General features: G+C 38.0%; 1 protein-coding gene across 1 annotated transcript; it reads left to right on the top strand.

Annotated features, from left to right (window-relative positions):
* The first annotated feature begins 27,636 nt into the window (after nucleotides 1-27,636).
* MS4A2 (membrane spanning 4-domains A2) lies at nucleotides 27,637-45,403 on the top strand. The gene is made up of 7 exons (XM_020976158.2): nucleotides 27,637-27,739; nucleotides 34,907-35,063; nucleotides 35,817-35,951; nucleotides 39,540-39,596; nucleotides 40,263-40,418; nucleotides 40,780-40,887; nucleotides 43,278-45,403. The coding sequence occupies exons 2-7, from the start codon at nucleotides 34,923-34,925 to the stop codon at nucleotides 43,431-43,433; spliced, it is 753 nt and encodes a 250-aa protein (XP_020831817.1). The 5' UTR covers nucleotides 27,637-27,739; nucleotides 34,907-34,922; the 3' UTR covers nucleotides 43,434-45,403.
* Nucleotides 45,404-66,598: the final 21,195 nt, after the last annotated feature.

Raw genomic sequence — 66,598 nt, 5'->3', positions numbered from 1 at the left:
CTCGTTCTTCTTCCCACACCAGGACATCATGGAAGGCACAGAGGGGCAGTGAGTGGGGAGAGGTGGGAAGAAGAAGGAGAAGTTGTGTGGGTGGCAGTTGTAGCAAATAGGATTAGCTAGAGATTGGCAAAGTTGCCCCTGCCCTCAGAGGATTCTAGATCCCAGGCATCCCCACTGTGATGAGAGTGCTGTTGCACAATGAGTTGCCACAACTTCATGATTTCACATACTCTCCTAGCTCAGGGGCAGGGGAGAAGATGGAGATTAAAACATGTTTACATCATGTTAATTGATAAATGATGATGTTCTAGATAATCGTTAATGCCTCATGTCTTACCACATCGTACCAGTCTATCTGGAGGAAACACATGTCAGGAGGCAGGCCATGTGAGCCCATGATAAGAGTTCTCTCATATTTCATAACAAGTCAGTGACAGTTAAAGACAATACAGAAATGTATCAGGAAAGAGAGAGGAGACTTGTGCCAGTAACTCCCAGCTCCTAATTTTCTGCAGTCCTGAGAAGAGTTCTGGATACGAATGCCTAATTTTCTATTTGTAGCCTTGAATTTTCTGTGAACGATGTTTTGGGGGTGAATTCTGGGCTAGGAAGATCCAAACTGTTTCACAGTGAGATGAAGGAGGTCTTAACGTTAAGGAGCCTCTTCATCATCCTGTCCCAGCCTATGGGAAAGAAGCACATCTGTCTGTCCTGGTGAATGAAACTAAAATGGAGGAATAAATCCTTGGGAATAACCCATTTTATCGGTCCCTGGAGGGGGGGATAGGGGAAGTTTGAGAGCTCTATCTTTGCTTCTTGAAGAGCTAAGCTTTTGTTTGATTGATTTGGCTTTGGAAAGAAAAGACAATCTAATTTAAGAATTCTGCAGACACATTTCATTGCTTGAAAGAGTTGAGTCCATTGAGCATTCTCTATCCTGGAATTCCATATCAGAAATATGGCCATAAATCTCTTATTAATCTTATTAATAAATCTTATTAATCATATTTTTGTCAAGAATATTCCACTTATGAAGAGTTTACAGAACTGCTAGTCATAAGAGAAAATTTCAAAAATTGGATTTCTTTTTTTTTTAGTGGGTGGAATGAATGGGCCAACACTTTTTTTCTATTCTGTATCCAGAATCCAAGGGCTCAGATTGTTTTGTTGTAACTTAGAAAACTGGGACTAGAAGACACATTTCCCCTTGACTATACCTATCATTCACAGTTACTCCCTGTATTTGCATAGGAGACTGAAGACATGGGCTCAAAATGAAAGCTCTTTGCCCAAATGTCTATAACATGTTGTTCACTAACTCCTGACTGTGATCCTGGCTCTGAGGATCTCCTTGGCCTTCTCTTAGAATCTGTAATGTAAGGGAAGGTCAAGCATTTCCAAGAAAAGAAGGCAAAGCTTTTCAGGTTGTTCTTAGGTAACACAATATTTTCCCTGTTTTACTTCTCTGCCATCTCTTCAGATATCTGTCTTCTATTGTTGCAATTTTGTACCCTTTGGAAATGAATTTAGGAAGCTGCCACGGAGCAACTGGTGTCTTTGGTTCACCAAGACATCCTCTCGATCAGGGATCAGAAGTTTCAGGTACAGATCCTGGCTTTTCTAATAGCTACTTAGGTGACCCTGGGGAAGTCTCTCGGACTAATTTTTTACATTTGGATGAAATGTTTGGACTAGATAAATCTCCAAGATCTCTCCTAGCTCTACATTAATCATCTTATCATCTTTTGTTTCACCTCTGTTCAGATTTCTTTTGACAAAGTGTCCTAACCAGGTTTAGAGTTGGTTTGTTTTATAGCTTCAATGATGAAAGTGTTCAAAGAGATTCACAAGAAATATTTTTGAACATAATTTCAGTTGAATGGAGGCAGGGAGAGAGAGTTAAGTGACATAAACTATCAATGCCTAGAAGGGGAAGTGAAAGGGGAATATATTCATATTCTTTTTTTCCCTTTTTTTCCAGCAAGTTACGTGGAAGATTGAAAGAATTTGGTCATTTGGGAAAGGCAGAAGAGGATAATGCAGGATTTGTCAAAGGTAGCAAGGCAAAAATGTTCTATGGAGGATTGTGTGGAACACTAAGGAGTCAACGTGGGCTGTTACAAGAACTATATGCTGCATAAGGCTTGACACATGAAGTGGGTTTGGTAAATGTAGACTGACTCCCTGGCACAGGTTTGGATACATCAGCATGATATCAGAATTATAGCAGTCCATGCTAGTACCCCAAAGCGATGATAATATATAGAGAGGGAAAACAGAGTTTCCTGAATCTCCCTCCAGGAACCAGGATAAGCTGTAGACTGTCTTAAAGACTTACTCAAGGTAAGTCAACTCCTATTTCTTTATATTTGACTCAGTAAAGCTCATGTATTGTCTCATGTGTGTATACATACACAAGTACATGTATACACAAATCCATGCATATTTGCAGAGAGACAGAGACTGATTATATGAAGAAAGTCTGAGAAAAGAAATGAAAAGCAAGAGTTACTCTCACATTTTTACCCATGTTTCCAGACCTATGAGAGAAGGCACAAACAGTGTTGGCAAAGTTTATCAGGGACTTCTGGCAGGGGCGAGGTTTCCATTATTGCAAGATGAAAGGAGGATAAGAAGTTTAATATGAAGGATATTTTTATAAAAAAGTAGAATGGGAGTTCAATGGAGAACAAAGATAAGGGAGGGCTAAGGGGAATAGCGACTAGTGACATAAGACAGGATAGGTTACATGTCTCAACTTCTCCATCTGTAACAGCTAGATGGCATGGTAGACAGAATACTCAAGGAGGGTGGGCAGGAAGAGACATTCAAATGCAGCCTCTGGTGCTTACTAAGTCCATGATCCTGAACAAGTCATTCAATCTCTGCCTGCCTCAGTTTCATCATCTGCAAAATGGGGCTACTAACAATACCTACCTCACATTCCATGTTTCTTCAGCTGTTAGTTCTGTCTTTATCAGACTGGAGTCTCTGCTTGTTATGGAAAAGGAGATAAGAGATATCAGACAACATGCTCCCTTCCCAAGCATTTTCTGCCAAAATCCCCCTCCTTTCTCTATGATTGGATGATGTGTGGTTTTAAAGTAACTTGTATTCCATCTCTTAAAAGCAGATGAGTAGACAGGAGGAGAAGGCAGAGCAGAGAAAGCAAGAAGAGGCTAATGAAAATAATTAGAATAAAATTTTTAGATGGTCATTGATGGAGGCCTTCTCCATTGGGATTCTAGACTGGGGTTTTACAGGTTCCCCCCAACAATAGTCCCTCTGGAAGACTCACTTATTCATCCTGAGTTCTATGATGAGTTACAAGGCTATCCAAGCCTCAAGCCCTTTAAAAAACCTACATTTGGTTTTTGTTCCTCCATTTATTTACTTATTTCTTCATTTATATGCTTATTAATTTATTTTCATTCATCCATTTTTTTGTATCTGAAGGCCTTCTCTTTGTAAAGACATTGCAAAATCTCATCTTTCCACATTCCTGTCCCTCTTTTCATTATTGAGTTTTGCTGAAATCTACCCAAGAAAGACTACTGCATATTCAAGTCATCCCTGTATTAAATCAATAAAAATAAAATAAAATAAAATAACCAATAAACACTTACCAACAATAATCACCACAACATATTGTCGGGGGGAGAAGGGGGCACCTACCATAAACTCAGAGTAGTATAAGGAACAACTTAGTGGCATGTATTTGTTATTAAGCAAGCCAACTCAGAACTTCATACATTTTTATTGGATTTACTGAGTATGAAAAAGCAATTGATTTATTCCACACAGAAATTGCTTATGTATAACAAATGTATAAAACATGCCCATGTATGGTAAGATGCTATTTTTGATGTCTCCATAGAACATTTTCTCTATTTAAAACATTCCACAAACAATGATTTCAAGAATAGTTGATATCAAATGTGGCAGCTTCCAGGGAGATGGTTTTTTATCTCTTCATTCTGTTTAGCCTTACATTCATAATCACCTTTATGAAATAGAACCGTGATGACTTTCGAGGAAAAGAAAGAGTCCTACCAAAAGGCCTAAGTAGTGGCTTGAGCTACATGGATAAGATCAAGGTCTAAGATTCCACCAAAAATACACCACCACATTGAATAACTACTGCATCCTGGGAAATCTATCTCTGAGGATTTTTTTAAATGTCATTTAACTCCATAAATATAAAATCTATAATGTATTCTGAGGAAATATAGAGACTAAAAATTGGAAGCTGAATCAGGTGGTCAAAGTGAACCAATGGGTGAAAGTGATACCTACATATATTTTGGTCTCCCTCGTAAAAGACGTATTGAGCAGCAAGCTGTAAAATATTTAAAGAGATGTAGACAAATTAAGTTATAATATCCTGTTAAATGTAATACATACATATATTCACACATACATCTACAATTTAGATATATATATGTATATATATAATTTAATTTATACACCCACATAATTTAATTTAATTATACACCTATAATTTAAACAATATACTTTTTAAAAGTATGCAGTATGTAACTAACATTTAGTTTCCTTCAAAATCTTTGTTCTTTTGCTTCTTAGTATAATGAAATATTTGTGTTTATTGATAAATGTTGTGTTCTGCATAGAACATTAAATATAAAAGAATAATAGCCTGACAACAACTTGTCCCACGAGAATATTTTTAAAATGATAAAAATATAACAAAACCAAAAATAACAAAAACGATCTCTGCCTCTTATATGATTCCTTAAGATTCGCAAAATACTTTATAGGTTTTATCTTACTGGATTCTCACAACAGCCCAGTTAGTCTTAATAGACAGATTTTACAAATTTAATAAGCAGAGATGTTGAGCTGGCCAAGGTATCACAACTAGTGATAAACACAAGCAGGATTTGAAAGCAGGTCTTCGGACTGAGGGTCAAAGCAGTGTTTTCACTATTTGGCACAAGTAAACAAAGGGCTAAAAGAAGAGGGCTGACAAGTTTGCCAGTGTGAGTTAAGGAGATGATAAAACACACATACACACAAATTGTATGACTTAAGTGGCAGTGACTTTAAGAATTAAGTACGTTTTTGCCATCCGGAATGTTAGCCCATGCTCTTCTGGAATCTCACATGTATTGTCTTGGCTAAATCTGCCACTCCAGTCTACTCAGCCTCCGAAGTCCACTGCGGCTTCCTGTTGCCTCAGTTGTCTTCAATGTTTCACTAGTCTTTACCCAGATTAAGGGAATGGACCAGGTTATTCATACTCAGGCTGTTAATGTTTACTTAGCTATCAAGCCATATTGACAGCCACTTGCTTAAAGAAAGCATATGCTGAACGAGGTTGAAAGAGCCAATTAGATACCATATTTCCTATAATTATCAGACGCTAATGACTTTTTCCTTTCTAAGATGTGGTGTTTTCAATGGGCAGCTCTGCCTCAATGTCAACAGGTAGGTGGATTGGACATTTAGCTAAATGGAATTTAATTATGGCCATCCGCAGGCTCATAAACATCAGATTCTTTTTGAATTTGCTATATTTCAATTAGCACATATCATCACATCATTGACATAATGGAATTGTCTCTTTGCAAAAGTGAACATTTATTTGAGAGAGAGAGAGTTGATTTTTACTTAGCATAGACTCAATAAGTAAAAGAATAATACTTTATAAGAAATGAAACATAATTTTAAAAAGTATCTGTCAATCCCACCATTTAACTAAACCCTGAGATTCCTCTCCCCTTTCCACATAGAAACAATCTGGATTCTGTAGTTCTAAGAAAGGTATAGTTTGGAATTCTATAGTTCATCATGTTATGGGGCAAATAAGGGGGAAAAGTAATACCAAAAATAAAGTTCCACAGGATGCCTGACTCATTAAGCCTCTACAGAGGCAGAGAGTCTAGAATTCTCATGTTAGGAGTCATTACACGTACATGTAGAATGATTGATATATTGTGCCCTGAAAAAATAGGAAGGTTGATACTCCCTCTTGACCTAAACTGAATGGTTGCTGAAGCAATCAAGACTTCTGACTCCACTTGACTTTCCACTGTACACAGTAACAGCCATATGGTGCGATGACTAACTTTGAAAGACTTAGCCCTTCTCAGCAATGCAAGAATCTAAGACATCTCCAAAAGTTCAAGCTGGAAAAAAAAGCTATCCACACCCAGAGAAAGAACTGTGGAGTTTGAATGCAAATCAAAGCATACTATTTGCCCTTTTTTTCCCCTCTGCTTTGTTTTGTTTCTTCTTTCTTGTGGTTCCTCCAATTGATTCTAATTCTTCTTTGCAGCGTGACTAATGTGAAAATATGTTTAATAGGAATATTTATGTAGAGCCTATATGAGATTGCATGCTGTCTTGGGAACAGAGGGTAGGAGGGAGGGGGGGAAATTTAAAACTCAAAAACTTATGGAAGTAATTGTTAATGACTCAAAATAAATTAATAAAATTAAATTAAATTAAAATAGCTCCAAAAAAAAGGAATTTGGATGCTATGCCATTTGGTGGATATATGTTTAGTAATGACATTACTTCATTGTCTATGGTACCTTTTAGCAGGATGTAGTTTCCTTCCTTGTCTCTTTTAATTAGATCTATTTTTGTTTTTGCTTTATCTGAGATCAGGATTGCTACTCCTGCTTTTTTTTTTAACTACAGCTGAAACATAATACATTCTGATCCAGCTCCTTATCTTTACTCTGTATGTGTGTCTCTCTCTCTATTTCAAGTGTGTTTCTTGTAAACAACATATTGTAGGATTCTGGTTTTTTGATCCACTCTGAAATCTGCTGCTCTTTTATGAGAGAGTTCAGCCCATTTACATTCACAGTTATGATTATTAACTGTGTCTTACCCTCTAACTTATTTTTCCTCATCTTTACTATCTCTCTTTCCTTTCACCCTTTTACTCTTTTCCTCTTCACCAGTGTTTTGCTTCTGTCTACCATCTCCTATGATCTGCCCTCTCTTCTGTCAGTTCCCATCCCTGCCTTTACTTAATCTCCCCCCCTCTTATTTCCCTGTCAGGTAGATCGATTTCTATATTCAACTGATTGTGTATGTTATTGCCTCTTTGAGCCAATACTGATGAGAATTAGATTCAAGCAATGCCCATCACCTACCCTCTAATCTTCCCCTCCACTGTAATAGGTCATTTTCACCTCTTCATGTGAAATAATTTACTCCATTCTATCTCTCCCTTCTCATCCCTTAATTATTTTTTATGTTATTCCATCAAATTCACCTTATATCTGTACCCTCTGTCTATGTATATTCCTTTTAGCTATACTATTAGTGATAACAATTTTTAAGAATTACAAGTTTCACTTTCCCATGTAGGGATATAAACAATTTAGCTCTATTGAATCTCTTATCTTTTCTTTTCTCAATTTGCCTATTTATGCTTCTCTTGGGTCTTGATATTGGAGATCAAATTTTTGGTTTAATTCTGGTCTTCTCCTTATGAAAGTTTGAAATCCTTCCATTTCGTTGAATGACCACTTTTCCCTTGATGTATTATGTTTAATTTCATTGGGTAAATAATTCTTGGTTATAATCCTAGCTCCTTTGCCTTCCAGAATATCATGTTCCATGATCTCTGATCTTTTAATGTTGCAGCTGCTAAATCCTATGTAATCCTGATTGTGGCTCCCTGATATTTGAATTGTTTCTTTATGGCCACTTGCAGTATTTTTTTTCCTTGACCTGAGAGTTCTGAATTTTGGCTATAATATTCCTTGGAATTTTTATGTTGGAATCTCTTTTCTGAGATGATCAATCGATTCTTTCAATGCCTATTTTGCTCTCTGGTTCTAGGACATCAGGGCAATTTTCCTTGATAATTTCTTGAAAGATGTTATCTAGGTCCTCTTTTTCATTATGGCTTTCAGCTAGTCCAATGATTCTGACATTTTTTTCTTTTGGATCTATTTTCCAGGTCAGTTATTTTTCCCATGAGGTATTTTACATTTTCTTCTATATTTTTTTAATTTGTTTCATTGATTCTTGATGTCTCATAGAGTCATTAGCTTCCGCTTGCTCAATTCTAACTTTTAAGGACTTGTTTTCCTCAATTAGCACTTTCTTTTCTATTTGGCCCATTGTACTTTTTAAGAAGTTGTTTCCTTCAATGGGTTTTTTGTATTTCCTTTTCCATTGGGCCAATTCTACTTTTTAAGCAGTTGTTGTCTTTTTCCAAGCTATTGACTCTTTTTTCATAATTCTCTTGCACCACTCTCATTTCTTTTCCCAAGTTTTCTTCTACCTCTCTTATATGATTTTAAGCTCCTTTTTTTTAGCTGCTCCACAATTTCTTTCTGGGCTTGAGACCACTTCCCATTTGAGGTGGGGGGTTGCCCATTGTTGTTTTGACCTTGTTGTCCTCTTCTCAATTTGTGTATTGATCTTCTCTGTCATCATAATAACTTTGTATGTTCACATTCTGTTTTGGTTTTTTCACTGATTTTTTTTGGACTTTTTTTCCTTTCTTTTAAATTTGAGCTCTGCTCCTGGTGTGGAAGGGGCACTTTCTCAGGCTTCTTGTACAAGTGGCTGCAGGCCCTGATTGTTTGCCTGGTTCTGTACTGATGTTGCCTTGAGGCCCACAGAGGACCTTCATGTCTGGTGCTGCACTAAGGGTGTGTGGTGTGGTGGAGGATGGCTAATGCTGCTAGAGGCTATAGGGATCTGGCAGCTTACGTGGTGCTGAGCCAGGGTCCTAGTGCTGGTGTCTGGTGTGTGATGAAGCCAGTGGACTGCTTCTGCATTCCCCCAGGGCTATGCTGAAATATATGGTGGTTCTCAGAGCTGGGTCTGCCTGTTCTCTTGGCTATACTGAGGCATATGAAGGAGGAGGTGTCCTGGTATTGGTGTTTGCCTGCTCCACTGAACTGGGACTCAGGATCTACCACTGGTTTGCTGAGGTGGGTCTTGCTATTGGCTTACTAGTGTGCTTCCTGTCCTGGACTGCCCTCCCTTTTATTTGAGTGAGACTTACCTTTCCTTCCAAGCTTCTTGGGCTCAAAGATTATTTCATCCCATCATTTTGCTGGTTCTGCTGTTCTAGGATTTGTTTTGAGCCACTATTTTATGGTTGTTTGGAAGTGAATATGAAACAGTTATGGTGATTTACCACTTATTCTCCCATCCTGGCTCCTGGAAGTCAAGATAAATCATACTGATAGAAATCCTAATACTACCATCATAATCTTGCTTCCTAGTCCTCCTAGAGAGCCATCTAGAATTAAAGTCAAATTTTCACTCAATTCAATTTCATTCATGAAGTATTCAATTATTTATAAGCACTCTGCCAGGTATGGGTTATTGAGAGAGACAGACAGACATAAAGACAGAGAAAAATACACAAAGAGAGCAGAGAGGAAGAGAGAGAGAGATGGAGGGAGAATAGTAGAGGCAGAAACAGAGAAGAAAGGAGAAGAGAAGAAATCCTGTCATCAAAGAGCTGAGGTGATATGAATGTGAGATCACTAAAGTCAAGGATGATAATGATGATTGAGGGTATTTCAACATGTAAATTGATGCCCTCAAGTAAATGGGCTAAAGTTGGGGTATAGAATAAGACTATGAGATAAGTGGAGAACTCCATGAGAAAGAAAGGAGAATAATTGGGGGGAAGAAGAATCATAGAGAGAAACTATGATGATAGAAATGGATTACTATATTTAGTTGGCTTGAACCACAAAGGAAAATTGGGATAATGACTGATTATATGAAGGTCTGGAAGCAGTGGTGAGGAGCAGAATGCTCTTCTGCTGTAGTGAGGGTGTCTCAAGGGCCATGAGAGAAGGTACATCCAGGGCTGAAGAAATTTACCAGGGATGGATGCTGTGTCTTCTGGCAGGGGGCAGGTTTTTGTTAGTGCAAGAAGATGAAAGGAGTGTGAGAAGAAGTTTAATACTAAAGATGTTTTGTGAAAAGTAGGCTGGGAATGGCATGGGACACAAAGGAAGATGAGGGTAGAAGGGCATAGTGACTTAGGAGGGGAACAGGTAATATGGATGAGAGGGAACAGGAAGTGGTTGTATGGCAGGGAACTTCTTCCTAAGCAATCTGAACAATCAATCAAATCAAACAATCAAATCTAGAGATTTGAGTAGAGCCATGAGCCAGCAGTCACATAGTTCCCAACATGAAGGGTAATTAGGAGCATTACCATGGCTTCAATGTTTCTTTCATAAGCAATTCAATAAAGAACATTTCAACAAACACTTCCTCATGAATCCTTCTTTGATGACTATATCCTACAGGGGTGTCCCACCTGGTCTTACTGCTCATTTTGCATTGATCATATACTAACTTTTTTTCTGATCAGGAATCCTTGCATGTATGATATTTGTCCCACCTAGCACATGAACTCGATAATGATGATGATGAAGAAGAAGAAGAAGAAGAAGAAGAAGAAGAAGAAGAAGAAGAAGAAGAAGAAGAAGAAGAAGAAGAAAATGATGATGACGATGATGATAGTCAATATGTACATGGTGCTTTCATGGTTACAACGTGCTTTATAAATATCATCTCTTTTTTTTCCTCTTGACAATCCTGGTAGATAGATGTTATTAATATCCCTATTTTACAGGTGATGAAACTGGCAGACAAACACTTAGTGGCCTCTCTTTAAGGGTCACACAATTAAGTATCTGAGGTTGGATTTGGATGAACTCAAGTCTTCCTAACTCCCAGACCATCACTCTAGTACCTAGTGTAGTACTGACTACATAGACCAGACTTGATAAACACTATTTGATAGTCGAAAGAATTTCCTGGTTATGTTTAAGCATAGAGAAAATATTTTACCCCATGGAGCTTATTTCCAATTTTAATGATATAACCCCAACTTTCTAATACCTGGCAGAGGGGTCCCAATATCCAGGGGTTTCTTCCTTGAGCTGGTTTGCATGACACAGAAACCATGACCACGTTGGACCTAGATGTTCTTCAGGTAGGGATTCTCTTATCGTAAAGCATCTTCTTCCTCGTATCCTCTTTTTCCCATCCAGGCACTTCAGATATTAATTGGACTGATTAATACCAGTTTATGGACAAAATGGGCCTTCTGGCTGTCAATGGAAATGCAAGAAAGAGAGAATTTTTGAATGTTTGCTTCAGGCTATGCACTTTGGGGAGGACTGAGTGTGAGTACATTTATTAAGTTACTTTTCTGATGTATTGTGAAATGTTTCATTGAGAACCCTTAGACAATAAGACATAGAACAATAGAACTGGAAGAAACCTTTGATGTCATCTAGCAAAATCCTTCCTTTTAAGAGATGGGTTTGCAATTGAAGCCCAGAAAGGACAAGTGACTTGTCCGTAATCACACAGTAAGATTTCAGTAAAGAATGTCATGAAACCTTGTCCTTCATTACCTCTCTTCCTCACAACACCCATTTAATAATGAGCTCAAATTATTCCTTAGAGAGCAACATATCACTTACTCAGCTGTGGACTCCATACAAGTCAATGGGCTAATGCTCTATTAACCAAAAAGATCACAGCTCATCACTTAAAAGACCCTTGGGTTGAAAAAGAAAAGATAGAAGATCTGTTTCTATCTCCACATTGAAAATGAAAGCATTTCACTTTCTCCCAAGGAGAAAATATTATAGAATATTAGAACCCCAAAGGAAAATAGAATATCAAATAGATAGAACTAGAAAACATGTTTGAAAGGTAGGACAAGAGGACTTTTCAAGTACCAAAACCCCAGAACATACCCGATACAAGGTTTTACATAATGTTTCTCTTCATCCATAGGGGCAATCAAGGCAAGGTCTACCTCCTTTTCCATCCCCTTTTCAATCATTACTCACCCTCCTTACCCAAGATCTTCTCTTCCTGAGAGACCACAAGAGTCACCTTCTCCTCATTGCTAGCACTCAACTTGACCCAGGCACATCTCCATTCTGTTTTCTGGTGGGAACAGAATAATCTTGTATTATCTGAATTCCCTCTCCTTTATATTTGAAGAACTTGTGAAACTTCTTGGGTTTTTTTATTTGATTGTGAAATTTAATGACTGTGTGTTTGATTTTGACTTGTGGTGGTGATGGTTGTTGTTTTTAGAGCTATGATTTTTTTTTCCATTGGTATTTCATTTTCTGTGTTCAGAAGTTCAGGCAATTTTCTTGTATTATATCTTACATTATGGCATTCAGATTTTGGGGGGCTTTTTTTGTCTTGTCATTGTCTTCTAGGGGAGCTATGAACCTTAGGCTGCTTCTATATATTCTGTCTTCAAGATTAGTATGTTTTTTCTGGGATAGCATGCGCATTTTTAATGTCCTTTTTTTACTTCTTTTTTTCTCGATTGTCCTGTACTTCTTTGCATTTGTATTCACAATCTATTATTTTATCTTTTGTTTTTTTGTGAGACTTGCCATTGCAGATAAAATTTTTTCTCTCTTTTGTCCATTATTTTTTCTATTCAGCTCGTATATTCTGTTATTACAGGTCTCATTTTTCTTTCAAACCAATCAGAAATAATATTCTGTGGTTCCACATTATCCTCAAAGTCAAGATGGCCCTTGCTTTATTAAGCGTTCAATCATTTTCCTTTTTTTGCAGTACCTGCTCATATGTGCCTGGGCTCATTTAGTAGATCTAAGGGTCACATACCCTTTTGCTGTTAACGGTCTCCCTGTTGATTTATCTGCTTTTGTTCAAGGTCTCTAAGTTTTCTTTTTCTTAAAATCTTTGGTGATTTCTGGCTTTTTCCCTTTATTTTCCACTACCACCCAATTTCTGACTCCTTTCCCTCTGATGGTGATTTCCCTGGGGCTGAACCTCAAATTGTCTCATACTTTTTACAGTCTGGGCAATTCACTGTTCACCAGCCTAAACCTCTGTCATGAGTGATTTTAGAGAAATAGAACTGTCCCCGACTGGATGCTAGGGTCTTTCACTCAGGCTTACCTGATGACCACCCCCAACCTCCCTGCACATACGATGTCCTGCTCTGGTGTTGTTCTGCTCCCTAACACTGGCAGTTCAAAGGGTTACTGCTGCATTGTCATGGGGTTGATCTCTGTAATTTGTGTCTCCGAGGCTCTGGAAGGCAGGAACATATGTGAGATTCAGCTCTATTTCGAGCCCAGACATGTAGACTTCTTTTTTCTGTTCCTCTACTCTCCTTCAGAAATCTTTTTGCACACAGGATGCTGCACAGTGCAGGTTGCCTATCACAGCACCAGAAACCTTTGGAAGTCTAGAGTAGTACCATGGCACTGGCTGTCTGTGCCACTCAAGAAAATTTCCAAAGCCTTGAGCCTGGATCTGCATAGCACTGGAAAGAGGCAAAGGGGGCCATGGTTTGGGGTTGGGCTTTGCTACAAACCATTGTGTCGGGTCTTTGAGTTTTGCTGTAAGTTCATATGTTGGGTTATTGAGTTGTCTAGTGTGGCGTCATTGCCAGCAGCATGGTGGGCAGTGCAGAAGGGGGTTCTGAATGAGCTGAGGATAGGTTTCAGTTTGTGATTTTTTTAAACTTTGTTTTAGATCTTGGATGCCTTAGACCACTAAGACAGCTGAAATTGCTTTACTTTGGGTATCCAAATTCTGTTTTGGAGATACTTGAGATCTTGTAGAGATCAGAGAAAATGATCAGCCATCCACCTTGTGGTACATATGATCTGAAAGTCAATCACATGGTTTCTGATGTCCCTTCCAAGTTGGAAATTTATGAAGCTATTAACCACCCCCTCACCCTCTTGTTCTATCATGTGGCCCAAGTTCCCATCATTAGAGGTAATGACCTTTAAGTTCTGAACACTCTTTAGTCTTCAAATATTATTTGGTAAGATTCAGGTACCCCTGGAAACTGGCATAGTGTAAACTATTATCAGCTGACACATTTTTAGGAAAAAGATAAATGGCTGATGAAGTCAAGGCTTTATTGATCTGAAAGGAAATTGATAGCAGAAAGTAGGCATCAGGAGATGGCACAGAATGATGATTAGAGAGGCCTCTGAAAACATTTTGGATTTATTTCACAAATTCAGCCATGGTCAAGTTTGAACACAGAACTTTTTGACATCTTAATGTGGAGATTGCAAACTTTTCACTAGAAGGCAATAACACTTTTATTAAAGGCTTTTTAAAGAAATTGTCAAAGAGAGAGTCAATAATCTCACCACCGGCAGAAATAACCATGGACAATGATAAACTAGGAATATTCTCCTCTTCATAAATTCAATCAATTGGTTCCTTACCCGTGGCTATGATTTTCCATCATGTCTAGAATGATGTGGTTTTTTATTTTGGTCAGGTTCACATGTGAGTAAACATGGCAATTCATTTACTCATCCAAGTGTAACAGTGCCAACTGTGGGGATGGTGTGAATATTCACTCCATAGGGAGCACAGATACCATGTCAATCAAATATATGTTATGTTAGGTTCATTATAAAACACTTGATTTACCCATTTTAATGTTGTTTGTTATGTATAATTGGCTCCTTATCTCATCTTTTCTGTTTAGTTATCAGGGAAGAGAATACTTATTAGTCTTGTGAGAGCTATAGAGTTGACAGGAACTCAATTAATGCAGATCAATTAATTTCTACTACCATGAAGATCAATAGAGGAAATATCAGATGCTCTAGCAAAAATTATTGGGAAGCACTATCCTTTTCCTTCTTTTCTGCTTTTCTTTCTCATCATATCAGAAACGGGGCTTCAGGGAGTGTAAAGAATTGTTAAAGGATGGGGAAAATGTGGGTCTGGACCTCATGTTTGACTCACTTTTCTCTGATTAACACTTCGCCTTCTCAGGCATTTTCTCACTTGTTTCTGCAAAGATATCCTCCGAAGTTCTGGTGAGTGACAACATTGCCCCTTTCACCCACTGGCAAGTAAAAAGAACAGTCTGGCATATTTCTCTTATCTCCAGGAATTAGTAAGTATCATGTCTGGTGTTCTCTTATTATGAAGGCCAGGAAAAAGTGGTGTCAACACACCCTACTACATGTACTTGGGGGATAGACATGCATACAAATGAACACAGCCGGAACCAGTAACATCTTCTTGGAGGAAAGAATTATTTCTTGAATACTCCATCTAGAGTTGTCTGGTGCCAAGATGTTATTCGAACTGAAATTCACTGTGATAGGTAGGGTCCACTATTAGATTAATGGAGCCTTGAGAGACAAAGAGGGATTCAGCCCAGATTGTAGGAAAAACATGTGAGAGAGATGCAAAGTGAAAATCAAAGTCTTTCCTTCAGGTGAAATGCTGCTTGGTAACAAGCATTCTAAGTGCCTCAGCTGCACTAGCTGGGTTAATTATAATTCAAGTCAACATGATTGCAAATCATGAATGCCAGAGTGGTCACGAAAATTGCACATGCTACGAGAATATAGTCACTATAACTGTAAGTGTTCCTGTTTTTTATATCTGACACCACATAAGCACCTTGCTTTCACCTTCATGTTTCATGGGAACAGTTATCTGAACCACAAGAACCTAAGTAGCTGACCTCAGCTCCTTTCAGGGCAAACTGAAGGGTCTCAGGAAACATCTCAAGGGAGTGCCCCAACTGTCCCAGATTTCAGACCATAGCGGCTTCAGAAGTGAGATATAACAACACCGTACTATACATCTTTCCTCCCCCATCCAAAAAGAAACTCTGGTGAACGGGATGGGGAGCTATAGAGCAGGAAACCATATAGTTCATAAGTACTGAGCCAATTAAGGCAGCTAGGTGGTATAGTGGCTAGAGTACCACCTTCCTGAGTTCAAATCTGGCCTCACCCACTTACTAGCTGTATGACTTAATCCAGTTTGCCTCAGTTTTCTCATCTGTAAAATGAACTGGAGAAGAAAATGGCAAACCATTCCACTATCTTTGCCAAGAAAACCCCCAAAGGCATCACAAAGAGTTGGACATGATTGAAACAATTGAACAACAACAATAAAACTTAGCCAAGCGAAGTATGACAGATGAGTGGAGTAGGCCAAGGAGCTAAGAAGAAGATAAGAGGCAGTAAAAAGGAAATAAACAGGGGTGTCATGGGACAGAGCTACTTTGTCACCACCTGGCATCTCCCTTCCCTCCTTCCATGCCCTCACTCTCCTGCCCTTAAGTTTATAGTGAATAGCTCTCCTATGAAGCCAGGTTCCCAAGGATTCTTTCAGGCACCCAGAGGGAAAGGCAACCCCAATGATAGTCTGTGTCCTTTGGCCTATGTTCCCCACAATCGTGTTTGTTAGGCATCAGCAATTCTTCATTGGTTGTCTTGTTTTTTATAGGCCTTTGTGTTGGGGAAGCTCATATTGGCTACTATGGAGTTCTGCATCTCAACTTTCCTTATTGCCTTCTCTGCCTTTCAGATCAAGGTGCCCTTTTCAAGCTATACTTCTGTGGGAATAAAATATGTTTGGAAGAATGAGGAGGCCAGAGGAAATTGTGAAGGAACACTGATTGACTACAACCCTAAACTTGAGGAAGAGCTTCTTTAGGGGTTATTTACAATTAGGAAACCTCCTTAAGCTGCTTTTGTGTGTTCAAACAATCTCCAGTAGTCAAATTGCCCTCATCTTAATGGGACCAGTTCAAATAGCTAACTACCAACGAATCTCTCCTAGAATACCTCAATTTCTCAATGCAGACACATGGTTACACAAAACGTATGAAGAGGCAAAGTCAATCTCTTCAACCCAATCACAGAGACACATGACCTTAACCAGAGGTCAGGCTGAATTCACTACTGAAAATCAGCCAAACACCCCTATGAGGTTAAAGAGAGCTTAAGCAGCTAAACTCTACTTATCATCCACAGTCACATATCTCTGTAACTCCTAACTTGGATGGCTTGTTGGTGCATATAAAGTATTTTGTATTTGGATTCAGGAAGACTTGACTCCAATTCAATTAAGGCAATGGGTCTCAATTATCCATGATATAAAATGGGGTTAATAACAGCACCAACCACACCAGGTTGATATAAGGAGTAAACGAGATAACATTCATAAAGGGCTTTGTAATTCTTAATGTTCCGTATTAATGTTAGTTAGTAATAGACATGGACTTGGGAAGTTGTTGATATAGGAAATTTCCAAATGAAGAAAGTCCCTCTATCAAAGCAGGCTGGCACATTTATGAAACATATAGTTTTAGAGAAAGGCTTCAAGGACCATGAGTTTAAGGAACTGGCCCAAGTCACAGAGCCTTTTCACTCTTGGCTCCATGACTAGTTCTCTAATCACTCTGCCACTTATTAAATCAAATTTATGAAAGTCAGATTTATTAGGACTGTGTTCATATCCTGAGTAGTACATCTCGGAAGATTACACTCCATAATCGTAAAAGCAATTTTTCACAATGTACATTGATAAGCTTGAAGTCATTTGAAAGGGGTGACCAGGAAGATGAAGGACATTGAGTCCCTGAGATGTTGGCACTCAGGTGGTATGAGGTTGAACTGAGTACATTTGGTCTGCATTTTCTGCACTTTCCGTTTTTTCCCCTGCTAAATTTCACTTCCCTGAGGGAGGGCTCTCTCCTTTCAGAGGAGGAGATCGGGGATATCAGACAATATGCTCTTTCCAAAGTATTTTCTACTCATCTAAGAATTGAGATGTAAAATGCTCTTCCTTTCTCTATGTTTGGAGAATGTGGAGATGCCAGCCAAGATTGAAGTAGTTTCCATTACTTCTTCACAGCAAGGCAAACCAGCCGGGGTAGGGACTGTTAGAATGTGGAAACTGGTAGCCAGAGGAAAAGGGAAGAGGGAGCATGGAAAGGGCAAGATGAGGCCAATGGAAATAATGGACTAAGAATGGTGGATGGTGATTGGTGGAGGTCTTCTCCGTTGGAATTCTGAATTATGTTTCTGCAGGTTCCTGAAGAGAAATCGAGCATCTCTTTGGAAAATCCTTATGAAGACCCGCTCTTTCAGCCTGATCCTTATGATGAGACACAGCCTGAGCAAGAAGCCTATGAACAATGTGACCCTTAACTCAGGTCTTGTTAGCAGTTACGATCTCTTTCCTGCCAAAAAAAAAAAAAAGATCCTCACTGCAAAACCATTGACCAACACGTTTTCTACACATTTTATCTTCTTAGAGAGGCAGTATGGCTTAGTACACGATGAAAGTCCCTCAAAGCCAAAAAGATGTAGATTAAGGCCCTGTTTCTGCCACAAATTGAATTTGTGACCCTGAGGAAAAGTCCCTTAATCTCTCAGTGCCCCAAGCAACCCTGTAAGATATGTTCTAGAGAAATTGCCATCATACGTTGCCATCAGAGCTGCCTCACTAAGTGCTCCTACGCTGATGAAATCAGAGGTTCAGTTCATTTTTTTCTTTTTCTTCTTTTTTTTTCATCTGGACTCACTATCTCTTTTTAAAATCAGTTATCCCACCCAAGTCCCTTTCTCCAGAGTCCTGCCGTCATTGCTGTTGTTATTGTTCGGCCATTTCACTCATGTCTGATTCTTTGTTACCCCATTAGGGATTTTCTTGCCCAAGATACTGGAGTGGTTTGCCATTTCCTTCTCCAGCTCATTTTACAGAGGAGGAAACTGAGGCAAACAGAATTAAGTGACTTGGCCAGGGTCACACAGCTAGTAAGTACATGAGGCCAGATTTAAGTCAGGAAGATGAGTCTCCCTGATTCCAGGACCTGCACTCTGTTCACTGTGCCACATAGGTGCTGTCACACATGCACTAATATTCCTTTACTATATGCCTGCATCACACACAGAGCTATTCTGCTTTGTTCTGAAGGAAGTGGAAATAACACCAAACTGAACCAAACAAAAGCAAATGAAGATCTGCCCTCTGACTTCAGAGGTGGTCTGTCTTCTATATCTGGAATATTGAGTTGATCAGAATATAATAGTGCCACCTACTGCACCATACTTCTTCATGAAGTTATCTCTGAAAATAAAAACAAACCAAAACATGTGATTTTTCAAACATTATAAGTCACACACTGTTTTCCTTTAAATCAGATTTTAATTACTATTATTTCTATTCAATCTACTGTGATATTTTTATTCATTGGATACGGGCTTTTTTTGGAATGTTCTTATATTCTGATTGAACACAACGTTGATCACAGATTTGACATCAGTTAAAGTTGTTTTTTCTTGTGTTTTCAGGCTTGTATTCAATGTGTAAATCACTCTCTTTGGTCTACTTACTTCACACTGAATCAGTTCATACAAGTCTTCCAAGGTTTTTCTGAATCCATCATATTCATCATTTGTTATTGCTAAGTTATCTATTACATTCACGTACAACAATTTATTAAACCATCCCCAAGTAAGGGGGTTCATCTATGGTAGAGTTCCAAATTACTTTCCAAATTGTTTAGACAAGGGGTGGGCCACTTTTGGCCTCCAGGCCACATGTGACCTTCCAGGTCCTTGGGTGTAGCCTTTTGACTGAGTCTGTTTTACAGAACCAATCCTTTTATTAAGGGAATTTGTTTTGTGAAGTTTGGATTCAGTCAAAGGGCCACACTTGAGAACCTAGAGGGCCACATGTGGCCTTCAGGCCGCAGATTCTTCACCCTTGGGTTGGACCAATTCATGGCTAAACCAAAAGTGTATTAATGGGTCTCCCCTCCCCTTTCTCCCACCTCCCACATACACATATATAATTGCCATAATTCTCCTGTTTCGTGTGTCTATATTTATGAATTCCATAGAAACACCAGATAAAAGATGTCAATCATAGAAATGTGTTGCAATTATTTTTCTTCCAACTATTTCTTTTCTAATTCCAATTGATTTGCTTTGCCTTATGCAGAAGCTTTTCAATTTTATGTAATTCAATTTGTTTGATTTATCTTCTAAGGCCTCTATACCTTGCCTATCTCAGAATCCCCCCCAGTTATAATGTGAATGATATCTCCTTCCCTTCCTCTCTTGGTATAACCATCAATATTTTAGTCATATATTCATTTAGAGTGTGCTGTGCTATATGGTATGAGATGATATGGTCCATTATAATTATATTTTCTAGTGTTCTTTCCTCACAACATATGTCTTTCTCTCTTTCACTTGTCTACATGTAGATAATGAGAGATTTTGTTGTAAGATTCAAAAAGAACTGTATGCTCAATCGATCCATCAGTCGACAAGCATTAAGCACCTACTATGTGCCAGGCATTACAGTAGGCAATGGTGAGAGGAATACATAGACGAAAAATATCTCTGCCCTCAAGAAGCTTATGTTTTATTGTGGAAATCGATGTTCACATGTCAGTAATTCAAATGAAGCACATAAAATATATGCAAAAGTAATTTGTTAGAAGCAGTCACTAGCAGTTGAGGGGATCAGGAAAGGCTTCTTGGATGAGGCGACATTTAACTGAGCTTTGAAGGAAACTAGGGATTTTAAGAGGTAGAAGTGAGAAAGAAGTACTTTCCACATATATAAAGAACCTATGCAAAGATGGGATAGGAAATTTTATGTATTAGGACCAGTGAGAAGGCCAGTTTGGGTGGATCAAAGAATACATGGAAAGAAGAAATGTCTGATAAAGTTAGAATGGCACATTGAGGTCAAATTATGAAGGATTTTAAATGACAGAGGGCTTGATATTTGATTCTAAAGGCAATAATGAACCACAGGAACTTATGGAACAGGACAGTGATATGGTCAGACTTGTGTTTGTTGAATTCATGGAATTAATGTAAAGTAAAGTAACTAATGAATGAAAAAGTATTTATTAAGCACTTGTCAAATGACAGGTAGTATGCTAAGCACTAGGAGTATAAATACAAAAAGAAAGTTAGTTCCTAAACTCAAGGAGTTTGCTTTCTAGGGGGAGGGAGAAACTAAGAAGTTATTTAACTCCTTCTATGTGCCAGGCACTGTGAAAAGCACTTTAGAAACATCTCATCTAATCCTCACAGCAACCCTGCAAGGTAGGTGCAATTCTGTCCATTTTATAGTTGAAGACAGAAGTTCAATAACTTGTCCAAGGTCACATAGCCAGTAAGTATCTGAGGGCAGATTCAAATTCAGATCTTCCTGACTCCAAGCCCAGCACGCTATCCACTGCACCATGTAACTGCTTCCTAAAAAGGGAAGAAAACGCATACTAGGCAGCACTCTCCAAGAAGTGTTTTACACTGGGATGTCATGGGGATGATGACTTACCCCATGCAATAATTGGATTGAAATTTCTTTCCCAGGAATGGTATTGTTGATTTGATTACTGTACAAAAAAATAAAGGTGAATAATGACTCTGCATGTGTGTGTGTGTGTGTGTGTGTGTGTGTGTGTGTGTGTGTGTGTAGGGGGAGGTGTCAGAGAGGGCAAAAGATTAAAGAGCACACAGGCAGCAAAATGAAAAGCATCATGGTGGCTCTGTACTGGGCTATTTATGGACAGTTTTCGACAAGCAAGAACCAGGAGGCCTCGGACCCAGGATTGGATCTGTGGACCCAGTCAGAAGTGAGGAGGAATATCATTGTGCCACTCTGGGCAGTCTAGATTGGAGTGGGAAAATACTTGAGGCTCAAAAATCAATTAAGAGACAAGGGCAATATTCCAGGCAAAAAGTGTTGAGGTCCTGAACTAGCGAAGTGGTCATGTGAGGGAAGACAAAAAAGGTACAAAAGGTATCACTGAGTCAAAAACTGCAAGATTTGGCAGCTACCTGGATATGTGGGATGGGAGAAAGAAAGGAGCTGAGGATGGCTCCAGATCTGTGAACCTGGACTACAGGAAGGAGATGAGGGTGGGTTGTAGGGAAAGATCATAAGTTCTGTTTTGAAAATGCCTGTAGGACATATATTTTGAAATGTCCAATAGGTTATTGGTGATATTGTGCTGGATTCAGAAGAGAGATCAAAACTAAATAGATAAATGTGGAGGCAAGCTACATAGAGATGGTTAGTGAAACCAGGGTTGAGCTGATGTCTCCAAAAAGAGAGTATAAAAAAATAAAGAAGGCCCAGAATGTCCCTTGGGCTACATTCCCGGGGCTTCTTAATCTTACAAAATGTATACCTCAGGAATTAGGGTTTGAGGATTATGATCTCTAAGTCATGATTATCACCTTTCTCCAGAGCCTGTCGAACAAGTTTAGTATAGATGACCTCAGGAAAAGTGCTCACAAATAGTCATTGAGTTTGTACAACATATTTTTGTAACTGAATTTTCACAACAGCCCCTGGCTACTTCCACTTCCCTTTTGATATCATCCATCTAAACTGAGTCTCTTCTCACAAACTCTCCATTTGTATCTATCTAATAATAATCACTTATTAATTTTTCAGTGTATAAATCTCTATGTTATGAATTGCCTTCAATCAAAATCAATAAATAAATGATAGGACAGAATAAAAGAACAAGTAAACCCATGAATAAAAAGATGAGTGAATGAATTAATTGAATACATGCTCCTTCCCCTTACAGCAGATTCACCTACTAGGCAGGATTTTTTTTAAACTTTTGCCCATAAGCTTTTTATCGTGTGCTTTATTCTATTTCTGAAAGTCAAATGAAACATGAAATCCATCGAAGGGGCATGGCTATATTTCCTACTTCCCCCACCTGTGCATTACATATTCAATAATCAATGCCTTGTCAAATGAGGAAGATGTCAATGGTCTCAATGATCCTGTATTGCTTATGCCTGCTGTGATTCTCCCCAGAGTACCTGGAGGCAAGCGAAGTATATTCCTACTCATCTCAGAATAGACCCTTTGGCTCTCATCACAACCCAGTCCCAGGATTCTCTTAATCCCATAATCACTTCTATGTTGATAGTAAAGAAATGATTTAATTAGATGATACCAGGACCTTGATTCTTGTCATTTTAACCATTGGTGCATCATTATCTTACTCTAGGCAAAGAGAATTTATTTGAAGCATTATCAAACACATTTGGGCAGAGTGGACAGAGTATGGATTTAGAAAGACCTGAGTTTGAATCCTGATTGAGTTAATTAGTAGCTGCATCACAAAGAGCAAGTCATTTAGCCTATTTCAGATCCAATTTCCTTGTCTCTGAAATGAGGCTATTAATGGCATCTCCTTCACTGAATGCTTGTAAATATTAAGTGAGAAAATAATCTCAATTACCTTGTAAAACTTAAAATGCTATGTTGTTGTTGTTTTATAATTTTATTTCCCAAAAAGAGATGCCTCATTAGCTAAATTTTCCATGGGGCTGAAATATTTCTCTCTTTGTTTTTATTCAAGGATATTTCCCATTCTTCCCTATCTGCCTTCCCAACTCTAATCTGCTGGTCTGTCTCAGATTCTTGTTGAGTTTTTACCCAGAATCTCCTTTTGAAGAAATCACTAGGCCAGCCACAGCTCCCTCTTCTCTGATCTAAGCTCCTAACTCTGGACTTTCCCACCTCTATTCCAGCTGTCTCTCCACCCTGAAGACGTTACCATCCCTTTGTCCACTCACTTCCTCCCACAACTTCCTCCTATAGGTGAGTTCCCGATCCCAACCTCTAGCTGAGAAAATGATGAGATCAGCCACAAGTCATTTCTCTCTCAGTTCCATTCTGAACTTCCTAGATTTTTCTACCTTTTCTCTATTGGTACCTCCCTTCCCCTTTCAGCTCTTCTTTGTGTTGTCCCCAGTTAGAATGTAAGCTATTTAAGAGTAGGAAATGATTTTCTTTTTTGCTTGTATTTGTGTTCCTACCACTTAACCCAGTGTTTGGCTCTCTTTTTTTTTCATAAGTTGGCATTTATTTAAGTTGAAGAACAGATTATGAAGGGGGGGGGCACATGGATAACAGAGTCAAAGGTGGAGCCCTAGGGGAGAGGGAAGAAGTGGGGAGACAGGGAGACGAGAGCCTCTCCTGTGTCTGCTCTAGACCGGGTTGATCTTGATTTCTGAGCCTTGGTCCAGGGCACACAATGAAGCACGCAATAAGATGAGGATCCAGGGGCTGCAGGTTTAGGAAACCCCAAGGGGTGGCCAAAGTTACACATCCAGCCAGAGGTGGGGGCTGGGATTCTCCTTGGATCAGCAACACCGTGTTCTTTTAGGAACTGAAGACTTGAGCAGGATATGCTGAACCTGGGTGATGCTTCCAGGCAAAGGATGTCCCAGAGCTGCCCCTTCCCCTCTTCCTTTTCCCCAGGTGGGGGAGGGAGAAATCAAAAGTGAGGGGTAAAGGGTGAAACTCTCTTCTCCTTCAAGTTTTGGTTGGAGAAGAACTTGGAGTTAGGCAGTTTTCCCATATGACCCACCAAAATGATGCGGTTTAGAGGTTCCGGGGTCCTGGGACCCCAATATCACAATACCCGAGTCCTATCCTAAAGAATTTGACCCAAGCCTTCTTTCAGCCAAAGACAAGGTTTATTAGAACATCCATCATATTGGGCAGACTCTTAAGGAATCTGAACATGAGTAAGCAGTGGCTGGATTATAAGAATCTGAGCCTTGGTGCTCTCTCTCTCTCTCTCTCTCTCTCTCTCTCCTCTCTCTCTCTCTCTCTTTCTCTTTTCTCTCTGTATGTCTCTGTCTCCCTCTGTCTTTGTCTCTCTGTCTCTCTGTGTGTGTCTCTGTCTCTGTGTGTATCTCTCTGTCTCTCTGTCTCTCTCTGTCTCTCTCTTTCTCTCTCTCTCTCTCTCTCTCTCTCTCACACACACACACACACACACACACACACACACACACACCTCGCTGAATGAGGGAGATTAATACAAGATTCTGCAATTATGTGGACTCTCTCAATTGATCAATTTCTTCAAACTCTACTGAAAGAGACAAGAACTTCAGTTTGAGTATCCCAAAGCACCTGTTTGTATCAGTATGTATGGAACTCTTGCATTTGGCTGAACCCTGTACTAGACATTAGGCTAGAGACAGGAAATGAAACATAAAAACAAACTGATAAAACATGAAGGCTATAACTTAGGAGGAGAGGATGAAGCAAGAAACCAAGAAACCCACACAGAAATAGCAAAAAACAATATATGTATGTATGTATGTATATATATATATATATATAATCACGCATTTTATGTTAAATGATTCAGTATTTTCCAAAGTTTAGAAAAGGATTCTGGAGTTGGAGTGAGAGGTTCTAGGTTCAAACCTTTGACTTAATTCATCAGAAGTACAAGGATCCCTTATGCTCAGAAAGGTTAAGTTACTAGACCACATCCACATGACTAGTAACTGAGGCAGAATTTGAACCGATTTTCCTTAATCCAAGTCTATCTAGAACTCTATCTACTATAAAACATTGACTTCCTAACTAGATTTCCTAAGTATAATTCCCTGTCTCCATTTTTCCTATGCTCTACCTTCATGAAATCACAAGATATTAGTGAATATTCCATTAAAAGAAATAGTTATTGCAAAGAAAACAAACCTTTAATTAAGAAAGAAAGGCTGGAACTTATAGCCAGAGATGAAAGTGACCTCAAATTGGTTTTAACCATGGTAGTTTCATTGAGATGAAACTCACATACATACCATCTCTTCACCTTATTCTCCTTCCAACTCTTTCTATCCCTTTTCTTCTCTCCTCTCTCTTCCTCTTTCTTTTATCTTTTCTCTTCTTTCTCTCTTTTTGCTTCTTTTCTCTTTCTCTTTCCCTCCTCATTTCCCTTGCTCCTTTTTTCTCCTCCTTTTCTCATCTTCTGTCTCCCTTTCTACCCCTAATCTTTTTCTCCATCTCTCCTTTCCCCTCTTTCCATCTTTTCTTTCATTCTCTTTACTTACCCCTCTAGTCTTTCTTCTCTTCCTCTCTCTCTTTCTTCCTTTCTTCCCTTCCCTTCCCCTGACTTCCCATCTCCCTCTTTCCTTCCCTTTCTCTCTACCCTTTGTTTTCTCTTCTCTCACTCCCAATTTAGTTCCCCTCCTCTATCTTTGCCTTCTCCCCACATTAAGCCATCTCTCCTCCTTCCTCTTCCCTCCTTCCTACTCTACTTGCCCCATCCTCTTCTCATTTTTCCCTTTACCCTCTCTCTCTTTTACCACACACACATATATACACATAATATATAGTCACTTTAGACAGATTTAGTCAGGATATCAGGAGAAAGGATTCTGTGGTGCCCAGAATCAGGTTTCTTTGGACTTTCTCCAATACCCAAAGTTCAGAAAAGTCTGGGCCCCATGTTTCTTTATCTGTTCTCATGGTTAGCAAAACTCATCATGTCTGATGAGCCTGAGAGTCATGTGAGTGATACAAGTGGAAAAGAAAACCTAAGGACAAAATAAGGGTGACCACACGCGCACACACACACACACACACACACACACACACACACACACACACACACACACATAATCTTCCCAAACCTGCAGTAACAGACACACTTAAGAGAAGAGACCTGGTTCCCCTACTGCACTCACGAAGACACCAGCAAAGAGAAGAGTGAATGTAATTGAACAATTAATGAGAGAATCCACAGAGTACTCTAGTACAGAGTACTAAAAAGCTTTTGGGAATTACAGGTGTTGTCACAGATCGGATGAGAGCACATCTTTCCTCCTCAGTAATTACCATATGCTCAGGCTGCCACAAAGGTCTCCCTTGCCTAGTCCAGAAGCAGTTAAATTCAGAGACCATTAAGTCCATTTGATTTATTGAAACTTCCTCCAAAGGAATAAAATCATTGGCATGTGAGAAAATCAGACCATTTTTAGGCCTACTTAGGTACCCATAATGGAAGTGATGGGGGAGAGGAAGTGGAGCAGGCTTGTCTTTGTGAGATGAAACACCACATCCCTATACCCAGAGTCCATCTAATGCCTCAGGGGAAAATAGAGTGCCCTATAAATATTTCAGTGAACAGTGAACAACCGAGTATCAAGACTCTGACCTCTACTGATAACTTCTAGATTCTGGCCAACCAGAGTCCTAAGAATGTTCAGTGTGGCCTCTCCTTTTCCTCAAATATCCTTCGATGAGAATGATCTCTGTGGCCTTCATTCCATATCTAATAAAAACAATATCATCCAATTTCAGTGGAATGAGCCTTGTTGAGGGTCCCTGTAACTAGCTTCCATTCCCATGCACTTCTTTCCATATAGGGTCTTTCCATTAGACTCACATACATGATGGCTGAAGAGATCCTCCTCTTCTGTATTTTTATTGTGACTCCATTGGTATAGGGAACTCCCAGCAAGGAAACTCTCTCTACCAATGCAGCTCAGCACCTTCTCTGAAACTTTTCTTCTTAGAAAATTACCTGAGACAATGAGAGTTCAAGTGACTTACCCAAAGTCCTACAGTTACCATGTGACAAAGGAGATATTAGAACTTGGATTCTTGATGTGGGAGGCCAGTTCTCTAGCACCTCAGTTCCTAAAAAGTCAAGGTAAGTGCTGTTGCTTCATGGCTTCATGGGCATCTGGGGCAGGACAATACTTCACGGTCCTAAAAGCACCTGATTCAATGGTTGGGGTAATTGTATCCCAGAAGTTAATGAGTCTCCAACAGAGACTACAGTTGTTTTTCATGCTGAAGAAGAGAGAACTGTGAGTGGGCTGTGGCAGTAGGGTGGAGTGAAGGGTCACTGATGGACAGATTTCTAACTAGTCTCAGTTACTGAGTATTTCTAAGAATGATAGTTGTCTGTAGATAATGATCAAAGTAAAATATCTTATAATCCCAGCCCATCTGAAGTTCAGTGAGAGAGGAAGCACACAGGGCCCCATCATATCTGTTTTTTCACACCCCAGAATAGCTCATTCTCTGGGAGAGACTGACTAGGAAGACCCGTGATCAAGAGACACATTCCCTAGATCACTTTCAAAAGACTCAGGTAGGTACAGATAATGTTGTATAAATCTTAGCCTTTTAGATGGTCACATAGAGGGTTGCTAGACTCTGGAACTACAGGGCCCTTGCCCTGAGGATAGACTGGTTTATGTATGAGTAGGAGGCTGAGTTATATCCTCACGTTTCTTTGTGGGAAGGAAAATTACTTCTTTCAGCCCTTGAAGGAAAAATGCAGGGGTGGAGCTGCTAACCCTGAGCTGACTCCAATGAATCATAAAATCTTATAAGGAGAAGGGACCTCAAAGGCCATCTATCTCACTCCATACCTCAATAATAATTCACTCTGTTACATCTCCAAGTAGTCATCACTCAACCTTCTTAAGAGGCTTAAAAGTGAGTAGTTCTCCCAAAGGTGAATTTCTCCTCTCAAAGATTCCATTTCCTCATCTGTATAAGTGAATGAATCAATCAACAAATAAAAAGGGTGCTTATTAAGCACTTACTATGTGCCAAGCTTCAAGGATACTAATAGAAAGTCAGGGCATTCCCTGCTCTCAAGGAACTCACATGATTGAGACAACATGTGTGGGAAGGTTCAACTACAGAGCAAATGGAACATCTCAGGGATCGTTTTGGTGCATAGGAATGGCTGGTAGTAATTCCTGGGGGGTCTAGAGGTTCTAGATAAGACCTAGTGGTCATTTATCTTATTGGAAGAATTATAGTTGATGATTGTCTGCTCATCTAGGCAGTGTGAACAGCCACATGAAGCCCCATGTTACAGGAGTTGTGATAGCCTGAGGGTATCCGCCTAACACTTTGGGGAAGAGGCAGTGAGCATGAGGGTAGAAGGAGAGACTCTGTGGTTCTTCCTTGTATAAGTATTCATGGCCTGTCAGTGTCTATTTAGGAAGGGGACTGAAGAAGGGGGCAATGGTAAGAGAGTTGAAGGTACAGTATGGCTCCCTACAGTAAAATGAAGTTAGATAGTTTTTAAGACTCTTTTATATCAAACAATCTAGAAATGCCACCACATTATAATGGGCAAATACTAGATTTGTATTCAGAGGTCAACAGGATTGGACTGGATGATTATTATGGTGCTTTCCACCTCTACATCTATGACCTCCAAGTATTGCATGTTAAAGAGACAAGCCAACAATTCTCTTTGCTTCTTTGTGGCATAATTGAAAAATCTCTGATCTTTGGATCCCTGCTCCACCATTTACTACCTATATGACTGTGGGGAGGTCACTTGTCTTACCCTTTGTCATCTCAACTACCAATTCCATTTTTCTCCATGCCCCCTGAGGAAGTCATATAACATCCATGTCAGCTGGATTCACAACAAGGTCAAATTATCTAAACTCACCAATGTTTCACTCTTTTATGGCAATTCTGTTTTTCTTCTCTGATTTCCTCTAGTGACCAGTCAAAATCCTCTTTTCTCCTTAACTCTTTATTCTGTCCTCTCACTTACATACCATCTCAATAGATAATAGATAAACTATTTCAACAGCCTTACTGAAATATTGAGTTTTCTGCTATCTGTACACCTCAAAATTTCTCTTGACCCAATTTCTCCTTTCCTCTGCTCCATGAGAAAAAGGTTGACTGTTTCACTGAAGCCAAGACTTCTATTTGTTCCCTTAATCCTACCTCCCTCTGGACTCATTCAGGAACTTGGAATATTGATCGCCTCACTGTCATGCCCTCCCATCTTCAATTTCTCCCTAACTACTAGCTCCTTCTCCATCTAATTTTTAAAAAAAAATATTAGTTTTACCATGTCCTTACAAATCCTTGACTGGTCCTAGTTATCTCATGCCTTTAATGACAAAACTAGTAGAAAAAAAAAAGTCCATGCTTTCTGATTTCACTTCCTCACTGCCCAGATACTTCTCCAACCATTCCAAAATAGTTTCTGATTACAACATTCTACTGAGTTTTCATTCTTCATTTGCCAATCATCTATTAATTATTACTAAATGCTTTTACTCTATCCTTGACAGTTGTGACCTTTGTACAATCTTTGAAGTTGGTTCTCTGCCTTTGGCTTCAGGACATTGCTTTGTCTCAGTTCTTTTATGTATCTGACTTCTGCTCTTCAGTCACACAGGTGGATCACCCTCACTCTTCTGTTCCTTTAGCATGAGTGTCTCCCAAGGCTCATCCCTAGGTTACTTTCTTTTCTACTAATCTTGGTGATCTTGTCAGTTCCCAGGTGTTCAAGGAGCATTTTCAATTAGACATTCAAATTATAGAATACCAAAAAAAGGACCTTGAAGGTTATCTAATCCAATCTTTCCTAGAAAGGTCTCCCTTCTAGAATGTCTTAGAAAAGTGGTCACTGAGGTTTTGTATGAAGAACCCCAGTAAGGGAGAATTTTCCACCTCCTGATACAGCTCAGTGCACTTTGGGAGAGCTCTGTGTTTAGAACAGTTTCCTTACTTCAAGTTTAAATACACCTCTCTTCAACTGCCACCCTACTTGAAGGGATACGTCATTAAGAGAGTACCACCATAAGGGAAGCTTTGTTTCTTTCCCTTTACATTTTCCAGCCCTAATTTCTCTTCTGAACTCCAGTCTCATATCATCAGCTGGCTGCTGCCCATTTCCTCCTGGACATCACCTAGGCATCTCAAAGTCACCTTATCCAAAACAGAACTAATCATCTTCCCTTCTTATTCTCACTATCTCTGTTGCTATCATCACTCAACCAAGTTTGCAACTTCAGTTACAAAGTCCATACAAGTCAAATTAAAGTTAAACTTCTTTGACTATTTCCTCTCCCTTATAGCCCAAATTTAATTACTTGTCAAATCTTATTGATTCTCTCTTCACAAAATTCCACAAGCGCACAGATTTAGATGTGGCAGGAATCTTTGGGACCATCTAGTCCAATCTTCATTTCACAGATGAGGATCTTACATCCATCTCTTTCTTTCTTTCTACCTACACACTCCCACTCTCATCACCTCTCACCTGGACTTTCTCATAGACTTTCTTCTTTCCAAGTTCACCCCTCTCCAATCCACCCACCACAGAGTTGCCAAAATAATCTTGCTAAGGCACAGGCATGATCTTGTCAATCTCTTCAAAAACTTCCCATGGCTCCAAAATACCTAGAGGATAAAATGCAAATCCCTCAGCCTAGCATATGAGGGCCCCCACTAGTTGTTTTCCATGTAGATTTCTCCCTTATTTCATATCACACCCTTTGACAGACTTGAAAGTATATGGGCTACTCACTGCTCTCTGAACTTTATGCTCCTTTGCTAGCTTCTGTACAGTTATTCTGGTCACTCCCACTTCCATCCCTGGAATGTACCCTACTGCCCATTCTTTATGCCCCTTTTTATTTCCCCTATTGCCTATCCTCATTCAAATGTACAGTCCTTGAGGATAACAACTGATTTACTTGTTTCTTATATCCCTAGAGCTTAGCACACCATGCAGCACACCATAAGCAACTTTTTTACGTTTAGTTTTTATTTTATTTTTTCTCAATTATACGTAAAAATATTTAACATCCTTTTTTTTAAAATTTTGAGTTCCAAATTTACTCCCTCCCTTCCTCTCTTCCTCTCTCCTTAAAAAGACAAGCAATTTTATATAGCTTATACATTTGCAGTTATGTGAAACATTTCCATATTAGTCACATTGCAAAAGAAAACACATACCAAAAATAAAAAAGAAAGTAAGTTTTTTTTAAAAAGTATGCTTGAAATTAAGTTCAGACTTCATTAGCTCTTTCTCTGGAGATGGACAGCATTTTTCATAAGTCCTTCATGATTATCTTGAATTTTTCTATTGCTGAGAATAGCTAAGTTATTCACAATTGATCATCATACAATATTGCTGTTTCTGTGTACAGTGTTCTCCTGGTTCTGCTTATTTCACTTTGCATCAGTTCATGTTAGTCTTCCCAGGTTTTTCTGAAATCATCCTATTTGTCATTTATTATAGTGCAAGAATATTACATCACAATTATATACCACAACTTGTTCAGCCATTCCTTAATTAATGGGCTTCCCCTCAATTTTTAATTCTTTGTCACCATAAAAAAAGCTGCTAAAAGAAAAAGCTGGGTGGGAAAATTCATAGCAAGTATCTCTGATAAAGGCCTCAGTTCCCAAATATATAGAGAATTGAGTCAAATCTGTAAGAATACAAGTCATTCCCCACCTGATACTTGCTCAGAGGATAGGAACAGGCAGTTTTCAGACAAAAAAAATCAAAGCTATCTACATGAATATATCTATGTATCTATACAAAAAAAAAAGTCCTATATCACTATTGATTAAAGAAATGAAAATTGAAACAACTCTGAGGCACCACTTCACATCTATCAGATTGGCTAATAGGACAAAAATGATAAATATTAAAGAAGACGTGGGAAAACTGGGACACTAAATGCACTGTTGGTGGAATTATGAATTGATTCAACCTTTCTGGAGAACAATGTGGAACGATTCTGAAAGGGCTATAAATCTTTGCATGCCCTTTGATCCTAAAACATCATCGCTAGGTCTGTATCCCAAGGAAATGTTTTAAATGGAAAAGAATGTATTTGTACAAAAATATAGCACCTTTTTTTGTGGTGGCAATGGATTGGAAATTGAGGGGATGCTCATCTGGGGAATGGCTGAACAAGTTGTAGTATATGATTGTAGTGGAATATTATTGTTCTATTAGAAATGACAAACAGGGTGATTTCAGGAAAACCTGAAAAGACATACATGAACTGCTAAAATTGAAATGAGCAGAACCAGGAAAACATTGTATATGGTAACAGCAATATTGTGTGATGAACTCTGAATATCTTAGCTGTTCTCAGCAATACAATGATCCAAGACAATCCCAAAGGACTCAGGATGAAAAATGCTATCCGCGTCCAGAGAAAGTCTGATGTCTGAACATAGACTAAAACATACCGTTTTTCTCTTTCTTTCCTCCTTTCTGTCTGTTATTCTTGTACAAAATGACTAATATGGAAATATTTCACATGATTGCACATGTATAACCTGTGTCAGATTGGTTACCATCTCAGAGAAGGGGAGGGGAGTAAGATAGGGACAGAATTTGGAATTCAAATAAAAATTGAATGTTAAAAAATATTACACATAATTGGGGAAAAAATAAAATGTTATTTTATAAGTGGTGCTATAAATATTTTTGTACATATAGAGCCTTTTCCTTCTTCTTTGATCTCTTTTGGGTACAGACCTAGTAGTGGTATTGCTGGGTCAAAAGGTATGAACAATTAAATGGCCCTTTGGGAATAGTTCCAAATAGCTTTCTAGAATGGTAGGATCAATTCACAACTCCACCAACAGTGCATTAGTGTCCCTATCTTTCCACATCCCCTCCAACAGTTGTTATTTTCCTTTTCTGTCATATTAGACAATCTGATAGGTGTGAGGTGGCATCTCAGAGTGGTTTTAATTTGCATTCCTCTAATACACTGTAAACTCTTGACAAATGTTTTCTCCATATGTCTTCTTAGCTTATTCTCTCAAGATTCAGATCCTTCCCAGATTCCCTTAGTTCTTAGTGCTCTTTCACTGCTCAAGTTGGCTTGTGCTTATTTCTCTGAATTTGGAATCCTTCAAGTAGAACTTAATTTCCTTGATGACTGGGACTATTTCATATTTGTCTTTGTATTTTCAAATATGGTTTGTATGTGTACAGTAGGCACTTGGGATCATTGATTTGTAGTTGAAGAGGACTTAAGTCATTCAATGCAATACTTTCATTATAATAATAAGGAAACTGAAGCTAATGTAGTTTAAATAAATTTTCCAAATCCACAAGTACCAACTGGCAAAACTAGGAGCCAAACCCAGGCCTTCTGATTAAAATTCTACTGAACCGCTGCTATGGGAAATTAATACAAGCACACATGTGTCTAGAGAAGTGGTATCAAACTCAAATGTAAATGGAGGCCACTAAATCATACATAAGGATCCATGTGGGCCATATGTTGACTTAGAAACCACATATCAACAATATCAGTTTATTACATTTGTGTTTGTTTTGCTAAATATGTTCCACTTTCATTTTAGCCTGGTTCAGTCAGAACATGTCTGATACCTCTGTGTTAGATGGAAGTTCCTTTAAGAAAGCATTCTCCCACCTTTTCATTGCTTGGAGGAGTATTGGGAATAAAGCAAAATCTATTTTAGCAATGACATTGTGGGTGGGTTAATCTGTACTTTGGCTTAGCCACACATTTTGTAATTATTGACCAGAAATAAAATCTACTGTTTTATTAGCCTAGAAGCAAGGACAGAAGCAGAGAAGACTTGGGGGAACTGAAAATGGAAAATAACATTACATACTTTAACTGGAATGGAGGCTAGTTTCTAAGATGAAGTAACACATCTCAAAAGATGGGTGACATAGAGACCTTTTCTTGCCTCTACGCCATGGATTCCATGTCATCGTTCAAATGATTGGACTTAATTGTATGTCTCCCCAGTGCACATATCCCTCTCTTCACTTGTGAAATCCTTCCCTCCCTTTGATGTCTGACTCAGCTGCTACCACTTCCACGAAGTCTTCTTGGAACTCCCCAGTTTTATGTAATCTTTCTCTTCACAAATCTCTCAAGCTGTCTTTTCTAGAGGACTCATAGACTTATGTAAATGATACATGGATGGATTATTGTGATGGGGGTATCATGAATACACTAAAAACATGGAATGCCCCGTGACAGTTTTGCATACTCAACAGGTGTCTTGTGCACACTTAATAAACATTTGTTGCATTGAATTACAGGAAAAGGTTGATTTGGGAAGAGATTATATACACAAAAATTGGAGACTGAGATCAGGTCCCTGTTGAGAAATAGTAGGATGTATAGAATTCAGTTAAAATTTTTGAGACATCAAATATATTTTCATTCATATGTCCCTGAGTCTTGGTGTATTTGATTGAGAAAGGCAAGACAAATTATACCAAATGATGAGCCCAGAAAATAGAAAGGCAATAAAAACCCTAATTTGTGACTCTACTGATTGTTTTTCCCTTCCATAAAAGTGATGAATTTTGTTCATTAACTATATCATGTGACAAATGGGTAATTCAACTCCAAACTTAGCATGGAAACTATTTGAGGCCACTATCATTTCCACAGCCAATGACAAATACAAAATCCTGCAGAGAATGCTGGGTAATAGTGAAATAAATTACTTTCTGTTACAGAATCGACTGCCTAATCATGAGCTCACCACCTATCCAGTCTGTAGAGGATCTCACTGAAGAAGATGTCCAGAAGGAGAAAGTAAAGCAACTTAAATCTACCTCCCCACCACGGAGCAAACTGGACGCATTCCTGAGGAAGGAACTGGAATTCCTGGGGGTAATCACTTCATGGAGATTCAATTAAATGAGATGGTGACAGTGTTCCTGGCAAGGTGCTGGGATTACCATATTGGAAAGAAAATTCTTCTAACTCAGGAGCTCATGCTGTGGAATTTCTGTTGGATTCCCCTAGAAGGCTCTGGTTTCGTTATCTGCCAACATCTGGAGAAGAAAATGAAAAAAATACTAGCGTGTGTTTATACTCTTAAAGGAAAATAATGATCTCTTTTTCCCACAGGGGGACCACTTCATCAAACATTCAATGGTTTAAACTGAAACAGGCCTTAAATCATAGAAGAGAGAATCTCAGAGCTGTAAAGCATCTTAGATCAGAAAATGTCACAGACCTGGAAGACAGCAAAAAAGACCATAAAGTTTCATAGACAAGAGGGGCTTTAGAACATAAAATAGTAGAGTTAGGAGGGTCTTAGAACAGAAAATGTCAGAGACAGGAGGAATCTCCTGATGCAGAATGTGAGATTTAGAAAGTATATGAGAATGTAAAGTGTTTGAGATTAGGGAGAAAAAAACTTTAGGATTATCTACTACAACTCCATCAAGGCATCACTAATCCCTATTCACTGACACCCTAGCAAAGAAGAATACATCTGTAGAACCTATCTTCCTCAGCCCTGTTCAGTGATTAGCCAGTATTCAGGATCTATGACTCAGGTCTCAACTAGTTGTGGTGAGGAAAAAGTACTCATCCCAGGAAATGTTTTCCGTTCTAAGTGTATTTCTCTCCTTGCAGGCAGCTCAGACCTTGATTGGCCTTATCTGCTGCTTCTTTGGAGTAACTCAGGAATTCATTCTGGATTTTCTGAAACCTAAAAAGGACCTTTTCTCAGCCTCTTACATGGGTTATCCAATATGGGGAGGATTACTGGTAAGTCTCTTCAAGTCAGTTGAATTCAAGTCAATCCCATGCACCCTTTCAAACATCTCATATGTCTAAGTCCCAGTATTACCTACTTATATATCCTCTATCTTCACCTTACCTTCCTATCAAAATCTTATGAATGAATATTTTCCATCATTTGAAGGATGGAAGATACTCAGGATGTCTTCTGGATTCTCCCATTGAAGCAAAAGGACAGTCAGTTCTTGCTTGGTCTTCTGAGATGCATGTTCTAAAAAAAATGTGGTATCAAAAATTGGCTTGATATTATTTGCTGGCTTCATGACTATTTGTACAATGAACCTACCATGCCACATGACAGCAGACTCCTCCTCCATTATAAATTCTGGATTTAGCATAGAAACATAAGTAGGAGAAATGAGGTAGCATGGCATAGTGAAAAGAAACTTGAATTAAGTCAAAAGACCCAAGATTTCCTCATGTCTCTGCTACTTATTACTTGCAACATATTGGGTAGGTCACTGAGACTCCAGTTCTCAGTTTTCTTGTGATTAAAATAAAAACTTTTGAACAAATAGCAAAAATTGAAACTAAGCCCCAAGCAATGCTAATGGCCAGCCTTATTCCAAAGAAGAGCAAAGAAAATATGTTATTTCCCTTCTCTACAGAAATCACAGAGAGAAAGAGACAGAGAGAGAGAGACAGAGAGAGAGAGAGAGACAGAGAGACAGAGAGAGAGAGAGAGAGACAGAGACAGAGAGACAGAGACAGAGAGAGAGAGAGAGAGAGAGAGAGAGAGAGAGAGAGGAATATTGCACATACTGTGAGATTAATTTGATGTGATGTCTGATTTTGATGAATCACCTCACCTCTCACCTCCCAGCCAATATACATACTTTTTAGTTTGGGGGGGGGGTTGGTTTTTTGTTATTGTTGTTTATTTGCTTTGTTTTGTTAAACAAAATGAGGGATAACTATATGCAGGAGAGAGACATTCTGGGAAATGAAAGTGATATAAAAAGCAAGAGATTAATAATAATGCAAACAAAATAAGAGTTTGGGACTAGGAAATTTTAAGGCCCCTTCTAACTCTAAATTCCCATCATTCCATAAACTGGCATTCAGCTCAATTCTCTGGGATGAACTAAAGACTTCCAACACCACCACTCACCCCCACCCTCAATCCTTATGGAGTTATATAGGCTCACTCCCTACCTGCAAGTTTCCAATCAGTTCATTGCCCCCCCCCCTTACATAGACTGTCTTCACTTTCAAGGCCACCAAGCTCTACACTTCCCCTACATGAACAAAATCATTACTGCCCCTCCCCTGAACACTGAAAGCTCCCTCCCCTAAATGTGTGTGCCAATCACAAGACTTTCTATCAGTGCAAAAGATAACCAAAGAAGCCTCTCCTTTCCACTGCTACTTCTCCATCCATTTTACCTTAGTATAGTTGGCAGGCCATCCTCTCAATCTCCAAATCAACCACCAGCAGATTCTAACTGGGTGCTGAGTTTATTAAGTAAGACTGTACAATCCACTTCTCACCAGATTCTCCTCTTTCATTCACAGCTGCATGCTATCTCCAGTTCCAGACACACTGTGTTCAACAGTATATATGTTTTTTCCTGAATATAACTGTACATGATTCACCAGTAAACAAAGGGGCCTCAACTTAGTCAAACAATTCTGTGCTCTCTGTGGCTTAGGCCCTCTGCCCTCTCTTGGAGAATCAGACAGAGGGATCTCTATGCATGGACAACCCTGCTCTCCACAGCAGCCAGTATTGAATGAGTATCTACTGGCTGTGCCATTCTAAATGATGTACCAATCAGGAGTACAGGGTATGGATGACCATAATCTCTAACCCCAAGAGGCTCATGATCTACAAAGAGAGGCTAGGAATCTCCAAGAAGAAAAGGAGTTTAGACTGAGAGTTTTCAGCCATTTTGATTAACAAATCCACCCAATAAATTGAGCCAAAATACAGACTGTTGATTGGCAGTATGGTGCAGTGGAAAAGGTATGGAACTTGAAGTCACAGAACCTGAGTTCACATACTGGCTTTGCTACTCATCCCTCTTTCACCTTTCATCAAGTCACTTATGCTCTCTGAGACTCAGTTTCTTAATCTGTGAAATTAAAGTCCCTCCTGTACCTTGGCTTATGCTCTTATAACAGCAAAAGATACCATATTATACCCAATAAGATTTAGCAAAATTTCTAAGTCTCAGAAGTGATCCAATATCCAGTTTTCTTGCATAGAGAACATAGCTAGAAAAGTATGAGGGAAGTGGAGCAAAAAGCATAGTACAGCAGCATGGCATGGTGCATATAGTGCTGGACTTAGAGCCAAGAAGACCTGGCTTCATATCCCTTCTCTGATCCTTAATGTGTGAGCCTGGTCAAGGTGCATCTGAATTAAATACAAAGCAGTGTGATAGGCTCAAAAAATCTGTTAAATGAAAATGTCTCTGCCTGCTCTCTACAATGCATAGGCCACCAGTGCTTTCCCCACTCTTTTGATTAAATGCCAACTTCTGGGTGTGTCTTTCAAGGCTTCTCTCAGCTTTGCCCACTTTCATTGCTATTATGTGCAGGACTCAATTCTGGAGGCTGAAGAAACAAAGACAAATACAATACAGTTTCTGTAATAGTGTAAGCCCCAATGACTTAAAGTCTAATAATGAAAATAGAGCTGAAATTAGGAATCACACCCTCAGGTAACCACTACAAACCAGACCTGGGTCGAGACAGAAAGTATAGCCTCATTTTCTGTGGGGGGGGGGCAGAGAGGGAAAGGTAAGAGAGTAGGGATAAGACGGAGATCTTTGGATACTACCTCCTGCTGGGCAGGGTTCAAGGACATAGGGGATAGCATAAGAGTGGGGGAGAGAAGGTCCTCGCTGTAGTGTAGGGCAGGTGTAGGATGTGTAGGAAGGCTTCACTTGAGCCTGCCAGCTGGTAGCTTCCCATTTTCAGTTTTCTTCCTCTGTTCTTCCTCTATGCTATTTCAGCATTGAAAGTGCTATAACTCCCCCCTCCTCTAAATTTCACCCCTTCTAAATTCATCATTCTGGGACTTTCAGCCAGATACCTCACTCTAAGCATAGCTGTAAGCTATGATGTGCCATATCTAACAAATTGAAAAAATAAGATATGGTCTAATAGTGGAGAACGAACAATATATAAAGTTAGTTCCCGAGGAAAACTTGAGAAGGATCAAATCTTTTTTTAACTGATAAGGAAAGGTAGAAACATGTTCAGAAAAATGACCAAGGGCTTGAAATTCAAGATTAGCAGATGAGATGTGATTGGCAGAATTAAAGTCCATGACAAAATGATCCTGTTGGTTCTCACCGTGAAACATATTGGGTACTGAAGTCATCAGCAGATGTCCTTCCGTCAACTTCAATTATCTTTTCTTTCATAATAATATTTACCTTCTCTGCATTCTCAGCATTTAGTTCTGGGATGCTATGGATCATCAGGTTAGGCTCTGAGGCCTTGAAAATGGAGTGACTGAGTTGTTAGGGCTTCATATTATGTGAAAGAAGTGAGGCAGGCAGTCAAGTTCCAGTGACAAGTTTCATTTTTTCCTGTCTTGGACAGTTCACCATTTCTGGATCTCTGTTGATTGCATCTGAAAGAAAAGGCGCCAAGTATCTGGTGAGTAAAGGCATTGTCCTTTTTTGTCACTGAGAATGTAGGAAGAAATCATGATTATTAGTAGAGAAGAAAGTCTTCAGGACAGTAAAGAGGTTTATTAGTATAGTACAGCACATTATAGCATTATATGTAAGAAGTGTATTAGTATAGTATAACATTTTATACCATTATACTATATAGTATAATGTAGTACAGCGATATTTGTGAAAAAGCATATCTGTGGAAAAAGTTCAAAGAATAGGAAAATACACCTGAGAATTTTGTTTTAAGAATGATCAATCCTCACTATTCCAGAGGACAATGTGCCCACACATACCCCTGTATGTCAATTCTCTCCAAAACATCATTTATTGGGTCCCTTCTACAAAACATAGGACCCAGTCCCAAATTCTGGACAGTTCTGTTAGGCTTACTGAATTTGATATGGCAGAAAGCTTAGATATCCAATCTAACCCTTCTCATTTTCCAGAAAATTAAAGTGATCCCTTCAAAATGGGAGTGACTTGACCAAGTACTCCTAAGGAGCAAGAAGCTTAACTGAGATTTGAATCCATGTCCCCTGACACCAAATACCGAACTCTTTCCACTACTTTGAAAACAGGTTGAATTAGGAAAATGGATATGCCCAAACCAGATGGTTCAATGACTGCTCTATTTGTCTCTCAGGTACAAAGCAGCCTGGTGATGGCCATTCTCAGTTCTGTGGTGGCAGGGATTGGGATAAGGATTATCTGGTCCAACCTGAAGCAAACATCTTCTATTTTTCATAAATGCCAGAATCAACAAATTGAAGAATTTTGCTTTGCAGTTACTTTTTTAACTGTAAGTGATTCTCATTGAAAAGCTAAGATGCTATTAACCTCCTTGGAATTAGAAACTTCATCCTTTTTTCTCCCTAGTCCATAGTCTGACTAGTCTTTAGGCCTTTAAGTCATGGAAGAGACTTGGAGTGGTGCTCTGTGGGTGTATACAGGCATGGTAGAAAGTAGCTACTGTGTCCACCACAAAGATCATGCTACGATGAAGTGGAGAAGCCCTGACTATGTTGTCATAACTTCTAGGTTGCATTAGGTATGTTCCTTTTGAGGTGGTGGTCCTGAAAGTGGGCCTGCCTTCAGAAGCTGTCAACAAGTAACCCTTTAAAATGTATTGTCCTGTGACTCTGTTTTCCACTGTTTGACAGGAGACTGCAGTCATGGTCTTATGCCTCACTGTCCTGGAGCTAGGCATTGGTATATTACTTTCTGTCAATGAAATAATTGGGAAAATAGTGGAAACATGGATTGCAAAGGTAAATTGGTGATAAATGGTGGAGGGTTTAGAAGGCAAAGCTAAAGGTCTGAAGTTCTTCAAAATCAAAAGGCTCCAGAGGTTCTTGAGCAAGGTAGAAGCATGACTAAAACAGTACCTTGGGAAGCAAAATGATGTCCATAAGAAATAAAGATAATATTTGTGGAGGAGAGGAAGAACTAGGGAACTTCATGGAAAGTCCATAACTCTCTCTCCCAATTCAGTGAACTTCTGAGGATATGCATCATAGCATCAATGCAATCTCCAGAAAAATAGTGGGAAATATGTATTGGCTCCTTTTCTCTTTCCACCCTTTCCAAGCCCTCATTGGTCATTATTCCCCTTCCCATACTCAGTAGTCCAGTTTCCAAGACTTCCCTCTGTTCCTCACTCATGGAACTCTACCTCCCATCTCTATGCCTTTGAATTTGCCAACCCATATGCCTGGAATGTGCTCCTTCCTTATCTCTTTTATTTGCATTTTTTAAAAATTTTACTCTCTCCTTGTCTCTATCTGAGAGAATCCCTCTTTTCCTTTAAGATGCTACTTAGATACCATCTTCTGTAAAGCCTGTTCTGATCCCCCAACTTCTAATTCTCTCTCTTACAAATGACTTTGTACTTAACTCCTGTGCATATATGACATATTAACTATATATATGATATATGATATATGACATATATAATATATCATATATGACATATATGATATATTGACTACTGTCTATATGACACAGAGAGGTATAAAATATTGATATAGAGAAGTATAAGATACAGATACCGAGAGGTATACAATCATTTGAGGATGAAGGAGTCACATATGAAGTCATTTAAAGTTATACAAAACAAAATACAATAAAACTGAATTCTGCAGCACACAACAAGAGTTAGTGAGAAGAATCTGAGATTCAGAGTTATTAGTATTTTTGGTAGGCAATCAGGGTTACATGATTTGCCCAGGGACACATGGCTAGTAATTTTGAGCTCAGGTCCCCCTGACCCAAAAGCTGACCCACTGCACTACTTAGCTGCCCCTCAGCTTCAGAGTTAGGAAAGTTTTGTTCGCGTTCTATTTTTGCTATATGCTTGTAGTATAGCCTCAAAGATCAAATGAGATAACGTATGTAAAATGATTTTCAAACCTTAAAGTGCCATTTAAATGCAAGTCATAGAGAAATGATATTTAATGTTATACGGTAATTAAAAGTTTGTAAGGCACTTTACTTGTGTTAGTCAGTTGATCTTCATATAATGGTGTGGAGTAGATGGTATTATCACTCCCATTTTACATATGAAGAAACTGAGGTTGGAAAAGGTTAAGCAACTTGGAATCAGAGATCCCTGAGGCCTCTTTCAGCTCTAAGATTATGTGCCTAGGATTTAACAAGATAAATCAATAAACTGATAATCAACAATAATCGCTAAGTACCAATACATAGCAGGAGTATTGTTTGGCACTGGAGACCCAAAGACAATACTGAAATAAGCCCTGCCCTTGAGGAGTTTATAATGTAGCCTGGGAAGACAACATATACATTTATAAGAATGTACAAATTAGGGGGCAGCCAGGTGGCACAGTGGATAGAGCACCGGCTCTGGGGTCAGGAGGACCTGAGTTCAAATTGGGCCTCAGACACATAAAAGTTCACTAGCTGTGTGACTCTGGGCAAGTCACTTAACCCCAATTGCCTCACTAAAATAAAAAAGTACTAAATTGATTAATAAAACTGGGGAAAGGGCTGGGGAAAGGGTACTAGAAGTTGGGAGACATCAGGAAAGATGTCTCCAGGAAAGGCTGAAGCCAGGAAAGGCTTCATTTAGAAGCTGAGCTTTAAAGATCTCTCTCTGTCTCTTTATCTCTTCTACCCTTATCTATCTATCTATCCATCTATCATCTATCATCTATCTATCTATCCATCTATCTACCTATCTATCTAATCTATCATCTACCTATCCCTCTGTACGTCATATGCAGACTTGTGCTATCATCCAGAAATATACAAATATACAAAAACCACTTTGCTACCTTCTTCCTTAATCTCATTACAGTGATCACTCCAACCTCTCTCTCAAGATAGTAATGCATATATAAGGCTGATATAAGGCTGGGAAGCAAATTAGAAGTTCTGGCCTAGAAATATTTCTAGTAAGTTGATAGGGGTGGGGATGCAGACCTTTATTCCCCATGACTGATCTGGTGGAATCTGCTCACATAGAACCTCTTAGTCTAGTCTGAAAACGTGGGAATGGTGGAATTATGGTGGAAGGAGATGATAAAGAGGGAAGACTGACAGCCTCAGAGGGACAAAAAGAGAGGGCTAAAGAATTCAACCCGAACTGGAGATTGAGGAACGTCTGACCATTTATAATTATGTGTGTGTTTTTCCTCAGCATCACACAGTTTACCAAGAAGCTGTTTATGAAGAATTAGGCATCTATGACCCAACTGCTGAAAACATAGAGTTACAGAAAGCCACAAGAACAGAGTCCAGGGAGTCACTTCAATCAAGAATATATCAATTACCAGAAGAGCTCCGGGAAACTTAATCCTAGAGACTGACAAATGTTTTAAGAGCATGGTACAGTGTAAAGGTTGATTGACTTGGACTCAGTACCTGGCTTTGACTTCTGCCTCTGTCATTTACTTTCTGAATGACTTTAGACAAGTGACAATTTCTCTGGTCCTCAATAGTTTCATTTGTGTATGACTCTTTGTGACTCCTTTTGGGATTTTCTTGGCATAGATACTGGAGTGGTTTGCCATTTCTTTCTCCAGCTCATTTTACAGATGAGGAAACTGAAACAAACAGGGTTAAGTGGCTTGCTCAGGGTCACATAGCTAGTAAGTGTCTGAGGCCAGATTTCAACTCAGGAATATGAGTCTTCCTGACTCCAGGCCCCCGGATATATCCAGTGCACTATCTATCTTCCCGTGACTTTGGTACAAACCTTGCCTCTAATTCTCGCTTCCTGTGTGAAGTCACTGACTACTTGTAGTGTTCAGCTTACTCTTCTTTAAAATGAAAGGGTTAGGATATATGGCCTCTGAGTTACCTTCCAGACCCAAATTTGTGATCCTAGGACATAGTTTCTGATTGTGTTTTGTGGAACTCTTAAGTCTTTCTCTTTCTTCCAATGAGCTTCCTAGTTCGTATCATCTCTCTCACAACTTATATTACTTTAACACATTAAGGCTTAAAAGGGCTTTCTTCATAAGAACTCAGTGTCATAAGGATTAAAAAGTTTGGTCTCTCCATCTTATAAATGAGAACACTGAGGTTTTATCCTAGGTCCTCCTATCCTATACTAGGTGTCAGAGATAGGATTTAAATCCATTTCTCTCGACTCCAAATAGATTACCCTTCCTGGTTGCCTTATACCAACATGTTCTGCATTCCTGAGAGCCCACATATTTGTATGTGAATGTGTTTATGTTGGTTTTCTTAAATTCAGCTTATCCAAATTTCCAGCACCTGATGCTTTGATTTTCAGTCTTTCAATATAAGAGTTACCATGTATATAGTACTTAAGAGCTTGTATATAGATTGTTTTCACAGATTTCATAAATTATGTTTTCAGCCTCACAATAACCATGTGAAGTAAATTCTGTAAGAATTATTATTAGTTTGACAGATGAGGAAAATGAGGTTCAGAGAGGTTAAATTCACTTTCCAAACTCTTCCAGATCCCAAATCCAAAAATTTACCCATGTGCTCTACCCCCATTTTTCTCATCAATTCAACATTGTTTTACTATTGCTGTTACTGCTCCTGCTGCTCTGCTGCTGCTACTACTACTATTACTATTGTTATTGAATATATATCTCATGCACCCAACATTAAACACTTTGGAGGATTACAAATATAGTGCAAGATAGGGTGGGTCTGAACAAGTGTTGAAAGATTGGTAATATTTAAATACAAAGGAAGGACTCAGAAGGACATTTTAGACTGAGAAGCTGCAGAGCTTGAGCAGATTTGGGAAGGGGAATGGAATAGGTGAAAACTGATCAGGAGACTGCACTGACTTTCCCGAGGATGCATGAGGGGAATTAAGATTGAACAAGTTTGAATGAATTAAGAGCCGCATGAATCATGTTCTGAAGGTTCTGTGGCTTAATCATTCTTGACTCTTCCCTCTGCTTCCAGTACCTTGAGACTTGATGAATTCTTGCCACTTCTTATGAATTTCACTTTCCAATTACTCACAAAAATTCTGTTTACTTTCACTGTTACCACTTCACTTTAGCCTGTACTTTGCCCTACTTCACTGCATTATTGGATTACTTTTGAAACAGCTTCTTAATTGCTCTATTTCCAACCTTGCCCTCTTTAGCTCATTGAAAACGAAGCTGTCAAAATATCCTTCCTTATATATTTTATCCTTTCATGTATCTTGTAAGCACATCGTTGTGCGCATGGCCCATTGACATATGAGCACCTTGAAAGTGAGGATGGTGTTTTAGCCCTTCACATGCCCAGCAGTAACTACAGTTTCTGGCACAAAATGGGTGGTTAATAAAGGCTTATTGACTGACTAAGTTATTTTTAAGGCACAAGTCTTATTATTTCATTCCTACAAACAACTACGTAATATATTATACATATGTGTGTATGTATGTGTGTGAGATAAATTGAAGGAAGGCTCTAGAATAAAGAGGAAGAAGGAAAGGGTAACTATAAAAGGTGAGATGTTTATTGAAAACTTGAAGGAAACCAGAGAAGTTATGAGGCAGAAATGAGAAGGGACAATATTCCAGGCAGGGGTATAGCCAGCACAAATGCCCAGAGTTGAGAGATAAACTATGTTGTTCAAAAAATGTAAAGATGTCAGAATCACTGGACCACAGAGAACATGTAGGGATATAAGGTATAAGAAGCCTAGAAAAATGGGAGGAGGCAGATTATGAAGACAATGAATGAAAACCAGATTTCACATTTGATCTTGGAGGTAGTAGGGAGAAATTGGAATTTGAGCAGGCGATGGTCAAATATAAGATTTAGAAAGATCACTTTGATAACTGAGTGAAAAACAGGCTAGAGTGGGAAGAAGCTTGTAGAAGGGAAATCAAATATCAGGTTATCGGAAAAGTCTAGGCTTGAAGTGAAAAGACCTCCAACAGACTGGTGGAAGTGTCAGAGAAGAGAAGGGACCTTATGTGAGAGATGCTATAAAAGTAATACTGACAGAACTTGGCAACCAATGTGATAAGGGGGTGGGGGGATGGGGATAATGAGGAGTCAAGAATGACACCTAGGTTTTGGGTGTGAATAACTGTGAGGATAGTGATATCCTCGATAGTAATAGGGAAGTTAAGGAGTGAATATCTGGGGAAATTTTGATGAGTTCAGTTTTGTTCTTGCTGGGGTTTAAAATGTCTATAGGGCATCCAGGTCAAGACATCCAATGAGCAGTTGGTTACATAAGACTGAAGGTTTCAAAAATAATAATTAATTAAGATGATTAAATCATTAATGCTTTGATCTGCGTTATTGGAAAAAATTACCCCAAGACGGGAGAAGAAGCTGCTCTTTTGGAAACCTACATGGCCTTCAAATCTAGTTCCACTCTCTAATGAGAGAAAAGGGCTGCTATGTCTCAGAGTAGGATGAAATTCCACTAGGATGATCTCAGCTGGATAGTGATGCTGTCCAAAGTACTGACCCTCAGTAGTTAGAGGTGAGTGCTGCTATGTTTGCAGATGCTTCCAAATGGAAAAGAGAACCATTTCTTTCAATGGGATTATTGTGGAGCATGGTACAATTGGTCTGGCATCTTATAATAGTCTAAGACCTCTCTATTGCTTTCTGGTTCCAGAAATGCACAGAAAGACCATCTGCTTTAGAGTGATAAGAGAACTACAAAAAGTCACTCTGGTTTTTAAGCAAGATGTATCTGTGACAGGACCTACCCCTCCTGGTAATGACAGATATAAATCAAGAGACAACAACTGGAGGACAGTGGGTACTCGACTAGAAGGGGATTTTCTTGGCATAGTTTCCAAAGAGTTTTTTTTTCTTTCTTGAAGAGATAAAGTCAATTCCAATTCATTAAAGGCATCTCCATGTGACACCAGCTATGAAGAGTGACAAATTATTCTTAGAAGATAGTATGCAAAATGATCTCAAGAGAGTTGATGGTGACAATCATGTGAGAAAGGAAGCTAGAGATTAAATCAAATTCCCCTCAATCTCAGATTCTGATGGATAATCATAGAAATTTTATGAAAATTGCTTTTTACAGGGGCAATTCTTACAGCAGCAGTGGTAGCAGCAACTTCAGGAGCTCTCAGCCCAGAGACAGTAAGAGCATCAGAGAACTCATTAGAGATTCCTTGCTAGCACTGGGTGAAGCTGGTGTTGATTGGCAACTCTATTGCCTATAAGCAGGTCTGAGTTGCAGTTCCAGGGCAGAATGCAGTGCTTCTGGTCACAAAGGAGCAGGATCCCTGGTTTCAATTCCAAGGCAGAAAGGAACACTGGTTCTTGTGGCTGCCAGGGAGCAAGCCCTTTCTGGGTAAAGACCAGAGCACAAAACAAGACAGAAGTGACCACACCTCTCCCCATGTCATACCACCTTGGAAGCACTGTAAACATACAAACCCCCAGAACTAGCTCTGAAAACAGAATCATGAGAAAGCCTGAACCTTAGAACAGTGCCTCCCCACCCCCAGGTGAGCACAGCCCAACTTTAATATAAGGTTCAAAGTCAAGAAATAAGTTAGAAAAATGAGCTAACAACAATAAAAGAACTTGACCATAAAAAGCTATGTCAGGGAAGACTGAGACACAAACAAAGAAGACAACAACAATGTGAAGACAGCCACAGGTCACACCTTGAAAAAAAGTACTAATTGGATTCAAGCCCAACAAGAATTACTAGAAAAGTTAAAGAAAGTGGTAAGAGTGTCAGAAAGGGAAATTGGAAAAAGAAATGAGAGTGATACAAGAAAATTATGAAAAGAAAAATAACAGCTTGTTAAGAGAGACACAAAAGAATACTGAAGAAAATATCACCTTAAAAAATTGAACTGTCCTAATGGTAAAAGAAACACACACAAAAAAATCACTAAAGAGCTCCTTTAAAAGTAGATTAGGTCAAATGGTAAAGAAGATACAAAAAATTCACTGAAGAAAAAACTCCTTAAAATGAAGAATTGGTGAGGCATCTAGGTGGAACAACAGATATAGCATCAGCCCCAGAGTCAGGAAGAGTTCAAATCTGGCCTCAGACACATAATACTCACTAGCTGTGTGACTCTGGGCAAGTCACTTAACCCCAGTTGCCTCACAAAAAAAGGCAGAATTGGCCAAGTGGAAAAAGAGGTACAAAAGTTCAGTGAAGAAAATAATTCTTTAAAAATTAGAACTGGGCAAATGGAAACTAATGACTCCATGAGACATCAAGAAACAAGGAAACAAAGTCAAAGGAATGAAGAAATAGAAGGAAATGTGAAATTCCTCATAGGAAAAACAACTGACCTAGGAAATAGATCAAGCAGAGATAAGTTAAGAATTACTGGACTCCTGAAAGCTATTGGACTCTGGAAAGGTGAAATTTGTAATTCAAAATATTGGACTCCTGAAAAAAGAGTCTAGATATCAGATTTCAAGAAATTATCAAGAAAAACTACCCTGATATCTTAGAACTACAGGATAAAATACAAATTTAAAGAATCCACCAATCACCTCCTGAAAGAGAAAAAAATCTCCAAAGAATATTATAACTCAATTCCAGTATTTCCAGGTCAAGGAGAAAATATTGCAAGCAGACAGAAAAAAAAATTCAAATATCATGGGGCCATAGGTTCACAGGATCACAAAAGATTTAGCAGTTGCCATGTTAAAGGAATGGAATGCTTAGAATCTGATATTCTGGAAGGCAAAGGAACTAGGATTACAGTCAAGAGTAACCTACATAGCAAAACTGAATATAATCCTTCAAGGTGGGAAATGGCATTTAATGAAATAGAGTGCTTTCAAGTATTCCTGATGAGAAGACCAGAATTGAGTAGAAAATTTGACAGAAGACTCAAAAGAAGATAAGCATGACAGAGAAATCATAAGATCTCAATAAGGTTAAATTGTTTGCATTCTTGTATGGGAAGATGATACATGTAGCTTCTAAGAACTTTATCATAGAGCAGTTGGAAGGAGTCTACATAGACAGAGGGCATGGATGTGAGTTAATTATGTTGGGATGATCTTAAATAATGAAGGAGTGGGAAAGAGGAGTGCCCTGGGAGAAGGAGAAAGTCAGTGGTAGAATGGGGAAATTTTTCTCACATAAAAGAGGTGTACAAGGAAGAGCTTTTACAGTAGAAAAGAAAAGTGAGGTGGTTCACTCTCATTAGATTTGGTTTAAAGGGGGAAGAATATGTGTACAATAAGCACATATATACACAATATATATACTATATGTGTGTATGTATATATATATATGTATATATATATATATATATATATATATATATATATATATATATATATATATATATATATAAGTATATGTATGTATACACAATCACTTGAGTATAGAAATCTATCTTACCCAATAGGGAAATGTGATGGGAAGAATAAGAGATGTGGGGGAGGGATGATAAAAGGGAGGGCAGATTAAGGGAGGCAATAGTCAGAAACAAAATTGACTTTTAAAAGAGAAAGATTAAAAAGAGAAAGAAAAGGATGAACAGAAGAAAACAGGATGGAGAGAAATACACAGTTAGTAACCATAACTGTGAATGTGAATGGAATGAGCTCACCCATAAAACGGAAGTGGATAGCAGAATGGATTAGAAACTAGAATGCAAAATATGTTGTTTACAATAGGCATACTTGAAATGGAAAGATACACAGAGTTAAAATAATGAGCTATAACAGAATCTATTATACTTCAGCTGAAGTAAAAAAGACAGGGGTAACCATTATGATCTCCAACAAAACAAAAGCAAAATTAGACCTAATTAAGAGATAATCAGAGAAACCACATTTTGCTAAGAGGCACCACAGACAAAAGTAATATCAAAAAATTTTATGGCTGGTTTCTCTGACAAAGACCTCATTTTCAAATATATAGGGAACTGAGTTATTTTTTTTAAGTCAGAGCCATTCCCAAATTGATAAGTAGTCAAAGAATGTGAATAGGCAGTTTTCAGAGAGAAAAAGAAAGTAAAACTGTTTATAGCCATATAAAAATGCTTTAAATTATTATTTATTAGAGAAAGGCAAATTAAAACAACTCTGAGCTCCCACCTCATACCTATCAGAAATGACCAATGCTGGAGGGGATAAAGGAAAATGAATACACTAATAAATTGTTGGTAGAGTTGTGAACTGGTCCAAACATTCTGGAGAAAAATTTGGAAATATGCCCAAAAGTCAATAAAACTGTGCTTACCCTTTGACCCAACAATGCTACTGCTAGGTCTATAATCCAAAGAGAACAAAGAAAAAGGAAAAGTACCTATATATGCAAAAATATTTACAGCAACTCTTTTTGTGGTGGCAAAGAATTAGAAATTGAGGGCATGCTCATTATTGGAGAAATGGATAAAAAAGTTGAGGCATATGACTCTGATAGAGTGCTCATGCTATAAAAAATAGCGAGTGGTTTCAGAAAAAACAAAAACATGACGTGACCTATATGAACTAATGCAGAGTGAAATGAGAAGGACCAGGAGATCATAGTGCACAGTAATAGCAGTGTTGCAATGATGATCAACTATGAAAGATTTGACCATTCTGATCAATACAATGATCCAAGACAATTCCAGAGGACTCATGATGAAAAAAATTCAGTCTACTTCCAGATTGAGAATTGATGAATTCTGAATGCAAATTGAAGTGTTATTTTCATGCTTTAATTTTTTTGCCCTTTTTGTGATATGGCTAATGTGTAAATATGTTTTGATTGATTTCACACGTATAATTTATATCATTTTACTTGTTTCCTCAGTGGATGGGAAAGGTGTGAGAAGGAGGGATGGAATTTGGAATTCAAAATATAAAAAGAAATGAATGTTTAAAATAAATAAATTTATTTTTAAAAAAGAAAATTGTTTTTAGGATCATGACACTCAATCTGGAAGGGACCGTGAAGTATAGAATATGATATGTCAGGCTTGGAATGGTTCGGAGAATAGAAAATAAAATGTAGGACACATACTTTAGAATGTCAACACTCAGAAGGACCTTGGAATATAGAATATCAGACCTATAAGAAAACTTAGAGTGTAAAATATAGAATGTCAAAACTAAGTTCCTAGGAGAAAGAATAACAAAAAAAAATAAACCTAGAAAGGCATTTCAAACATAAAATATAGAACATTAAAGAGGAAACTGAACATATAATACAGCATGTTAATGCTAGAAGATAATCTAGATATGCTCATCCAGGTATTCTTTACCTTAGGTTCATGTACTTTTGTCCAAGGCATTTGTGTCTAGATGTCAGGGAGTCCTTAAACTTGGATAGGAAAGAGATATCTCTTTATTACAATGTAATTGGTTCCCTTCCAAATCCTTTTTTTTTTCTTTTTGCATTTCAAAATATTATCCTGAAGGTGTCCATTGGTTTAATCTGATTGCCAAATGTGTTCATAGCATACAAAAACATTTATAACCCTTGATCATATTGAAGCCTGTCTTTTTACAGGAGAAAACTAAAGTTTAAAGAAGGGAAGTGACTTCACCAGGATTCTAGAACTGCTATCTGGGTCTCCAGCCTCCTTGTCAATTGCCCTTGATCTACTAAACCAGACTGCGTTTGAAAAATATTTCAAAATTAAGTTCTTTCTTCCATCTGGATATTCAATTTTCTTTCTCCCACTTCATCCTCAGAAACTCAGGAACTTCCCAAGAAAGGTTAATTCTTCAACAGAGTATTCCACATTCTAAATGGGCATATTTCTTGATACATTGGAAGTAAAGGGAGAAAAGGGAGAAAATAAGCATTTATTAAGCACTTCATGTACCAGGCATTGTGCTGTGTTTTACAACTATTGTCTCATTTGACCCATTTTACAGTTGAGGAAACTAAGGCAGACAAAGGATAAGTGACTTGCTGTGGATCACATAGCTAGTAAGCATGTGAGGTCAGATTTGAACTTGTACCATTGGTAGCAAGAGATTCTTCCTCAGCATGCATCTTTTTGAAGTCAATGAGAATGGTCTTAAAAACATGGGGCTCCAGAATCCGTAGGAGTAATTCTGTTTCTCAAATTAATTTTGCTTGTAACATGCAAAAATAAAATTACTTAAATTAAATCAGGGGAACTGCCTGGGAATTTGATTACACATTAATGTTTTTTGACTATGTCTATTATCTACACCATTTCTTAGCTATTATATTTTTAGAAAAGAGGAAGCAACAGCAATAGATATGATACGAGGCTGCTTACAAACAGGACCAGGCAAAACCTAGAACGCAGTGTCTCCATGGGAGAAGACACATCCTTCCTGACTTTCAAATAAACTTGCAAAGGAATATAAATTTAATTTTAATCTTTAGACCCATGAGCTGAAAAAGCAATAAGGAAAATTCTTATCAATGTGTGAAGCCTATTCTTTTTAAGCATCCCAATTCCCTTTAAGACTGACTACTTTTCAGAGCACTAAGACCACAGCCATCTGCTATGTGGTACAGTGGAAAATACCCTGGGATTTCTGCTCAAATTTAGCTGTGACCTTAGGCAACTAAGTTTCCTTCTTATAGTGTCAGTTTCCTTGTACATTTACTGTGTTTAATTCTTGTAATGCATACCTGAGGAAAAGTGATATATAGGATCGGGAGAAGATGGATAATAGTGCAGTATAGTAGAAAGAACACTGGATTTATGGTCAAAAGATGTAGGTTCAAATCCAAGTTTTACTCTTAACTATTTGAGTGACATTGGGTAAGTTACATACTCTCTTGCGCCTCAGTTTCCATCAATCAACAGGTATTTACTAAGTGACTTCTATGAGTCAGACACTTGCAGTGAGGATATTAATATGAGTAAAATAATCCATCTTCATAAGAAACATATATTAGTGGGGACAATAACAATAAGTGCATATTTATATACAGAATGTGTGTGTGTGTGTATGTGTGTGTGTGTGTGTGTAAAATACAAACAAATATAGTTAACTACAAAGTACTTCAGGAGGGAAGGCACTAGCATTGAGGGGGATCAGAAAAGCTATGACTCCCCCTCAATTTCAAATTCTTCTGAGCTAAGGTAAGCCCCTAGATTGTTGGGGCAGATGTTTCCCAAGAAGTCCTTTTGAGGGAATATGCAATCTTCCACTCACGTGGGAGAAGAGTGTCACAAATAACTATAAGGGTGATTGGTATGACTGGCAGTCACAAATAATCATAGTTGGTGAGTAACTGACAAACTGTTAGTGGGAGCTATTGAATTATGTGCAATTTGGTTTAAAACTGCAAGAGAGTCAGCTGATAACCTATTTTGTCTTTAATTGGGGCCCTTTTGATTATTAAAGGAATTAATATTAATCTAAAATACATAAAAATCCAAATTGGTCTCAAATTTGGCCTGAAGAAGGGACTTTCAGTTACTGCAAGTTTTAGAAAATTGTGTGCAATAATTTTTTATTCTGTCTTATCATTTTCTGCCTTTGTAAAATACTCAGAAAAAAAAAATATTCATCTTGTGTTATGTTTAGAGTTGCTTGTAGATTCTGCTGCCTTGAATGGTTTTGGGGTGTGTGGGGGAAGCAGCCAGCCATAAAGAACACTAAAAAACTATAGCCAAAGAGGTTAGAAAGCTGGGGAAGATTCATGAAGTTTCATAGTTTCTTACTTGAAATATTTCTCCCAGATTTCTGTAATCTGATGCCAAACTCTCTGCCCCCATAAGCAGAACTAACTCCCACTTCAGGCTTTCAGAGGGAGATTAAGTTAAAAAGAAAAAAAGACCTGCAAGATACTTTCCCTCCATCATTTCAGCACTGGATATGGTTGGAGTTACAGAGATAAAGTCACATAATCAAAGAAAGGAAAACTTTTTTTTCCTGATTTGTAGAAATGTATGGTATTGTAAATGAATTAGAAAATGAATTTTCAGTTGAAATGTAATATTTTTACCATAAATTTCCAAATTACGGTAACTGCTAAAAACATCTGGGTAGATTTGGGATATTTTCAGACTTCCAAAGGTTAAGCACTTCTCTCCCCTTTGGAGAGGGAAGGATTTGTATTTGGGAATGTGATCTGTGAAGGGTTGATACCACTGAGATAAGTGTATTTGAGACAAGCACTGAATAAGGAATGTACCCCATTCTCTTTATCCTGTCTGATAAGGCATTTAGCAAAAAATTGAACAAATGCCAAAATATCTTAGTGAGTTTTGAGGTACATCTCTGTAGATTTTGTTTTAAGGAAAAATAATAATAAGACTTTGAGAGTTACAGGGGCATATCACCTTTCCCCTGATGATCAGTAGGGCTATTGTTTGAAAGAGGGCAGCTGGTTTGAAAGTAATCTTAGAGTGAAGGAAAAGAAAGAGGTATGTTGGAACTTAATAGCTGTCTGTTGTTAACTTTCTTGAACATGAAAAGAGTAAAGTTTATTTAGATCAGAGGGCAACTTAAAAATAAATGAAATTTAATTAAAGTATGGAAAGTGAGATTTATAATAGAGAAGGGTCCATGAGGAGGGGCTGTCAAAGCTCACCTTCATCCATGTGAGGCCACCTGCCTTACTCCCACATCTAGTCTGAACCCAGACTCTGTTGTGAATAATGAGAAAGGGAAGGAGGTGACCAAGAACTAGGAACATCTTTTGAAAAGGCTAACATAAAACCTTCAAGGCATTATCCAGCAGAATTAATGATATAAGTAAATCAGAAGCAAGGTCAACAAAGAATGCAGCTAGGTAGTACAGTGCATAGATTGCCAGACCTGGAGTCAGGAAGACTCATCTTCCTGAGTTCAAATCCAGCTTCAGACACTAGCTGTGTGATCCTGGGCAAGTTACTTAGCCCTGTTTGCCTCAATTTTCTCAACTATAAAATGAGCTGCAGAAGGAAATGGCAAACCATGTTAGTGTCTTTGCCAAAAAAATCCCAAATGAGGTCCTGAAGAGTCAGACATGACTGAAATGACTGAACAACAATATCAAAGAATATTAGAAAGAAACCATGCATTTGTAAGCTCTTAGAAACCCAAAAAGGTTATATTGCAATTATTTATAGTTATTTAAAAATTTTTTTGTTAAATTACAAAGAAGAAATACAATGAGTGAAGATTTGTTATTTAGATACTTTGAGATATAATTAGGAAATGCAGTATTCTGCTCCTGAAAGACCATCTCAGGGGAATATTTCCAAGTCTTTAGAATTTTGTGAGCTCCAAAGCAAGCAGATGGGAGTGTGAGGCTGTCATTTGGAATCCTTCCTTTATCTTTCACTCAGGGTTAAAACTAAAAAACCTTGGGGAAAGAGAGTGTGGGGATATATTATAAATATGAAAGAGATTGATTTGGCTCTTTGGGTGGTTTTTGAAAGAAAATAATAAAAAGTTTATGGAAAGATGAAAATGCTACTGCAAACCTTTGACAATTTACTAATTGTTAACTCTGGGTTCTAAGTTTTAAAGCACAGGTGCCTAATTGAGATTTTTATTTTGTGGCTGCAAATTCAGATTTGATTTGGTTGGGATTTGTCTTGGAACTGAATTATGATGTGGTGGAAAGGGTTTTTTTTTTAAGGAATTGTGGCATCAAATGAAAACAAAAAAGCTTTAAAATGCGTGGATCAAGGAAATTTGATATGTTCTTGTGTCAGAAATTTATTAGCTGTGTGACCTTAAACAAGCAACTTTACCTCTGAGTGCCTCTGCTTCCTAATTTGTAAAGGGTATAGTATTAGCACCCACCTCCCTGGGTTGTTGTTAGTATACAATGATATAATGATTGTGAAGTGCTTAACACAGTGCCAGACATATGGTAATCAACATATAAATGCTGGCTCTTATTACTATTTCTTTAATTGGATATAATTGTTCCATATTTGATAACTCTATATCAGGCTTTAGATGTGATTAATATAAAATGTCAAAGGTGATCAAATAAATTTAGAAAATTTAGAAATGCCTTAGGCTGAATTGATGTCATCTGATTGGTATTAAATATTGTTTCATGTTTTAATGGTGTTATCATTATGTTTCTAAACTTTTTCTTATATTATGAAAATTGAGAAAACTTATCAGAAATGCTGTTGGAAAAATAACTTGTTTTTAATCTGAATACTATAAGCTTACAAATTGAATTTTTAAAAATGTGTGATAAAAATAGATATTTGAAAACTGTTAAATATTTTATAGGATATATTTTGTTTTAAAATAGATAACATTAGTTTGTTATTTGGGGAAAAACAGTTGCATTGACCCTTTAAGATATCCTTATCTGTGAGGTCCTTTGAAACTTTGCCTCCAGGCTGGATCATAACACCTTATTAGCCCTACCAATCACACGTAAAATTCTAAAGTACTGAAGTTTGAGAACCTATAACTGAGAAAATAAGACCTCCTCTCCCATTACTTGTAAAAGGGGGTGTGGGAGGACTTACAAGTTTACTCTAATAAGAATAGTTTTTACCTGAAATTATTTGGCAATCACATAAAAATTATCAAAATGTTGAGAATGATTTAAAGATATAACTTCAATATTTTAATATGAATCTACTATCATGTATTCACTGTATGTAATTTGAAGAACTCCAGAATGTGTTTATTTTTAATTTATAAATGAAGGATAAAATAAATGTAACTGTTAGAAAAATAAGATAAAATTAATAATATTCAAGCCCTAAGCTGTGATTAGTGAAATTTTGCTGTTTGAAGTAAAAACTCTCGGGACTATAATTTGATATCGTTTTGAGTTTTTATTACAGAGATGGTTGTCTGAATTGTCATGGAGCCGACAGTCCACTATTCAAGGAGAAAATCTCATTTATTGTAGTCTGAGAACTGCTAAAGATTGATTCTGTCCCTAGGAAAAGTTGAACAACCATAGTGTGGGTAAGGTAGGATACTCTTGACTTAGTTTTCCCGTGGTGCTATTTCCTTTTTGAACAGGAAAATTTTCTTCTTGGTTAATTCTGAGTCTGGCTATGATATCTTGTGGAAAATGTGGGACTTTGCATGTGATTGGCTTTAAAATATTCTTAGTGGGCAATTTAGGTTTTGAGTTTGTTAAGTTTTGAAAATTGGATTACCGATTTCACGTATAAAATTGCATTGACAACTGTAAAGAAAGTGAAATTATTTTCCCATTTTAAAATATTAGTCTCATAATTTTAAAAGGCAGAAGAGTTTATTTTATAAGTCAGATCCTCATGAGTTTTTTTAAATTCTTATATTAGGTACAGGGTTAATGTAAAAAAAAGAAGTATCAAGTGATACGTAAAAAACTAAAAATGTCTTAAGTTTCAGGTGAATTGTGGTATTCCTCATATAGCTTTTGCTGCTAAAAAAAAGATCAGAACCATGAGGTTTGAGCTGAGTTTCACCACATGAACTAGTTCTTGGAAAACTAAATTTAGGAGTTGTGCTGAATTGTATTAAGTCTTGTTAGTGGCAGATTTTAGCAGAATTACGTAGGAATTTCTATAAGTGACTTGGAACTAGAGAAGTTCCCTCTTTGGAGCTGTCCTAAGAATGAGACCTATTCCAGGATATCCAAGAGAAGATATGGGACCAAACCACTACTAGGAACATCTGGAACTCAAGACAAATTGTTCTGATTAAATCAACCTTGGGAATGGATTACTAGGATTCGAGGAGGTTTGATGTTATTTAATATTGATGATAATCAATCATATCATCATATTCCTTTGACCTTTTGTTTCACATTTATGTTTGCAGAGGTTCTTGGTTTCCTTGTCAACACATAAAGCTCCCCTTTCAAAATTAGTCTGCTGTGAGCCTTCTAAGTAGTTTGATCAGTAGCCTGACTTACTTTACCTATAGGATCTATTTTAACAAGGTTTGCATACCGTTATTGTTCTTAGTCTTTGTATTAGCTATTTTACTAAGCTATGTGAGAGGATGCTTCCAGTGACCTTTTTCTTGATAGCATAAGCACACTGAAAACCTTATAAATTTTGCCAATAGATAAGTGATCCATGGGGGGAGTGGACTGGCTCCCTCCCCCATAAATCAAAGAGAATAAAAGAAAGAATGGTGTGAACCAAACTGACTCCATTGTGAACCTTGCTTCATTTTCCTGTAAAAGCCACATGCTTGCTAATCATGAGAATTGAGTGATATCCGATTTCATATTTGGAAACTTCTTCCCCCTTCCAACTTCCAAAACACCTAATATAAGTGCTCCCTGTTTTGCTGGATTACATTGCAATGGGGTACAGACCAATGAGATTTTTAGAAAGCTAAAACTGAGAAAGGCCTTAGAGATGAATTAATCCAATGGTGCCAAACTCAAATGGAAACAGGGGTCACTAAACAGCACTGAAGCGGCCCCTCAGGCCACATATTAATTTAGAAAGCAATAGAGCAATATTACCTGCTTTATTGTGGTTTTATTTATTTTATTCTACATTTCCCAATTACTTTTTAATCTGGTTTGGGCCATACTTAGAAGTATTGTGGGACACATGGTTGACCCTTCTGATCTAATCCAATTCTGTCATTTTCTACATGAGTAAAGAGAAGTTCTCAAAGGGGTAGGAAGTATGAAAGAAAAGATCTGAAGTGAGTTCTCTGACTCAGAATTCAAGGCTCTTTCCACAATAGCTTGGGAACCTGGGGCTCTAAGGCAGAAGGAGTTGGGGCTCCATTACCAGTGAATTGACTCAACCTCCCTGCTTTCACTTTCAGACAATCAAATCCTGATTTACCTGGGAAAATTCCTCTTAGGAATAGTTTTTGTGTTCTTATGTGGACACTATATACTTTCTCACATACTCAGGCTATGCCTTCTAGGGACTAGTCTTTAACAGTAGAGTGATTAAAGCTGCTTCTGAAAAGTCTAACCTCATATCCTAACCTTTGTAAATAGGAAGGAGCATGGGTTCAAACCACACTGGTACCTCCTCCCAGATCCTCCTTTCCTCAGTAGTCTCTGGGGTGGGAGGTGAAGGAATCATGGTAGGTCTGTGGTATGCCAGAATTCGATCAGAGACCTTGGCCAGATCAACTCACTCTGACAACTCAAATATAAGCAAATTCCCTTTATGTCACAATCTAATCAGGAATTAGCTTTGCAAGACTCTTCAGGGAGACAATATGGTATACTGAATAAAAAAATTGGCCTAAGGATCAAGAAGAACTGGGTTCAAATTCTGTGCCCAACATACTGGCAGTGTGGCTCTAGGAGAGTCACCCAACTTCTAAGTGCCCCCACTCAACTCTAAGTTGCAGATTTAGTTGCTGACTCATATTTCTAGTTCTCTTACTCGGAGTACCCTACTCCAATTAGATCACACATCTAAACTGATGTGATAGATGTGTAGACAAACAGATGATAGGCATTGTTGCTGTTGTTTGATGTGTCACGTCAGTCATGTCCAACTCTTTGTGACCCCATTTAGAATTTTCTTGGCAAAGATACTGAAGTAATTTGCCATTTGCTTCTCCACCTCTTTCTATACATGAGGAAACTAAGTCAAACAGGGTTACAGAGAAACAGATTGTAAGTGTCTGAAGCTGGATTTGAACTCATGAAAATGATAGGTAGATAGTAACATAAACATGCACACACACACACACACACGTGCCCACGCATGTATGTGTGTGTGTGTGCGTATGTGTGTGTAATAGGGGCTATTGACACCTCCCACACCCTACTCCTCCCAAAGGAAAATGCTCAAAGTTGCCATTCCTTATGAGTGAACACCAGGCAGGAAACACAAACTCAGGGAAAATTGCTTAAAGTAATTTTTAGTTAATCTTTAGGTCTACCCCCCCTAAAAAAAGGTGGGGGTAATAAATGCACAATGTACAATATGAATGTGCCAAAGGACAGGTAATTATTCTTATACACAAAAAGAATGTGAAATACAGAATACTTATAAGTATGCATTCATACACACACACAAGAGCACACCCGCGTGTGCGCCAAATAAACAAACAATGGAATTCAGAAACTTAATTTGTAGACCTAACTTTAAATTTTCAACAGCCATTATACTATGCAATAAGGACTTCCTAATCATATATCCAACACAATGGAGGACCAGTCACTTCTTCCAGGGTTCACTGATTCTCAAAAACTCCCCAAAGAGAAATGTACTACAGGAAGAGAATCTTTATTACTGTCTCCATACTAAACTCTTCCCAATGCCTTCCTTTATAGAGGACAGAAACTGGCTTTTTGGCTCACTCTGCTTTTTGTACTACTCTGCCTGCTCTCAACATCATTGACTTAGGAAGCCTAAAAAGGTAATATGCTTATGAATAAAAAGCAGAAAACATTAATCCTTAAGGTGCTTGCCCAACATTCATTCTGGCAGAGCACACACTGGGATTCATACATTCTTTTTACTGCTGCTGCTGTGATTTCCACTAGCACATCCTGCTCCTACCTTCACCCTAAAAATCTGTAGCAAAAAACAATAAACCTCAAATCTCACAACCTGCTTTTGGAAAAGGAAGAGATGTAGAAAGACAAGAGTGCCCTCTGCCTGAAGGGGTAGGGCTCAGCCAAAAAGTTAAAGAACAGAAAGGACCTGGAAGGTCCACTAGTGTGTGTTTTTGTTTAGGGGGCTAAGGTTTGTACCAGTTCTGAAAGAAAAAGACTAGGATTCAGCGAGGGGCAATCTTATCCCTGGAGAAATTTCTTAGATGAGGGAATGAGGCCAGTGAAAAGTGAATTCCCTGTTCAATATGAGGAGTCCAGTCTTCATTTTGAAAATGGCTATCTATTCCAAAAGTACTATGATAGTTACAAGCGACAGCCACCAGTTCTCTGACATCCATTTATCTCTGGCTGTCAATGGCATATACTAGCCTTCAAAATAACAAGGTTATCTACCACCCTGGATACATCCACCTTTATAATACTCATTCCACTATAATAAAGAACAAAGAGACATAAAGCAGGAAGAGTGACCAAGGTTTTGGGCAAGAGCTTATTTACTGGTGGGCTCCTAGCAGTAGGTGCTATTTGCCAATTTTTCTAGGAATAAGGGGGAAATCTGGACAAAAGCTTGGAGGTAGAGGATAATACAAAATATTGTGTATGTAGTCATAATGTCACAGGATCATAGATTTAGAGTCTGACTGAATGAAAGGAAGGAGGAAGAGAACAGGATATAAGAAATCAAACACTGAAATATTCCCTTTCAGCCCCCCAGTTCATCAACACAGGTTCCTTTTCCACTGAAGCAGAGAACAAAACCACAAAGGTCCCACTGAGTAGCAGTTCTTTCCCTACAACTTGATGAAAAAGAGGAAGGAAGTTATTACTCTTTTCTTGCCATTTGAAAGGTGAAGGAAAAAGAAAGGATCCTCTGGCTACAGTGACAGAAAACCTGGACTTGGGCAGCTGGTGTCTTTCTTTTCCTCATCAGCCACTCTTAACACTGGCTGTGGGACCAAGGATGGAGCCGACGTGCTCAAGTCATGGCAGTACCTCCCAGATACCAGTAAAACCGGAATTGCTTGATTATCCCTTTCTTTCCATATGGCGTACCAGAATGGACCATTCTTATAGGTCCCACAGATACACTCAGAACTGGCTTCAGAGAACATCTTAAAGGCCAGAAATGTGTCCAGAATACTTCGACTTGGATGGACTTGTTACCAATGAAGTTCTTTTATATTCTTCACCCTTACACATTTTAAAGCATTTAATTTTCTTCTCTGCTTAGTATCGATATTTAGCCTCCCCAGACCGTAGTTTCCTCATTTGCATAATTAAATATTTAACATTATTTGCCTATAAAATCCTTCCTAGCCCTCACTTTAGGATACTATAAACATCAAAAGATAACTCCTATTTAAACATCCCTGATGGGCTTCCCAAGATAAATGAGGGGTTTTTTTTCATTTTATAATTTTTTAAAAATATTTTCTCACCTTAATCCTTTTTTTACATTTTTATCTTTAGTTATAAATTCTCTCCCTCTCTCTACCCCCTACCCATTGAGAAGTCATGCAAAATATATTTCCATATTAGCCATGTTGGAAAAATTAAAAAGCTAGGAAAAATAAGAAAAGTTTAAAAATATGCTTCAATCTGCACTCTGTGTTCATCAGTCCTCTTTCTGGGGGTGAATAGCACTATTTATCATGAGTCCTTTGGAATATTCTAATGATGATCAACTGTGAAAGACTTAACTTCTCACTTTACATTAATTCAAAAATTAAACTTCTCTTATATATGCTTGCACCCAAGAATAACTTACCTAGAAAAATTGAATACTAATAATACAGGATTTTTAGAAATATGAGTTCAGTGAAATAGAAGACTTTTAATAACACCTAATGAAAGGACCAGAGTTGAGCATAAACTTGAAATTCAAATTAAGAGACAAGAGAAATATAAAATGGTTAATATGAATGAGCAATCACAAGAGATTTAACAAGGTTGAACTTTTTATATTCTAATAAGAAGAGATTATACACATATCCCCTCAGAACCCTAATATCATCAGGTATCATACAGGGAGAATCATATTCAATAAAGCACCACTGAAGAATCTATCAAAATTAATTGGAAACAAATATTTTAATCCTAAAAAATAGGTAAATAAAAAAAGGAAATTATAGAAATAGTAGGGAATTCTCTTATATATAATGATATCATTAAGACAAAATATCAGGTTTTAGGGGATGCAGGCAAAGAAGTCTTAAGGGCAAAATCTATATCTCGAAATACTTTCATGAATAAAAGAGAGAAAGAACAGATAAACAAATGGTGAATGCAACTAAAAATAGAAAGCCAAAAAATTTAAATCTCATATTAACCATCAAAATAGATATCTTTAACATCAAAGAAACAATTAGTAGTATTTAAAAGAAAAAATAAATTAACAAACTAAGTTTTTTAAACAATTAGCAAATTTGATTTTAAAATAAAGAAAAATATCAAAAAGTGAAAATTATAAATGCACAACAAATAAAAAGAAATGAGAATGTTAGAAACTATTTTGTTCAATAGTATGCCAATAAAACTTGTCATCTAAATGAAGTAGACTAATACATACAATGTCCAAATTAATAGAACAAGAAATAAATAATTTTAATTAACACAACACCGGGGGAAAAGAAATTGAAAGTGGAGTATTGATGTCCTTCAAATGGAAAAAAAATAAACATTTGGATTCACAAGCACATTCTATAAATATTTAAAGCAAACTGTAATTCTAAAATTATACAAATTGCTTGAAAAAATGGGAAAAGAACATGTCCTATCAAATTGTTCCTGTGATATAAATATCAATGTAAAATGTCAATCAGGGATAGTTAAAACAGAGAAATAAAATCATAAACCAATATCCCTAATGAATATTTGATGAAAAAAATATAAATACAATCTTAGCAAAAAGACTATAACTATAAATTACAAAGATTATATACTATAACCAGGTTGTATTTATAGCAGAATTGCAGGGTTGGTTCACAATTAGAAAAGTTATCGAGTCCTACCACCATAGCACTATGTTAAAGGTCATGCTGATTTGTACCTGAAAGCAAATGATCATTGTAAAATTAATCAATCAATATTAAATAATTAACATTAATGAAGAACTATAATGGAGCATGCTAGACTTCAGCCCTTCATCCTCCAGGAATGACTACTCCCCACAATCTAACCGATCCAATTGGTACCACGGATTTATTTATTTTTTTACAATATTAGCATTATCAAGGATTATGAAGCCTTTTGGATGACAGACTGAAAAAATAACCTCGTCTGATTGCCTCTCCACACCCCAGGCCTCATAAAGGCACTTAACTTTCTTCTTCTGTGACTCATTTCCTCTCAACCCATTGCCATAATAGCAAGCAAAGATTTCACCTGAGGAAGAGATGTTGATACAACTCACCACTCTCAGGTTTCTACAATGACGTTTGTGGACAATTCCTACTGACAGCGCGCACCTGAACCCTGACTAGTGAACAAAAGAGACATTAAAACTCAGTTGAATTTAGTTCAAACATTTGTTGAAAATGCGAAGTAAACACATAATACTTATATAACATTCCACTTAACACAGTCAATCTCGCTGTTCCACCAATGCATGTAGTGTTCACACAGAAAGTGGGCACACACTTCAAATCCTAGGGTAGTAAGAGATGCATGAAAGGACTAGATGAGTCCAGGGCAGGTTACAATCAAGGGAACTGTAGACTTCAATATCTTATTTCTGTTTCAGGAACTGCTTATTTTTAACAGGAGGAGTGGTCCTTCTTGAGAATATCTTCTGAGTTCAAACAACTGTTCCACTTCTAATTTGAACTGATGCATGTTGTGCTAGACAAAAACAGCAAAGAGTATGGCATTTCAGATGGAGAAGTGGATTCAATAGGCTGCTTCTCTGATGATTCATTTTTTTTTAAATATAGCTTCTCTCCTAAACTGGATTTGCTTCTCTGCAGCAATAATACAATAATATCTGTCATTTCTAGTTTTGACTTAGTAGGTGCCTTCTAATGAAAGAATGGTTATATTCTTTTCAGGAAAAAAATCAGTGACCCTTATCTCAAGACTGACATAAATCATCCCAACTATGTTTCTTTGCAAAATTCTTCTTCTTCTCCACTTGTCAGCAATAACAGGCAATAATGCAAAGATGCATCTTCTTCCTCCTATTCTTTCCTGTCCTTTCCTTACCTGTCCTCTTTTCTTTCCTTTCCTTTTTTCTCTCCTCTCCTCTTCCTTCTCAGCAAGAAATGACAAGGGAAAACAAAATGTATCCTCCACTGCTGTTTCTTGGAAAAAATAATAAGCAAAAAAGAATATTGAATTGTACTCAATAAACATTTATTAAGTACTTACTAGGTGTATGGATAATAACATAAAGAGGCCTTTACTTGGCAAAGGGGGAGGCAGAGCTCTTCTGGGCATATGTCTGGCTTCTGATATTCATTAACAAACCATTTCTGAGTGTTTCTATCATAGATGGATTCCTGGGCTAGGCATCTATAAAAATGACTAAGTCTGGTATGCCCTATGGCCTGGGAAGGGACATTTGGACAATATTAAAATCCATCAGTATTGAAGATGGTAGAATAAAGGCAGGAACTCTCCTGAGCTCTCCCCCAAACTCCTCCAAATCCTTTGAAAAAAATGGTTCTAAACAAATTCTAAGCAACAGAACCCACAAAAAGACAGAATGAAACAAATTTCCAGCCCAACACTGAAAGGTTGACAGGAAAAGTCTGTTGTACCAGGCTAAGAAAGGAGTGCAGTCTAGTGCAGGCCATGCCACCACAAACCCGGTCCCAGCAAACCCAGAGCAGGCTTCAGGGGACTGAATCACTGGCAGCAGTGGTGGGTTCCAGACTTCTCAGCCCACAAATGCCAAAGACAATTCAGAAGGTCAATAAGAAAGGTCTGTCAGACCTGGGTGAGAGTGGAGCACAGTCAAGTTCCACCCCAGCACAACCCCTGAGCAGCGACAGCAGCTGCTTCTGAAGCTTTCAGCCCACAGATGGTAAGAAGATCAAAAAACTCATCAGAATGAGATTACAGTGGTCTCTTTGCTAGCAGTGAGGCAGGATTCTGTTGCTTTGCTCATACTTGGATCTGGGTCTCAGTCCTAGTTGGCAGTCCTGGGACAAGGAGGAGTACTAGCATAGCACAGCTTGTGGAAGCAATGGAGAGGGAACCCTCTTCACAGTTCCAGAACAGAAAAGAATGTTTGTGGTCACTCAAGACCAGAGCACAAGTCAGGAGAGGAGTAAACACCCCTTCTTAGATCATTCCACCTTGGAAGAACTAAAAACTTATAGGTCTTTAGAAGTATCACTGAAAACAGCTGCACAAAACCCCTGAAGCTTGGGAAGGTTTGCCCTCCACACTGGAAGCAGAGCTCTATAGAAAATACTCTGACTATAGAAACTTACTTTGGTGCCAAGGAAGATCAAAGCATACACTCAGAAGAAGACAACAAAGTCAAAGCTCCTCCATCCAAAGCTTCCAATGAAAATATGAATTGGTCTCAGGCCATGGAAGAGCTCAAAAAGGATTCTGAAAAGCAAGTAAAAAAGTAGAGGAAAAATTGGGAAGAGAAATGGGAGTGATGCAAGAAAATCACACACAAAAAAATTAGTCAATAGCTTGGTAAAGGAGACACAAAAAAGTACCAAAGAAAATAACACCTTAAAAATAGACTAACCCAACTAATTTAGATATAATGGCTGATACTATAAACAAACTGGGAGAGCAAGGAATAGTTTACCTGTCAGATTTATGAAGAACAGAAGAATTTGTAACCAAAAGAGAGATAGAGAACATTACAAAATGCAAAATGGACAATTTTGATTACATTAAATTCAAAAGTTTTTGCACTAACAAAGCCAATGCAAACAAGATTATGAGGGAAGTAGAAAACTGGGAAAGAATTTTTACAACCAATGTCTCTGATAAGGGCCTCATTTCTAAAATATATAGAGAACTGAGTCAAATTTGTAAGAATTTACAAGTCGTTCTGCTACATTCTATTTCTAAGAATCCACAAGTCATTTACTAAGTCATTCCCCAATTAATTAATGGTCAAAGAATATGAACAGGCAGTTTTCAGA

The sequence above is a fragment of the Phascolarctos cinereus genome, unplaced genomic scaffold (assembly GCF_003287225.1).
Source record: "Phascolarctos cinereus isolate Bilbo 61053 unplaced genomic scaffold, phaCin_HiC Scaffold_9;HRSCAF=440, whole genome shotgun sequence".
Lineage (NCBI taxonomy): Eukaryota > Metazoa > Chordata > Mammalia > Diprotodontia > Phascolarctidae > Phascolarctos > Phascolarctos cinereus.
This window is presented reverse-complemented; position numbering and strand designations above follow the sequence as displayed.

Bases quoted from the DNA above. Each gene is read 5' to 3' on its own strand.
- MS4A2 (XM_020976158.2), top strand. From the start codon at position 34,923: ATGAGCTCACCACCTATCCAGTCTGTAGAGGATCTCACTGAAGAAGAT. The intron at 39,597-40,262 runs GTGAGTAAAGGC...TTTGTCTCTCAG, and splicing joins GAAAAGGCGCCAAGTATCTG to GTACAAAGCAGCCTGGTGAT. The intron at 40,419-40,779 runs GTAAGTGATTCT...ACTGTTTGACAG, and splicing joins TTGCAGTTACTTTTTTAACT to GAGACTGCAGTCATGGTCTT.